This window comes from Cydia splendana, chromosome 3, assembly GCF_910591565.1.
Source record: "Cydia splendana chromosome 3, ilCydSple1.2, whole genome shotgun sequence".
NCBI lineage: Eukaryota > Metazoa > Arthropoda > Insecta > Lepidoptera > Tortricidae > Cydia > Cydia splendana.
The window spans coordinates 22,200,333-22,272,421 of NC_085962.1; the positions used below are offsets into that span (position 1 = coordinate 22,200,333).

Below are 72,089 nucleotides of genomic sequence, written 5' to 3' on the forward strand. Positions count from 1 at the left end.
GGCATCTTTCAAGCGGCCCTCGAAATGCCCTCAATAAGCGTCGGTTTACTCTGCTGTTAGCGGCATTCTTCGCGCCTCCATGTAGATACCTACCTCTTAATAGGGCTGTGTTCATGTACGACGAACCTATATTACCTATACATCGTCTCGTCTTGATGGTCCATGACAGTTCATTCAAGCCTCTTCTGGTTGGACTTAATTTATTAATCCTTAAATGCAGTGTAGGATGCAATGCAGCCTACACAACAATAACATCTAATTTTATATTCCTATATTATTTAAATAGTAAAACTCATCCGTTTTCCGATTTTTTTCTTTAATTTACGCAGTAGTTTAATTTATATAAATTACATTCGTTTTAAGACGAAATGTCGGAAAACTTGGAAGTTGATGATTTTTTTGTATGTGATTTTGGACGTTCATTTCGGGTTTTGTAATTATTTTATATTTTAAAACTTTACCATAAGTATATCACAAATAGTGTACCATTAAACAGGTGTAATCATTGCATGAGATTTACGCCTGGGGGCCTTCTTATAAACTGTCAACTTACTATAAAAATCCATTATTGGCTACCTGTCGAGAAAGTTGCATTTCATCCAAAAGAGTGGCAAACTAATCTCCAAAAGAGATATGCAAAATTTGAGTTCGCATGTTGTCTGGGAGTAAAATGCCTTGATTGACAACCCTGCCCTTCACAAATATTGACTGCGGAGTTTACTTGTCCATTGAGAATAAATTGAAAGCAAACAGTTTGATTTATAAGAATTACTATAGTAGGCGCCGCTTTTATATTGCAGTTCACAATCACAACTAGTGTTAAATAAGTTTTTGGCAACAATTTGATTTTTGGTACAAGCTTTTATCGCTGACTGTACTTTTCTTACGACAGACAACTTAACTCATCGAGACAATTCTAAAAACCCATAACACAAATAGGTTGCGTTGTTTCATCACAGAGTTCCTATGGCCACCTCCTGTCTCCATCATCAGATCAGCTCGATGGTACCATAATATTGCATTGTCATCCGATTTATACATGCATGCAAAATTTCAGCTCAATCGGAAACCGGGAAGTGGATCAAAATTAACTTGCAAGATTTGATTGATTACAGACCGACAGACAGACAGACAACGGGACAGGTGAAACTAAATAAAAACTTGTACAAATAAATAGCTTCTTTTTTGTATTTTACCTACTAAACCTTATCCAAATCATCGGTATCTCAGCATTCTCAGCTATGGCCTTACATTTAGCAATGCACGCACGAGAACTTTCCAAAGTTGCGAAACTTTCCACATGAGAATTTCTCGGTAACTTCTGAGAATGTTCTCGAGAACGAGAATTTATTTATTTATCGCAGTTGAAACCCGTATGGACTTCCACAGTCATCACTCGCCGCACCAAGCTAAGGGTTTTCAACTCGAACGTAAAGTCGGTCCTCCTATATGGATGCGAGACATGGCCCGTCAAGCAAGACATAACCAGTAGACTCCAGGTGTTTGTAAACAAGTGTTTGCGGCGAATCGTAGGAGTCTACTGGCCACGGACCATCTCCAATGTTAAACTATGGGAACTGACTGGCCAAAACCCTTTAGCTAAGGAGATACTTCTGCGGAAATGGCGCTGGATAGGACATATTTTACGAAGGCCAAACAATCACCTATCCAAGCAAGGGCTGACCTGGAAAATTCCCGGAAAAAGAGGACAAGGTCGCCCACGTACCACCTGGAGGCGCACAGTGGAAAAAGAGGCGGCATCAGTTGGCCTCGGCTGGGCGGAGCTGGAAGAGGCCGCGCTGGACCGCGAAGAATGGAAATCCCTTCTGAGAGCCCTATGTCCCTGATGAGGGATAACAGGATATCATCATCGTAGTTTATACCATGAACCCATGAACGGAGGAGCGGTGGTGGCCGAGTGGATATGACGTCCGACTTTCAATCCGGAGGTCTCGGGTTCAAATCCTGGCTCGTACCAATGAGTTTTTCGGAACTTATGTACGAAATATCATTTGATGTTTACCACTAGCTTTTCGGTGAAGGAAAACATCGTGAGGAAACCTGCATACATCTGCGAAGAAATTCAAAGGTGTATGTGAAGTCCCCAATCCGCATTGGGCTAGCGTGGGGACTATAGCCCAAGCCCTCTCGCGCATGAGAGGAGGCCTGTGCCCAGCAGTGGGACGTATATAGGCTGAAATGATGATGATGATGAATGATACCATGAATATTCACGATAGTTTAGGTGTAGTATCCTTACCCCCAGAAAATTCCGACTTTTGGTCTACCGCTTCCGGTCAGAAAAATGTATGACGGCCCGGCCAAACGGTCAGACCTAGGTAGGGGGTGCTCGACCAAATGTCATAGAGGGTCCCGAGACAAAACAAACTGCATTAAAAAAAATCAAAATGGCCGACTTTTTTTTTTATTTTTTCAAGTTGGTCCGAGCGCGCTGAGATTTGGCATGGCGGGAGATAGATGCCTCTAGATTCCTATGACAAAAAATTTTTTTTGGAAAAAATCCAAGATGGCGGAACAATAAATTTCCATGTTGCAGAATGTTCTGAGAACATTCTCGAGAACGTTTCCGCTTTTTGGGAATGTTCTGCAATTTGTACATTGCTACTTACATTATTGCCCCCCGAAAATAAATTTTGATTTGATTTGATGCTTTTCTGGACAAATTCGGGACAAAAATATTAAGTGAGTGTCGTATTGCCGACGGACAATTTTTTTTGTAAAGGTTTATAAGTGTTTTAATTTTTACCGGTGCTTAAACGATATAAACAATAATTAAAAAACAAAAATCATAATAACTAGTTAATCAAGAGAGGCCAGTTAAGTATTGAAACTTTGTATAAGTACCTACTAAAATGAATTCTGTTTATAGAATTAATTTTTTGTTTAGGGTGGCCAGTTATTAGCCGGTGGCCAGTAATTGACGATTTACCCTTTGAGGCTAATTACTACTCGTGACATGTCTTTTAAGCCCAAACTTGAAGTGCTTGCGTTTTTCGTCATGTGTATTAGTTCTTCTCAACTGCATTACCTATCAGGGGCCGTAGCCAGGATACAGTAGGGAATATTACGCAAAACTCTGCGTAGGGGGCGCCACCAGCACAAATTTAAACAAACCGCCTTGATACATCAATATCATATTTATTCGTAACAATTAATCTGTGAAAACTTGTCAAAAACTGTTTAAGGCGTATAAGTTACCTACTCTATGGTTTACGGTTTGTTCTAGTGCTGCCCTTGGCGGCAGAAGATTGTAGTAGGGTCAGGTGGGGTAAATACCTAGGGTAACTTGTTGATCAATGAAACACTAAAAGTTCAAGCCTTTCTATCTCTGGTGTTTTTAAAGTTATGAGTGTGACATTTCGTATGAAGATAAACAATTTCGTTGGCTATCATATGGCATTCTTGGTTTCTACTTATCTGTAACAGTTCCTGTATTATAAGCCTTTTTTTGAAAAATGAGTTTTGTTTCATTGTGTACTTGTGCATGTTTTCAATGAAACACTCTGATTTTTACAGTGAAACAAATGTAATAATTATAGTCTACCATGAAACATCGTTAATAAACATTGAAACGGTGTAATAAATAAGTGACATTAATACATATATGCTTTCACTCAATTAATGAGAGAAAGGAAAGGAGAAAATAGTGGTAGGCTGAAATTAGTTATTTAAAAGGTTTCCGACATATGGAATCATTATAAGATTGCTGAAATATCTAAAAGCGAAAGACTTGTTTCATTGTACACACACCTGAGTTTCATTGTGAATCGAAAATCTGGTCGGCAGGTACGGCATGCTGCGAAAAAGGCGCCTTTTATGTCCACGGAGCATGATTGCCAACTAGGTAGACGCGGGAGGGTTTTGAGCATCTCCATGCTTGATTTCATACACTTTCTTGCAACATAGTGTTTATACACGACTGTTTCAATGTAAGACATGTGTCCTTAACCTTGCCATCAATGAAACATTCAACATATAAGCCATCCTATCTCAGCCATTCCTAAAGTTAAGTATCTTATATTTTGTCATATGATAGACAAATTATTACCAATTTTCATGGTATTTTAGTTTCACAAATTTAGCACATAGGTTTTAATTATTTAAAAAAATAAGAGTTTGTTTCATTGTGTGCGGGTACTGGTGTTCAGTGAACATCATGTTTCATTGTATACTACATAAAAATGTTTCATTGTGAGACTAGGGGGTGTTTTTTAAATCAATTAATAAAAACTGCACCAAAGAGTGAAAGAAATTTAAAAATATTTAGCTCCAAATAAACTTTAATACACATAGAACATAACAAAAACTTAAAAAACGCCAAACTCGAGTCTATATCTTGGTAAAAAATTGCGAAACTTAAATGAAAAAATTTACTTTTGTTGCACGAATTCACAATAATGCTCGTAGCAGCGTGCTCCTTCTCCGAGGCGCGCTCGTGTTTTGGGGAGGTGCTGGGGGTCCCTGAGCCTGCCCTTGCTTGACAGACGGCACTAGTTGGTAACACCTAGTTTCCGAGATATCGCAAAGTTACACTGTGTCCGATTGTTTCAATGTAGAACAACTGACCCTACATATAAGGCACGGGTAAAAATAAGACAAAATTTTAAACACTTAATATATTTCATTCCTATTCCATTCAAAAAGAAGCTTTGTGTGTAAACTTCTTTTTAAATGGAATAGGAATGAAATAGTTTGTCAGTGTTAAAAACTTTGTCTTATATTTACTCACTTGACCCTATTACTCCCTATTCGACGAAGTTAAGCGAAATAGGTCCATCCAAAGAGAATATTATCACTACGTTTAAGGGACAGCAGGAAATGTTGTGAATAACGCTCATTTCGAGGCTTAAAGACTCGAACCTTACGCTATTCTACAATCGTGTCGCAAAAATTTTAATCGCACAGTGCGCGCACTCGCGCAGGCTCTAAGACTCTCGAGGCTTAACCCCTCAAAGGCGATTTCTTACATCCATACGCGTAAAATAAATAAATAAAATCCTCAAATATAGTCGAGTCTTCAAGACTTACGAGTCTTGAGGGCTCGAGTCTTTAAGCCTAAAAATAAGCGTTATTCACAACTGTGTCAACCAACATTAAATTTTCAATAAAATCTCAACTTAAGCGTCAATTTTTTGAGTTAACATCTTATTGCAAAATGGATGTGGACATTATTGCGTATCAGCATCCTGTCTGTGAGATAAGTCATTGAGCATTTGCAAATCGACACAAGTACCTAATTCATAAGTACTGACAAAGTAGTTTACCTAGGCATTGAAATTATACAGGGACTGTATTGAGACAAAAAATACAAACTAAACAATAATAAAAGTAAACTACATGGAATATAAAACTTAAAATAATTATATAAATAGACTTATAAATGAACTTATAAATAAACTTATAAATAAAAAATGCTCCCTAGGTCGCTGTCATGAGTTATGGTGCCCAGTAGGCTGGCAGCGTTACCTCGTTGGATGGCCAGACTTAGTCTCTGGCCGAAGTAGCTGCCAGCCCTCTGGTCACCAGACGCATCTATAAGGCGCTCGGAAACTTCTTTATATAAATACTTCGCACTGGGCCCCCACGGACCCAGAGTTTCGACTCCGAACGGTGCAAATACGTAGCCCTCGCCGAGGACAGCATATTTGCGCCGCTTGTTTAGTTCCGCTGTTGTGGCCGCAGCCCCCGCCTTGACGGAGGTCGCCTGTAGGTGGGACGGCGCGAGCGTGTCAACGCAGGTGGCGTCCCACACAAGCGTCCTCCCCAGCTTCCACGGAATGAGTGACATCCCGTCGGGCCGCTTGCCGTCGTCGCGTGCGATACCGTTCGGCTCAAGTATGGCCGGCACGCTGACGGAAGCAAGCGCCCTACGGATGACATCATTCAAGGATGCGTGGCGGGAGATACGGCCGGCGCTCCTCTGGCAAGACAAGCCGTGGTGACCCAGATCGTCTACCATGGTGCCACAGCGGCAGCGGTGGGGCTCGTTAGTTTTGGTGCCCAGTCGTAAGCAGGTGGCAAGAGTGAGGGTCGTCTTGTCGAGCAGGGTGCCAATATTTGCTGATGGTAATGCGTGAAGCCAGTAACCAGCTTCCGGTTCCGCCACTGCCAGCAGACGAGCGCGCTCTGCTGAACTCTGAGCAGAGTCCGTGAGTTCTTTTAAGGTTGATCGGCAGAGCGGCTCGTCCCACTGTTTTTGTGATTTAAGGGAAACTGGAAGCGGGCTGCCTGGGCAGGACTGCAGCCAGACGTCTTGGGCCTCATTCAGAGTGGTGGTGCACTCGTTTCCAGCAGCTGGGCAAAAAATCTTAGCCGCAAGGTTCTTTGTACTATGGAAAGAGGCCAAAAACGCAGGGAGGGCCACACTGACCACTTGGCGTATGCCCAGGCCGCCATGACGGATTGGCAGGGAGGCCTGAGTCCAGGCGCGGTTATCGAGGTGGATGTTAAGGATTGATGAGAGAGTAGTTTTGAGTACGGAATCTAAAGGCTCGATAAGATGGGGATGTTTCCAGATGGGGCTGCATCTGAGTATATATGTGAATTTGGGAACGAACAAGCAAAACTTTATGATGACTAATGCCATGTGTGAACTGATTTTTAAAAGGCGGACCTATTGCGCTAAAGGAGTCAGTTAGGTTTTTCAAGTCATCTAAAACGGTTTTCCAGTCTCCCCCTAGAGTCCCATCGTCGAGGTACCAGGAGTTGAATTTTGACTTTAAGTCGGAAATGACTGGATGGATGGCGAGGCTGAAAATGGCGGGTCCCAAAGGGTCACCCTGCTGACAGCCCACCGCTGACGACAAGCGATTTGTTTTAAAGAGTAGGTGCGAGGGCTGGTGATAGCACTGCCATAGGTATTTGTAGATCAGGGGGGTGGCGCCCTGAATGTGTGTAAGAAGAGCGCCTCTGTCAACAGAATTGAAGGCGTTTTTCACATCCACTTTCAGCAGCACCTCGCAAGCGTCGTCCACAACGAAGGCGCGTGTTGCATGTACAGCGGCTTCACAGCCACCTTTGCTGCCAAAAATGCTTGTTTTAAGAAGTCAATAGAGGTAAAAGAAACGTCAAATATAGATTAACATGAATTTATTTAGCTTATCAAACGTGTTGTGATAGTGGTGCGTACATACTAACAATTCTTGTGTCACAAACAACTTCCAAACATCAATACAACAACTCCAATACAACAAGCACAAACTATACAAGCCATTCACTGGGCTGTTTTCAAACAAATCACTGATTCAAATAAATTATCGATTGTTCATTTTTGATTGAACCCGTCCAAAACAAAACGCCTATTGCTAATATGGAAACTTAAGAAGTTACTGATTTAAACTGAAAATTGTCGCAATAATTACCAACGATTCACCATAATTTCCATTAAGATTTTCTTATTATTTGATAAGTTATGAAATTAGCATACGTATACAGTTAATCTAATGTACTTACACTATATTTACAGAACAATTTACGTCTAAGAATAATCTCATTGAACTTAAAAGTAGTCCGCAAACTTAGCCCTTGTCAAGGCAATCCCTCTATAAGATGTTTTAATTACCTACTGAATAAAATTCGTTCGTACAAATTGTACGCTAATTATGAACAGTCGCCATCAAATATATTCCGATACTAACGCCTTGACAATAGAGGCGTGTTCAGACATTTGTGAGCACCTTGGCCGCTCCGATATATCTGATGGCGACTGAACAATCCAAACAGACTTACAAAAGTGTGACCTCAACCCACTCAAGGCTAAAAATGCAGCATAAAAGAAGGCAAGGTCAGTTGGGTTGGGATAAGTGCACCGATGACACAAATGCGCATACCGTCAAAACACAACAAGAGTGTAAGAGTTAAAGGCTTAAAGACAATGTCCTCGTTCAAGAGCCCCGAACCCTTACACTTTACTTGTCTGCAGTCGGCCGACTGGATTGTCCCACCAAATCCTTCCTCCGTATCCCCGTCCTTTTATAGATACCAACTCTGTCGTACTGGCCTAACAAATAGCTTAAAAGAGATTCATGATGAAATTAAATTTCACTTAATACAATGATTTCATACCTATCATAAATGATCCAAGATAGTGAAATGGCAATAACTTGTAACTAAAACAATTAAATAAAACGAACATAATTAATAATCTCAACTACCACGCGGTTAACAGTTGTAGCTTTGAGAAATGATTATAAAAATTAATACTATGTAATAAAAAAATATAGGCATCTATATTTACAATTTTTTATATCTTTCAATATTGAAAGAGGTAAGATATACATACAATTCTTATATAATAATCCGCACTGAAGTCTCGCGCGTAGGCAGACCATAAACACCTTAGAGGCGTGAATGAGGATCTGAGTACAAACCAACAAGAGGTATTCATATTTGAATACGGTTTCTCTAACCATAGGGTACAAATAACTTATGTCACTGATTAAAATGGATTCCTCACTGGAAAAAGAACCCGTGTTCAAACGTAACTGACGAAGCTCTAGGCTCCTGGTTGTTAAAGCGTGAAAACTTACATCTAAAAAGGCATTTCGATTAATGATTTACAAACATGCCTACTGGCATAACTATAATAATTCCCGCAAGAGCATTGCACTTAATTTATCACAATACAAAAGATCATGGCGAAGAGAAAATTGTGATTCACAGTCAATCGTCACAAGTCACTAGGTGTAGTCGTAGTGAGCACAGTCGTCGTGGGGTCACAGGAGCGGCACGGGGGGGACGCCGGGCATGAGCGGCTCCTGCAGCACGCCTTGGTGGTAGTGGTGGTGGTGCATCATGCCGTTCATCATCTGCTGGTGGTGCAGCATGGTGGCGTGGTGAAGCTGCGCGTGCTGGAGCGACGCGTGATCCCCCTTCTCTTTCATCACGACCTCCTCCCGTTTCTTTACCTGTTTGCGCTCTTTGGCTCGTCGGTTTTGGAACCAGATTTTTACCTGCAATAATAAAAGTAGTTACATGGCACCGTTTACTGAAAGGTCAAACAAATATAGAACTAAGATTTGATGTTACGAGTTCTAGCCAATTGACTAAACAAACATCGTGCTTTTGTATCAATGTTGTACTAAATTGAAATTGGAATCGTTTTGGAAGAAAGTACTAGAAGGAAAAAAAACAAATATTATTTAAGTATCTAATGGCATTTTATATACGATTTCTACGAAGTAATGGTATAACGTACAGAATGGCCACGCAACACAGAATTGAATTACCTAACCGGCAGCGCCAGAAAGACTACAGATTGACAGAATCTAAGGAACTAACATTACATCACACATCGATGCGTATACAGACATAATGCGCACATACACACTAAAACGATGTTCACACCATGGCGTGCCCCAGATAAAAGAAAGTAAGTGGTACCTGTCGTTCCGACAGCCCCAGGCTGGCGGCCAGCTCGGCCTTCCGCCGGATCGTGATGTACCGGCTGTAGTGGAACTCCTTCTCCAGCTCCAGCCGCTGGTGGTCGCTGTACACAACCCGGTACTTGTCCTTCGTTCTTGTTTTACCTGCAAACATTTATTTTGTTAGCTCTTTGGTCGTTTAGCTACAACAAACACGCGCAATGAAACGGCAATATAATTTGTAAAGCCTCATTTAGGCTGTTCAAGAACTTGCATGCGATTTTTCAACCGACGAAAAAAACGGAGGAGGTTCTCAAGTCGACGCGTATATATATATATATATTTTTTTTATGTAACATATGACCACGCATAACTTTTTACAGATATGTTCGATTTTGATAATTATTTTTTTATTGGAAAGGGTATACCCCGAAGTTGGTCCCATATAAATTTGGAAAAAAAATCCAACCTTAAGGGTAGGAAAATAGGGGATGATTGATTTTTTCACTCACCGATTGTAACGTATGACCACGCATAACTTTTTACAGAGTAGTCGTAATAATGATAAAAATTTGGAAAAAAGTCCTACCCTAAGGGTGGGAAAATAGGGGTAATTTATTTATATTACAGAACAAAATAATAGTTAAAGTAGGATTATTAATATAACAGTTAATAGCTAAAGCAAGGTAGGTAGCTATTTTAAAAGTAATCAAAAATTAAGCATGTAATAATTTGTATAAATTATAGCCACAGAAAATTATAAAATAAAAACTTTTTAACAAAAAAAATAACCGCCGAAAAAAAACTAAAAGGAAATAAAAAAACCGGCACTAACACGAAACGAGTCGACCAACAAAAACAATAGCGCACTGAAAAGAAAAAAATAATTATTTTGTCTTCAATAACGCAAGTGAATACCTATGAACTATGTATATACATACTTCTGAAATCAATCACACAAATCTGCGTATTTATATATTTACAATCTGTTATTTTTGGAGTCGGTGCCAGCCTCAAACAAACTTGACCACCTTAGTGAAGCACCTGCACCGACTCCAAAAATAACAGATTGTAAATATATAAATACGCAGATTTGTGTGATTGATTTCAGAAGTATGTATATACATAGTTCATAGGTATTCACTTGCGTTATTGAAGACAAAATAATTATTTTTTTCTTTTCAGTGCGCTATTGTTTTTGTTAGTCGACTCGTTTCGTGTTAGTGCCGGTTTTTTTTATTTCCTTTTAGTTTTTTTTCGGCGGTTATTTTTTTTTGTTACATTGCTGAATTTGGTCAATCGACTGAATTCATTGTACCCTGCAGCTAGGCAATGACTCGAATATTGCATGCAACTCATGCAAGTTCTTAAACTACCTATCTAAATGGGCCTTTACTATGTATGGACTGTGCTTTGGGTCATGAAGTAAATTAACTGTTATTAAAACATAATTGATTCTATTATTTCAGTTTGTTTCTTCAGCCTATTTCAGTTTATACCTATTTCTAGTATATTAATAATAAATACGATTATTCTAAACACATGACACAAGCAACCTATTCACGTATTCAGTAAATATAAGCAGCCAAAATATAGACGAAACAAAGTTAAAAGAATTGCAAAGACAATTCACCTACTTAGGTATATGTGCTTTCCGTGTTATAACCCGCGTTTATTCGCGTTTTTATCGTTTGAAAAGTCTTTTATATTCCCGTAACGTGCAAGCAGCCGCGGGGCCCGGGGAGAGGGGCCCAATCCCCCGGGCTCGATAAGTTAATCCTCGCGGCGGAGCACAGAGAGGCCGCCGCCAGCCGGCTTACCAAGGGGTTATGGGCTGGCTAGACCACACCGCACGATTCACACAACTTTTTTTGTAGCCTATATTGTGTCATGGCAAAGGTCTTTCTGCTCCGACTGTACCGTCACTCATCATGGCTTAGAATTGACACTGGCACAGGCATCGAGTGCTCAAAGAGTGCCACAATGATATCCTCTTCCTTCTCTAAGCGCTTTCCTGATTGCATACAAAAGAAGGGTTTCGCTTTGGCAACGTTATCCAAAGAATTGGAGGAGAGAATAGTTTTATAAGCAAGTGATTGCGACCTTCCAACCAAGACCAGGGGTGCGAAACTCCTGACTTCGGCCAAACTCGGCTCCGCTCGGCTCAGCATTGCTCCGAGCAATTATTAGGGTTGGCACCACATGACTTCCTTTTGCGGGCACGACCACAGATAAGATAATCACTTGATTTTTGACAACCCTAAATTGCCGAAAGGGATAGTGCCATATATTAGAAAGGGATAGCATGATTCGACCCTGAACGGCTGTCAAACTTCGGTTTTGTAGGAAGTTTCCTTTCTGTACGGTAGTACTATTATTTATTCTGTGCCAAAACATAAAAGAAAAAGGAAACTTATTTCGTTCAGTTTCTTAACCCTTTATAAGGCAGAGACGATTTGGAAACCACTTAGTTAATAAACATTTACGGAGAAGAACATCCTCTTTATTATTTAACTATAATGGTATTATATAGCGAATATATCAGGCTTTCTTTCCTCGTTCATACTTTTTCGGTCAGTATTTAATTTTTGTGTAATTAATTAATCTATAGTATGTGGTCAATTTATGCACTATGCCTGTCAAGGGAAGCAAGCTATCGTCATTGTTTCCATTATACTATTAAAAATATACACGTCGCTGTATCTAATAATTTGAATTATAGCTCTTGCAATTCACGATGGCGAGTAGCGAGACTCTTGTTGGTATGATGACAAGGTCTAATTTTGATAAATCCACTCTCCATCGTGAATTGCAAGAGCTTATAATTTTTTCAGTGATATTCGTATATTAATCCTACCCACTACAAGATACACAATAATGTTCGATTTACCGTATGTAGTCAATTAGACGCCAGTCTGTACAGAGCACCTTATGTTTGTTATGTCAATGTCAATGAATAGGTGTATTGGAAACAGATCATCTGAAAACTCAAGTGCACTAACAGGCTGAGTGCATATATTGACCACATGTTTTTCTTAATGATTTCGTTTTTTTTTTGGCGTAGATGTGTTCCCCAGTGCATTAGAAACATGGTAGTGTATTTAACTTTCACGTAGCATATCTGTATAAATGGGGCCTTATAAAGGGTTAAAAATGTTTTCCTTCACCGAAAGTAAGTAGGTAACTAGTAATCTAAGAAGTGTCAAATGATATTTGTAAGTAGGTATATATATATATATCAATTCCATAAAACTCATTGGTTCAGGTTCTGGTTTGAAAGTTGCACGGTGCACGCCTATTACGCACGTACTGCTACCAGTAACAGAATGGCAAATGCCATGTCGTCATCATATTTGAATAAAATACAGATTGACTAGGTACTTTTTTTTTGTTAATGCTTACAACTCAACAATTTTATCTGCCTCGTAGATTTCTCAACGAGTAAAATTACAAAGATACGTAGATCTGTTTACATAACACTAAGACATAGCTGAGGTGTCTGCGTGTGTACTCAGAGTGTGTAAATATCCCTTATCTCGGTATTAAGAACTTCATAAATTATGTTTGTCACTTGCTGGAGAATTAGAGATGTCACGTAAATGCACAACAGTGTCTACAATCTTTATTTTCATTTTGATATCACTATTGATTTTTTGATATGAGTACTTTGACTATCTGTTTTCAAGATCTGTAATTGTTTTATGATATCTCGTATTCTACCAATGCATGTTGCTATTTCAATAATTATTCTCATATTTTAATACTATTAACTTTTATCATCATTAGCTTCTATAATGATTTCCCTGTGCTGGACACTATGGCTAGTATGGAGCTGGCGCTCTTTTTGCCCAGAAGTATAAATTCCCTCGGTTCACACTCACATCACTGATTTTTTAACCACGTTTTCCTTTACAAGAGGTCCAAGAGTTCTTCAAGTTCAAACCCGCGACCTCCGGCTCCACGCTTTACCGCTGACGCTAGGCTAAAGCTTCTAGAATTAAGTACTTATATCGAAAAAATAATCAATGTTGAAATTGGTTCGAAACACAATCTTTGCTAAGTGAGAAAAGGGTCAAAAGTCAACAAACTGACAATGTTTTCTTACGCGACTTAAAAAAAGTGTACACTATAGATAACTTTAGACTGAATGACAGAAAATTATAACTAAAATAAATTTCCTGTTAGAGGGGCAAACAAAAAGATGTCAGAACTTGTATGGTAAACACATGAGCTGCATCGTATAGGCAATAGGAGATTTGATACGAGGCGTTAATTCTCGTAGCAAACGGGGCTGCCGAGGCGGGCGCCATCACGCGTCCCAGTCCCATTCTTTATTTTATTATACACTTTACTTCACTATGGTCTGTGTAGGTATTTATTTGTTTATTTGACGGAGATAGATAACCCCCGCGTTTTTTCTCTAAACATAAAGAGTTATATTCCTATATAGCTAATGCCGAATGCTTGACTAAAATCACAGCGTTTTATTTGTTTGTTATACGATCCTCGATCCAGGATATGGCCGTTGCGCGGGTTTCTTTGTCCCTTTTATCTTAATTACTCTTAAACTATATTTCTGATTAAAATTTTGTATCTGTAAAATATGTAGGTTTTAGCAGAAACGTGTTATTTTGTTTAGTTTGTAATACTCGTAATTTTCGTTTGCTAGTAATGTGAATCACTATCACTTAAATGACGTTTCCCTTTAGTGATAGCAATTGATAATGAAATAAAGATAAAGTCAATGACTATGTAACTAATCATATTAGATATATTTATTTGAATCCATACATCATCATCATCAGCCCGTTTCAGTCCACTGCTGGACATAGGCCTCTCCCAAGGTACGCCACGTGGCCCGGTCTGCCGCTTTATGCATCCAGTCGCTGCCGGCCCTCCTGTGCAAGTCATCTCGCCATCTGGCCAGAGGGCGTCCCACGCTACGTTTGCCCAGACGCGGTCTCCACTCCAGAACACGCTTACTCCAGCGATTATCGGTTCTGCGACATATGTGGCCAGCCCATTGCCACTTCAACGTACTAACTTTCAAAGCTATGTCGGCTATTGAATCCATACACATCTTATATATTTATTTAAACTTGCAGAAAGTTACACAAAAAGTGTACAAATGGCGGACTTAACGCTCATTTTTATGCGACTTAGCGGTTTTTTTTAAACAGAGGGATTGCATAATTTAGGATTATTTAAACAGAAGGATTGAATAACGTATACTCGCACAATCTTTTTATCTTGAATAAAAGTTCAATAACTCTTCTGTCGAATCAGGGGTGCGAAACTCCTGACTTCGGTCAAACTCGGCTCCGCTCGGCTCAGCATTGCTCCGAGCAATTATTAGGGTTGGCACCACTTGACTTCCTTTTGCGTGCACGACCACAGATAAGATAATCACTTGATTTTTGACAACCCTAAATAGCCGAAAGGGATAGTGCCATATATTAGAAAGGGACAGCATGATTCGACCCTGAACCGCTGTCAAACTTCGTTTTTGTAGGAAGTTTCCTTTCTGTACGGTAGTACTATTAATTATTCTGTGGTCGAATGGAATTAAATTCGCAAATAAAATCAAAGATAACCTAAATCTAAAGCCTCTTCCGTTCCTTGAACGGGGAGGCCCGTTTAAGTCCACCGTCCTCTATATTTTGATTTTTCACTATTATTTAGCATAATTTACTCATTCTATTAAGGTAAGATAAGTTGGCCTTTGTACTAATAACGTTTTTTTTTTTAATTTTTGTTTTCTATTTTGTATACTTACAATAAAGTGTACTATTAATCATGCAGTAACACTGCATATGTTCATTATGTAAATATTAGGTAAATAAACATTCGGCCATCAATGAAGCCTGTGCATATTACTACGTAATTTACTTGAGCTAAAATATAACCATCATAAGCGTGTCTGTTATCAAGCAGGGTTTTTATTAAAATCATAGATGTTTGCGGCGGGCAAACACCGCGGGCGGGCGCGGCCAGGGCGGTGTTTAGTCAGACTATCTCGCACAAATATCACATCAGATAGGGAACGGGATAGGAACAGCGTGACAGAGAGATTCTGGCCAATGGCGTTTTATAATCATTAAGGTACCTATCGAAAAGAATGTTACCCCAAAGCAGTGTGCAAGTTGCAGAACATTCTCAAAATTTCCGCAATTTCTGGAAACTTTCATGAGAAAATTCTCTTTCCACTTAGAAAGTTCCTGTTCAGATTAAGGGTTTACCACTCAAGTTGTTAATAACTTTTGACGACTGTTTCATTAACATTTACGTAGGTAGTTAGTAGGTACTCATTGGCGTCTATTTCATATGTCGTTGAAATCGAAACTGACTGTAATCACAGAATAAATAATAGTACCAGGTACAGAAGACTCACTTTCTAACAAAACGCGTATGTTACGATCAGGACAGATATGGCCGTTAGGTGGCGACAGCGCCACAAAATTGATGTGGAACGGATGTAAGTACTTTTAGCTACCTGTAGCCATAGAAGGTAGGGTCGTATAGAAGTGGTATACGCGTGCCTCCGTGAGGGACAAAACATACGCAAATGCGACACTGTGATTGGTCGAATTTATTTGTTGCCCACCATTATCCATACTAAAAAAATGGTGGGGAACAAAAAATATGTGAGACTGTGATAAGGATAAACAATAATAGCGCTTTCTCTGCTACTCCTACTGAAAGATACGTAAGACTATCCCGTTCTGTCAGTTATCCCCACCACTCATGCCCAATCCAGTTTAATACTAGTACGGCTACCACCAGTTTTGACATTGACAGATTAACTCGCGTCTACGTAAATTACTTTCTATACATCTCGCTTGCACTAATATGCGAGTACGAGCGAGATGCATAGAAAGTAAGTTACTTAAACGTGAGTGAATATGTCAATGTTAAAACTGGTGGTAGTGCTTCAGATTCATGCCTGTAGCAAAGCGACGAAATCGCGGAGTGAGACACGCCTGCTGTAATTTAGAAGGTTCGGCTACAAACGTGTAGTAAAAAATACCGAGAACATTTAATGGGAAGTATGCAATTTTTGAAAATTCTCTTTGGTACATATACCCCAAAGGCCACGAACTTCACCGATTGCATGAGATTTGCGTTAGATTGCGGCATTTGTTCGATCGATTGAATTCATTGCACCTCTCAACCGGTAGTTATCTAAAATCGCATGCATATTGTTAATTTGTTCAAACTTTATTGCACAATAAAAATAAGTACAAACGGCCTTAAGCCGCCTTAAGGCAACCATAGGGCAAAACAGAAAGTCTCGAACGTGGTCGCAGTGAGAAAAAATTTCAGAAAACATATAGTAACTGTAAATAAACATACTTATAAGTAGTTATAATATTAATGTTGAACTTCGCGTTAAGTAACTATTTGTTATAGTTGCCGTTATTTGTTAAAATGACGTATACAAGACGACAAACGCTAATTGAAAAGTAAAAATGTATCGGTATGATTATATGATCACTTCCATATGCTTCGTTTGGAGTTTTCTATAAACGATTGTTACTAGGCCACCCCACCTGCTGGGCTACTACCTACTACTGTTTGTATTGTTGCTGTTATTAGGGTTCCGTACCTCAAAAGGAAAAAACGGAACCCTTATAGGATAAATATAAATAAATAAATATTATAGCACATTCTTACACAGATTGGCTAAGTCCCACAGTAAGCTCAAGAAGGCTTGTGTTGTGGGTACTCGGACAACGATATATATAATATATAAATACTTATATACATAGAAAACAACCATGACTCAGGAACAAATACTGTAAATTCATCACACAAATAAGTGCCCTTACTGGGATTCGAACCCAGGACCATCGGCTTCACAGGCAGGGTCACTACCCACTAGGCCAGACCGGTCGTCTCGGATCACTCGTGCGTCTGTCTGTCTGTCTGTCCGACCATCCCCCCCCCCCTTATCTCTGAAACTACTGGGCCTAAAATTTTGTCCGACTCACACTTGACCGGTTTTTTTAGTTAGAGTCGTTATCGTTAGGGACAGTCCCACATAGAATTCATATCGAATCAAATCTATTTTTTATCACATGTGATAGATTAGGTACGTACGTTGTATCTAACTCCATTGTTTCCATGTCAATCATAAACATAACGAGGCAACTCTTGATAAGATCAAGTACCAATCCAACTTATAAACACGATCTGAAATCTCATCTCTGAATGATTTAATGTCAAAACAACGTATCAGTTCTGTGCTGAAATATCTGAATAGTCGACTTGCAAGTGTTTTAAAGTGATACGAGGTATCGGCCGCGCCCTCTTCCATCAAAAACGCATTACAAGCGTGTACAAGAAGGTTAACACAGATACGAGCCGCTTGAGTCAACACTATCAAAGGCGCCGCTATCGCCGCGATTATCGCGCACTCGGTCATTAGTCGCGCTGAATTTCGGCGACCGACAAAGCGATAAACTGACGATTATTTGATTGTTTTCTTTACTACTATGTACGACAAGCAATTTTATGTTCGATATGTGTTACACGGATAATCGTTACTACTATTGCTCTATGATCTTAGATCTAGCACTTCGTTAATGTTTTCAATCGAGACACACGTGTTTCGCGTGTGTTGTAGAATAAAAACATGAAACCGTTATCAAGAGTTATCGATTTGCGTTATTTTATGATTGGTTTTTGACAATTTATTCGATATTCCGTGATTCGGGGAAGTACGGAAATGTAACTAATTACCTAAAACAATTAGGTACCAAGGTACTTGTACTTGTTCTTAAAACACTTACATTTTCATTACATGAGGTACATGTAATGAAAATGTACGTTTAGAATCTTATCTAAATGAATCATAATATCATCAAAATTGGCAACAAGGAAGGTGATGTCAACTACGGTGCGAGTTCGAGTTACAGTTCGACACTTCAATAAAAGAACATGTATCGTGAAACAGTAAACGTACTAAAGTAACCGGCCAATTCGAACGTACCTATATTACACTGATATCTAAATTATATTATTCAGTTATCCTGCGCTAACGAAACGCACGATAACTAAATGACAACAACAATAAACAGGATAAACAGATATTCTAATGCCAGTGTTCGAACTGGCCTGTAAGTGTCCCATGTTTTTGTTTGGGCGCGGGGGCGGGCGGGGCGGCTGGGCGGGCCGTAAAGGCGCGCCCTAACTTTACGCGCGCTTTACGTCTACTTAGGGCCCGCTCGGCTCGCTGGCGCCGTATCCTGACGCAAATTACACTGTTACACACGTGCACGTCACACTACATACCTAATGCTTAATACAAAAGACAATCAAAACTATTGAATGGCTACTTAAAATAAACTAGCTGGCCTTTAGAAGTTGGTTTGAAATGTAGCTGAATAAAAACACACTTTATTCACCAAAATCAGCTCAGGGGCCTGACCCAGATAACAATCATTGGCAGAAAATGAAACGAATCACTAACATAATCGTAAATAATGTATGAAATTATGTAATAGCCTTTCGTTTTCTGCAAACACTTGTCATCTTAGCTAGGCCCCCAGAGATTTTTAAGCTACCATAGAACACACGACACAAACATACCACCATACCATACCATGTTTGAATTTACAGTATTTAAGTAGCTATAGGTACTATTTAAACCTTAGAGGATGTAACCAACGGAGACGCCATGTCTAAAATTTTCGGTACAAAATAGTCTGCCGTTTTTTGCGGGGGAGGGGCACATCAAATGTATAGGTACGTCATGTCAGATAAACGTCAGCCCATACATATGGTTGACATGTGGTTGACCATTGGCCGCCTATTTTCGACAGAGGGGAACGCCTGTTAATGGCGGCTCCATTGTTAATTACTCCGAGATTTAAACGGTATGATTGTCTTAATTTTTGCATATTCTTCAATTAAATAAATCTTATCTTTATCTTTATACCCTCATACTGTATAAAGTTGACTGTACTCCTTATAGTTATAGGTAAGTACAGTCAGGCTGACTGTACTCCATATAAGTACAGTCAGCATCAATATTAGCGGATGAACAAACCAACGCGCCAAAAGTACTTTTGGCGCGTTGGTTGGCGCGGTTGGCGCGTCCTATCCTATCTGCCACCCTAGAACACTTTTCCGAAAAGGGAGATCTCCACAGTTCGCGTTCAACAGGATCTGTCACGGTCTATGTTGTACAGTTAGAGACATATATCTCTTTTCGTTTAGCTTTTGTTTTGGTTAGCTAATAGATTCTAATGATTAGAGAATCGCCGATACTTTTGATGCTGACTGTATGTGTATTTATATAACTATTGCTAAATTCATAACCCATCTCGTAATCGGGTAAAATGTATTTTTAATACAGGTGCTCAAAAAGTACTACTTTACGTAGCTGTTTAGCATTCGCAAAGTTGGTTTTTGCGAACTAGTGCTTTTTACTTTTCCGGCTTTATTAAATTTAATTCTGACCGCAATCGATACGTCCACACCAAAGAGTTTGGATGTTCAAAAACTTTGTAATTATATTGTTATTTTGCCATTACACATTTATTCCGTACAAAAAGTATTGTTACACGATAGAAAGTAAATATTACTATTGTTATTATTTACTTGTCCCATGTCTTTTACTCGCTTACGGCCACTCTTACGGTTCATAAAAGACATCTCGTGACTCGTAAATAATAACAAACTTGCATTAAAATGTACTGAGGTATTTTTTATATTACAACAATCTTGACGTTTCTTTTTATTTAAAAGCGCTAAAAATAACGAAGTAAGTACATATAACAAGCATTAAGTAGATATAAACAGCAGGTTGCGTAATCGATCATAAAGTTTATGAGTTGCTAAATACATATTATATTGCACTAGTAAACAACAAACCTAATGCACATATAATCCAGTAACTTTGTCGAATTTTGTAATGTGGCTCTTTTGCGTCCGGTAGTTCTGATTTTTTGCAGACTTATTTATGATGTTGGCCCAATGAATAATATAACTTGGTGACCTCGAGCGCCGAACGCAACTTTGTCAAAATACGATAAAACCGCGAAAATTTCGGTTTTCTTTTAGAATTGGGCGATTATAAGCCTATAAGACTAGTTTTTGATAGTACATTCTCAAGGCAATTTTAAAGTAAACAAAAATTGGTACAGTACGACACTAGAATTTTCTCTGTAGGTACATTTAATAGTTTCCGAGATAAAGCCTTTCAATTTTTTTTATATTTACGAAATTGTATTCGTAGGCTAAGTGCAGTGAGTATGCACTTTTGTCTCAGGCGATGACGCTTGGCACAATTGTTTCTAAGGTCAAACATAGCTGATCTGGCCCGGTAGCCATGAGATCGTACCGTGCCTACCCCCCAAAAGGGGCGGAATGGGTCGGCTCCCTAGATCTAGATCTATGCAATATTTCTTCCTGCTCTTTAGGGCAAGTTATATATAATTTTCATATAATTTCAAGTTTCAAGATGACATGTACTGGGACCGCGTCGAGCACCAGTACCACCATCTTGTATGTAGAGAACTCTTACCTGCAGGCGAAGAGAATTTAGTACCTCAACCTCATGTATGTCTTTGTATGTGCAAAGTTTCATAACTCCGTTTGTATTGGGAAGGTGAAATTCGGGGACTACTAAGTGAGTGCCTGTGACTATTTGTTTATTACTACACACTTTTATTATGTACCTATGTAGTAATAAACAAGTAATAAATAATTATTTTATTAAGTAATAACGATTTTCAGCTTACATGAATCTAAAGATTCTAAAGGAAATAAGAAAAGTTATCTAGCTGCCTGGCCTACAATGCCGGCCGCCGGGTAATTTTAGAAAATTGGTGTGTTTAAGCATGACATCTGCAATACACACTTTTATTATGTACCTATGTATAAACAAGTAATAAATAATTATTTTATTTGTAATAACGATTTTCAGCTTACATGAATCTAAAGATTCTAAAGGAAATAAGAAAAGTTATCTAGCTGCCTGGCCTACAATGCCGGCCGCCGGGTAATTTTAGAAAATTGGTGTGTTTAAGCATGACATCTGCAGTAAGGTATACATCAGCGGTCGGCATCCTTTTAGCAGCCAAGGGCCACATCGCAGTTAACGAAGTGGACGCGGGCCGCACTTTGTTAATATTTATGACTTTATCAGACATTGTCATTTGTCAATATTACATACAAAATAGCCAGTGAGGCTCGCGGGCCGCATTTGAGTTAAGATTAAATTGATTATTTTCTTTACGTGTTATTTATACAGTGTGACGGTTTTGTAGCGTGTTAGTGTTAGTCTTCACACCTATATTACCTACCCTGACCTGAAATCCCTCAGAATGGAGAAAACAAACAAATATTATTATAGGGTCAACGCCAAACCAGTGGGTCTACCGCGAATAACGAAAATCGAAATTTCGGTATCTGCCTTCCTATCGCTCGAATAGAGGGGCGGATAAAGGAAATACGATTTACGATGGGAAATAGCGCCGGCAGATGATGAATCTATTGATCTGTTGCCTGAAATGTTTCATTTAAATACAGACAAAAGAGTCCACAGCGTTACAAATAACGAACTAACATCAATAATCAATGAAACTACACTATTCAATAGAATTAACCATGCATAGCTATTCAACCAATTACAAATGACAACCAACAAAAGAAGACGTCCAAACGATTAGTTTCGAACTAAACAATAATAAACAATAATCCTCCTACTGTTCGCTTACCAATATCCTGCAGACGCCCCATGGAGGCGTAACCGCAGCGGCGACAGTAAGTAAAAGCTTTCAACACTCTCCAGCCATTTTTCTTAAGCCCCATTCTTTAGAATCGATGACAGCCGTAATGCGATGATCGAGCGAGTAGAGCGTGAAATGGGACGGTAAACAGTCACCCCCGCCGCGACTGAATGTCGACAAATGGAGATTTATTTCCTAAAAGCCGCCCGGGTTGTGCAAACATGCGAAGATAACTGGATCTCGCGGGGCAGGTTAGGTAAGATATAGTAAGAATGTAACAATAACAATGTGGATACGAAGAACCAATATCTTAGGTCAATTAGAAAGATAAATACTACATTGTGTTAAAATGACTAGATCATCTATGCTTTACTTTGTATACCTATGCGGTTTCATCTAATTAATTGGCTTTCGCTTAATTGGCACAGCTAGATTTATAGGTATTACACAGAATCTAGTGACTTTTAGTGGAAGCAGTTATGAAGTTGACCCAAAAAAAAATTGTTAAGCTATGAGCTTCATCACATATGTTCCTTGAGTAATTCTAAGCATTTCAAGCCTGGGAGGCAATAAGAAATGTGCGTCTAGTCGGGGAGGGCGGGGTACAAAGATGGCCGCCACCCGTCATCTTTAAAAAAAAACTATTCTCTGGTCCTGGTGGCCACTAGGGTAAGTTTGGTATCATTTTCGTATAAAGTATACGAAAATGATATAAATATCGTGATCTTAAGTCACATTCACTCATTAATTCAAAAATGGTTTTGCGATTAGTACTCTGCGTAGCTAAGAGGTATTTTATTCTAATTGACACTCGCACACGCTCTGTGTTTTAACAAAAAAGTTTTTTTCACCACACCAACTGGTAAAGGCTCTCTTGATTGTTCAAAAACCGATAGCAAAGTTGCATTTTATTCACATGTGAGGCAAAGTAATCAAATGCAAATTTTGAGTTGTTTTCTTATGTTTGCTGGTTGAATTGACTTTTAAATGATTATTTTGAATGATAAATATTTAATAACATTCATTTGGATTTGATTTAGTTTGTTTTTGTTTGATATCTTACAGTTAATATTTTCTTTGGATTGGTGTGGTGAAAAGGTTTTTTCGATCTCTTTGAACACTTCTACCTACTGTACCTACATACCTACTAATGTACCTACACATAAAACTGTAGGTACAAAACTTACAAAAGGCACCGTTTGATTTTGGCCGCAAATAATACCACAGATTATATAATAGTTCTTACAAAGCAACCTATTTGCAATACCGCAAGTCGAAGTTAAATTAAGTTTGTCGCATCGCTGCACCAACTTGAAACAAAGTGCAATTACGGGGCCAGCGTCGGTTGGCAAAGATTTAACTTGTCCGTCTCCCCGGGGCGCCGTTGGGCGTGATTGTCGCGGCGCTCCCCGCTCGCCCGGATTAATTGCACATTCGCTCCATCTCCCAGGGCACGCGTTAACATGCTGCCGTTCCAGTAAACGCAAAATAACATCTAATGTTATACTCAGTGATAATTGCGGCGGCTTGACAAAATGGCCCGGGCGGGGAAAACAAATTTGTTTGCTGTGACAGTTTAATTGTTGATTTATTTGGTGGAATGTTTAGTAAAATTCTTGTATTCCTGGAGGTCGTGGATAACGCCAGCGGATCTTGTTTTTTTTACATATATTTTTTTATACCTAACATTTTTGAGTTTAACAATATCTACCTACTAACAGATATTTCCTAAAGAGTATAAATTAAATAAGTCAATGTCTTGGATTAATGGATTATTTTAAAATACTTAGATGTAGTGATGAAAATAAATATTTAGATAAATAGGTAAATAACCATCTTCATGAATCAACCTTATACTCTGCTGCAAACGAGCTCCATAAGATTTGTTTTGGTAAGTAATTATATTATGTATATGTATTATAAGATTTATAAGTAGTGTTACAGTACATCATTAATTAATTATGGTGCTATTTTTAACGGCCTCCTAGCCTAGTCGGTAGTGACCCTGCCTACGAAGCAGGAGGTCCCGGGTTCGAATCCTGGTAAGGGCATTTATTTACGTGTTCATCACAAATAGGTGTTCCTGAGTTATGGATTTTTCTATGTATAGTTGGTCAAGCAAATCTTGTCAGTAGAAAAAGGCGCGAAATTAAAATTTTCTATGGGACGATAACCCTTCGCGCCTACATTTTTTAAATTTGCCGGTTTTTCTCCTGACAAGATTTACTTGACCAACTATATATAAGTATGTGTAGGTATAAATGTTTATATTATATATATCGCCATCTAGTAGGGTAGACCGAGGCGAATCGGGTCATTTTTTGTTTGACGGTCAATAAATACAATTTTTAAGGTGATACTGTTTTTAAACATATAGTATGCATTAAACTTCGAGCAGTAATGGCAAAATTGTTTAGCTTAAATAATATTGTAAACAGGAAAATATTGCACACCTTATATCATTCGTTAGCCGAGTCAATAATTTGTTATGGTTTAAACGCATATGGGCGAACTTTTAAAACTTACCTAGATAAAATATGTAACATCCAAATTAGAATAATTAAAAATATATTAGTTGATAAAAACACTAAACTTAATTGCAAACAAAACTACACGTTATTGTATAAAAAGTTAAAAATATTACCAGTTCATGAAAAAGTTGAATACTTATTATGTGTAGAAAACTATGGGCTTGACAGTTTTAAAATATGTAGAAAACCATTACGTAATTTTAGGGTAAGCACAAAACGAAAATATGTACAATATAATACTAATAATTATTACGGCCAAAGAACTCGTAAATACTTAATACCTAAGATTCTTAACCAACTAAACAGTTCAATCGATCAATGTAAGAGTAAACAGATGTTTAAAAGAAGATTAAAATCAATATTTTTAGATAATATAAATCCATAGTATATATGTATAGATTTATTAGTGTTCATTTGTATTATTGCAATATTGCATTAACCTTGGGTGAATATTTCACCTCACGAGAACGGCCTAGTACAATAATAAAACGTAACATCATAAAGGCTTGGCCACACACAGAGCGCGACGCAGCGCCGCGTCCGCGCCGCGTGATGCCGACGCGAAGCCTGGTCAAACAGGGCGCGCGCCGATCGCGCCGGCCTCACGCTCTCAACACGCCCTCAGGGCGCGCGTGAACGCGGCGCGGCCGCGCGGGAACGCGGCGCACCGCTCGCTGCCTAACGTCCGATCCTACTGATGTGACCTTGCGCGACGCGGCGGGCCGCCGCGTTCGCTCGGCGCAGCGCTGCGAACGCGCCGCGCGGACGCAAGGGGCCGCGCGGCGCGGGGCGCGACAGAAGCGGGGCGTGATACCGGCGGGACGCAGTCTGTTTGACGTCGGTAACCTGTTAGCATGTGCCGCGGTCGCGCGGCGTGGACGCGGCGCGGACGCGGCGCTGCGTCGCGCTCTGTATGTGGCCAAGCCTTAAAGGCTTGGCCACACACAGAGCGCGACGCAGCGCCGCGTCCGCGCCGCGTGATGCCGACGCGAAGCCTGGTCAAACAGGGCGCGCGCCGATCGCGCCGGCCTCACGCTCTCAACACGCCCTCAGGGCGCGCGTGAACGCGGCGCGGCCGCGCGGGAACGCGGCGCACCGCTCGCTGCCTAACGTCCGATCCTACTGATGTGACCTTGCGCGACGCGGCGGGCCGCCGCGTTCGCTCGGCGCAGCGCTGCGAACGCGCCGCGCGGACGCAAGGGGCCGCGCGGCGCGGGGCGCGACAGAAGCGGGGCGTGATACCGGCGGGACGCAGTCTGTTTGACGTCGGTAACCTGTTAGCATGTGCCGCGGTCGCGCGGCGTGGACGCGGCGCGGACGCGGCGCTGCGTCGCGCTCTGTATGTGGCCAAGCCTTAATAATAAGGCTCAGGGTCAATGTTGTCGTGAGGTGAAGTAGGTACGCATGCTGACCGTAGTGTTACAAACCGGTCATGTTGAATTATGGATATATTTGCATGGTAACAAATTTAGAGTTAAGTTAAACTTAGAATAGTACTACATAAGTTACATAACAGTTTGTGCTGTACTCTGTAGGTATAACGCCTAAAGTACTTATAAAAATAATTGAGAGCGCACTATTCGCCAACAAACTGTTTACAGTTTGGCGAAACTTTTGTATACCTAAACATAAGTATATTTTTTGAAATAAATAAATTAAAAAAAAAAAAATTAATATTCAGTTGGATAAATTATTTATTAATGAACAGAATCCAAGGTTCAGACATAAAATCAAACTTAAATATGATTTATGAAAAATAAAATACAAAACCTCTTAAAAAATCCGATTCGCCCCATTTTAAGGGGTAAAACGGATCAAAAAAACTCTGTCATAAAATCTTAATTAATAATGGTTAACAATGTTAATCATATGATTAAGAATCACAAAGGTCAAATAATTGAGATCAACTATCATTGGTAAGTATATTTAATGTTGCATTTGAGCATTATTTTTATTCCTCCTTTCTAGTTCAATTTTTTATCACGCCACCTACAGAAAGCGCAACATAATATCACTCCTATATGCTACTATATATTTTAACAATAAATCCAAAACATGCTAATGGCCATTTAGCAACAAAATCGAATTACTTAAATGAAAATAAACAAAAACTGTGAACTTTTGCAAACCAAAACATGAAAAATCACATATATCCGATTCACCCCATATGAGAAAATTAGTTGTTGGTAACAAAAGACTCTACGTAGGGACAGCGGTTTCGTTAAAACCTTATTAACAGCTGTAGTCATATTTTCTCCCGACCATTCCCCCTGATACCTCTTATTTTTATACGTACGCACCATCTAAAACAAGCGAACATAAAATAAGCCAAAAAAAACGTCCAAAAACCTTGTTTTATAATGTGATCCTAATCGCCCCCAATCAGATGATCCGAATAACCCCATATCATATGTTTGAATTATTTTCGCGTAACGGAAATATACCTTTAAATACAATAAAAAAAAATTAAATCAGGAAACACTATGCGCCATTAACAATAAGTAACAACAATTACAAACCTTTAGCCTTTTGCGTTTACTTTTATCACGGACTGTATTTGCACATTTTTTACATCGGCGGTAAAATCACAATACACCTGTACGAGCGACTCATCGGGAAGTGTCACCGTGACCGACGCGTGAGTCTTTTCCAATGGCAGTAACTGTGGCGACATGCGTTAGGAACAGAGCGAACGCGGGACGCTGATTGACTGGCTTTAAACTAACCGCGTTCTTTCAAATTTTACAGAAATGCTTACTTTGATCCGATTTCCCCAGTGATCCGAATCGCCTCGGTCTACCCTACCCATAACACAAGCCTTATTGAGCTTACTGTGGGACTAGGCCGATCTGTGTAAAATTGTTCTATATCATTTATTTATTTATTTATAACATTTATTTAAATAAAAAAAAAACAAAAAAAAATCAGCCTATATACGTCCCACTGCTGGGCACAGGCCTCCTCTCATGCGCGAGAGGGCTTGGGCTATAGTCCCCACGCTTGCTCAACATTTATTTATTTTGTTTATTTTATATTACCACACTATTGCGGTCATTAGATAAATTTAAAGGACCATATTATGTAATGTTAAACGTTGTACGATACACGTGCGAATAGGTAATTCCCATCGCAACACGTGTCGATTTAAAATAACCTCGTACCTGCGCTTTGTACCTACAAATTATGAAAATGTAGGCTGTACCTGGTACGTGATGTTTTCACCCAAAATACCGTGTTGTCGGCTGTCGCCATGGCGATTTTTTTGTTAGGTACGGGACGTAGGTACCTACTACCTAATAATTATACTGACACCTATGTAAAGAGCAAAATTATTCTCAAAGTGTAAAATTGTTAGGGTCTGACCGAAACCGGAATTTTTGTTCGGGATTGCTCTAGTTTCGGCCGAAACATAATTTTTATGCCGAAACCGAAACTTTCGAATCCTTTCCAAAATCTAAACGATTCAACCATTTAAGTTATATTTGAAACACCCACATGTTTAATTTATTTGTTAGTTAGTGTTATTTGCTTGTTAAGCAAGGGTCCATAATTTGTCTTCCACGGCTCATTCAAACAAATATTTGTTGGCGAAGGTGACTTTAGTATTGACTTTACAAACCCAAGACTTTGACAAAACTTGTTTAAAGGCAGACTAGATGCAAATTTGCAGGATTTTGTAACTTGTAATCACGAACTTATACAGATTCCACACCGCATTATACGCGTTCCAAATTGAAGCGCATAAATTGTACAAATTGTACAGTTATGCTAACCCACATCGAAAAAGAAAAAGACAAGCTTTATGTTTAACGAGTGTCAAATAGATCAGTGGTACAAGTATAAATCAATGATATTATATGTATAACTACAGATTATAGATGTTATACACCGTGTTTTTTTTGATTTCCGTTAATTTCAAGGGTGCATTCCTGAGCTTAAATCAAGTAACTTTCTCAAAGACACCGATGTTCTAATTAAGTCCATTTCGGAGATAATCCATAATTTATTTTTTTCCTATAAGGCCTCTACAAGCGTGTACACTTGCCTTAGGGCCGGCTTACATATTGATTAGTGTTTAGAATGAGTTCATACATTTGCTACTAAACTTAAGTACAATCTCGGTCGATTGATGTACGAAATGACATTGATATGTCACAGATTTCAATTGTTTGGTTGAGTTAAATGTAATGCCCGTGTTACAACAACGCTATATGCTACATTTAATTACTTTTTAAACAAAAAAAAACAAAAAAGAAAACAAAAAAATTTTTTTTTTTTGAAAATTAACTATGCCATTTAGTTCTTATAAACGTACTTAACTATACCCCGAAGTTAACGGAATTCAATAAAAACACGGTGTACTCATACTCGAGGAGATCAAAAAATACTTCCATATTTGTATCTGTTGTTTTTGGTTAATTTTCGCATTCCATTCAACTTTGTCATTGTCTCTTTCGGCGGCTCGTTAGTACATTTCTCGGGTGCCCAGGCGCGACTAAAGGCAACTTGTACAATTTGTCACAAGGTAAGCGCTTTAATTTTGGAACGCCTATAACCTATGTTAAGTTATAAATAGGCTTAGGACTTTTCGTATACATACCGTGCATACCGTGGTTCTAAAATCCTTGGAGCCGCCATATGTGAAATTTTCGAAGTGAAAGTCAAAGTCAAAAAGTATGAAGTTATTTTAAAGGCTTAGGACTTTTTACCGTGGTTCTAGATTCTATGGAATTTTTAGTTGTAAAATAAAAAAGGACTTTTAATATAAATAGTATAATATTTTATTGTTTTTTAACTTGTTTTTGTACCATATATATGAATAAATTGTCAATAATGGTATAATGTAATATACTAATTTACAATGCAAATCGTTCATACTGCCATTTTTTTTGGTGACTTTGGCTTTTCACGTGCTTCTATGCGTTAAACTTTTTAAATTTCAAATTAGTATCACACGCCGAACAATATATGTGTGACTTATCTTCGCTTACCGTTAGTTCTTCGTAAGGTTTTATCCAACTTAGGATTATAGTATTCTCATCACTGTTATTTTGATGAGATATGCTATTGATATGGTTCACAACAAAAAAAAATTGTCGCTGTAAAATATACATCACATGAACACTATATTTTTCTTCATTATATTTTAATTCCTTATATGGCTCTATCCAGTATTTAATCTCGGAAGTTGTAATATTACCTATTCATTTTAAATAAAATCTAAAACCAATTTGAAGTTATCAAAAGTGTCAACTAATTATGTCAATATTTTTTAATTTTAAATTGCGAATGAATTTGCACTACTCACTAAACACGGGCATTAAAGAGGATGTATAACTAGATAAATAATATTGTAGCATCACATGTGATCAGTAATTAGTATTATTAAATTATTATATAGGTTTATGATAAAATTAATTACGTTCGATTAAAATGAACTCAGTAACGATATGACAGTATGTATAAATCATTATATTAAATATGACATCATACTTTTTGACTTCGAAAATTTCACATATGGCGGCTCCAAGGATTTAAGAACCACGGTATGCTACGAAAAGTCCTAATAGACCAATAGTGGGACCGGATTTTTGCACTAAAAGTTTTGATAATTCTAAAGATGAAAAAGTGATACTTATCTGACATGGGACATATTTTTAAGCATATTTGTAAAATATGACGAAAAGTTAGAACGAGCGTTAGATATAAATTAGGTATTTATATATTTTTAGTAATGATTTTTTAATATTGAATTAAAGTGCAATGTTTAAGTTCCATCGTTTATAATATGTATGACGCTTTATAATGTAAAATTATTAGAAATTTTTTTAACGTGCTTCTTAGTCAAACTACAAATTAGCTTATTATTTTGTCGATATTGAATTAAAGTTTAATAAATCCACAACAACATATCTAAATTCTTAAGTTAATAGGCAAGCTAAAAATTTAGAAGAATAAGATATATGCTTTAGAATTAATATGCGTTTTTTGTCCTATAATATCTAATATTGAATTAGAGTCTGTAAAAATAAGTCTATTACTATAAAATAATATACGCAGCCATATTATGGAAAATAAGAAATTTCGGTGTGTAGCTTGCATTGTAATAGTAAAATATATTTAAAAGGGCGCGAAATTCATACATACGCCGCGCTGGTCCGTCAGTGTCGCCGGCGCGGCGCCCGAGACCCTATCATAGCCTACCTATACCTCGCCGCTCGCCTCGCCCCACCTGCCGCTCACAGCACTGTCTGTCTTTTCTTATCATTCATTTGTTTGCTTACTGTGGACATATATAAATTAGATGCGGACATTACGTGAAATTAAAGGGGTCCCTTTGTTTCCCATAAAGTTTTAAGTCATAATGTATTGTTTGTCATATAAGAACCTTCGGGCTCTCGAATTAAGGTTTATTTTTGAATGGCCTTAGTAGCAGTTTGATAGCGTTGACTCGGCTCGGAGAGTTGGCGAATTGGCGATTCATTCGCCGAGTTAGCGGATCGGATACCAAGTTATCAGTTAGTTTAGTGGCCGAGTTGATTAGGAAGAACATTTGAATTTCGAAATTGTAATAAAAATGTACATGATATTCACAACTATTTTTTACCATAGTTTGTCAAAGGACTGTCTCATTTCAAACATAGAGAGAATCATCATACTATCTTTGACTTACACTAGTACTAGCACCCAAAAGAAAATGATGAATATAGTTTTTTGTTTTTATTTACTGACAAATTGGTTTGACCGACTATACCTATTTCTGGTTCCTATTGTCATGTCCTGTCCTATTCAACGTCAATATCATATTATGTATATTATAAACCAACTGCTCAATATTACACGTATACATATTGAATATACAATAAGGTAAGTGACCTCACCTTATTGTATATTCCGTGTCGGCCGTATATGCCTATATACGGCCCACCTTAAATTAAAATGTTTTTTTTTTTATAAACAGGATATTAAGTATGAAAAACTCACTCAAATAGGTATCTTATTTATTGAAGTTTCTTCATTATACCAAAATAGTTATAAAAATATTACGATACTCTTGGAAAATATACCTTTTATAAAAGTCCTATTGTGGGCCTTATTGAACACTAGCAGGGTATTACTTAATCCCGCAAAAAATAATAATTTTGACAGTAGACAATAACAGATTTTATTGTTTTTAACTTAAGAGTTATACATATACAAATAACAATATTTGGTACTTCACAACAAGAGGATATTTATAATAAGTTAAAAATAATTCTTTTGGGCCTTATTAACTAAAGATATAAAAATTGTCTAGTTTACGCGAAAATAGTAGGTAACTAAAGTCACTAAACATAAAGCTATATTATTATTATGTATTAACATCTGGGGGCACGGCAGTGCCCCCGCCAAGACGAGCAAAGCGCAAGGGCACTATCTACCTTTTCTCGAAGCGCTTCGTCGTTTTTTGGAACCCTCATAACTTGGGGTTGGATTATACTAGATAAACAAAGTTCTCGGACTTATTAAGCATATCAATTGCATAGCTCTTATACTTTAGATTTTATTCATATCTAAAAACTTCGATTTCGTCACTGACTCACTCACTTGATGATTATCAATACCTTTAGGGTACTTCCTGAAGTCCTCTAAGAAGCTGAAATTTGATATGTAAGATAGTTTTAGTACACAAACAACAAATAAATTCAAAAACTTGAATTTTTTAATCCTTAAAGGGATGATGAGGGGGTTAATCTTGTATGGGGAATCAATAATCGCTGAACCGATTTAGTTGAAATTTGGTATGTAGATAGGTATTGTTATGGGGAAGGATATATAATAGATTTCAATCTCAAAGTTTACCCTTACGGGCTGAAGGCAGATTTCAACCCCAAAGTTTACCCTTACGGGGTGAAGGGTTTATATGGGGAATCAGTAAGAAGTACATTGTGTAACAGATGCCCCCAGATACTTATTTCAGGATTTTTAATAGTAAATCACCCCCAACCCTTTAAATTAGGGGATGGAAGATTGTCATAAGCAACTCCCACCCAAACCCCACCAAAAACATTTTGATGTAAAATGTTGCCCAGACGAAACCATAAGGCTCGCACTGTCAAAAAGTTATCAGATCTCTTGCCAAGCTTCTAACTCTACAAGCCCTAACTTCACTAGCTCTACACCTTAGTCAAAGTATGTAGCTCGGCCGTTTCGTTTCTACAAGAACTATTGTATGTATAATAAAAAAACCGCCCAAGTGCAAGTCGGACTCGCGTTCCAAGGGTTCCGTACATTACACAATTTTTAACAATATGTTTTTTTAGTGAAAAGTGAGTAAAATGTCTTTTAAAAACCCGTAGGGATCGGATCAAAAACTAAGTACTTAAGTCCGACTCACGCCACAGATTATACAATAGTTCTTACGAACTGATACTTATCTCTCAAACAAAACGCAAGTACCTACCGTTTTGATACCTACACAAAAATACAATGGAGTGACCTTCAACGCGCCGCTCCCCGCACCGCGCGCACCGGCACAACGCTAGGGTTGCTGACGCTTAGAAATGATAAATAAATACCCACTTAAACAGAGGAGTGAAATAAAAGGAAAGCTAAATCTTAAATTATACCTAATATTCCGATTATGCTTTAGTGTTTGCGAAATAGTCATTTTAAAAGGTCATATGTCCCTGCAGTAACCGCAGTGTTTACGCCGTTTTATAAACCGCGCAATAATCCCAGCAAGAATTAGTTTTAAAACTTCGTGTAATTTAAAACCAGATAGAGATTAATGTTACATAGTAAAGAAAAATAATAGAAACCCCATGAATAAAGGTAATTAATTATAAGTTAACCAGAGCAAAAATGAGTAGGCACTTTCCGGTGTAAACTTACTGTCGTTAAAATAAACATTTACCAAAATAAATTAAAATTTTACTACCTATTTCAAATAGATAGATATCTAAGTCTATACATTTGTCACACATATTAAACATTACATGTTTAATTAAAGAAATTCAATAGTAGGTAGGTACCTACTACCCGCGCGATTCGAACTTTAAGATATCGCGCCGTTAGACTTCACTAGATATGAAATAGTAAAGATATGTGACGTTCCACGGCAAAAGGTACCTTATGGCGGCTGGCGCTTACGCTTATTATTATCGCCACTCCAATATTCAGTCGGGGCAATGGTACCTTTTGCCGTGGAACGTCACATATCTTTACTATTTCTTATCTAGTGCATCTCTAATTCATTTCCCGAATCCCGCCGTCCGGACATGTGCGCCGCGCCGCCGCGCCGCCGCCGCCGACGATTTTTCCACGCCGCCGCCGCCGATAAATTTGACCGGCGTATAATCGGCGTGGGAAATTTTTATACCTATCGACCCTATCGTATCTTATTCCATGTTGCGTAGTGAATAGATAGTATCAGACGTATAATTTAAAGATCCTTATGCTTTTTCGCTTATTTGTCGGTGTACCAAATTAGCATCATTTTTGTCGTTGCGGTGTTAGCTGTGATAACGATTTAGTGTTAATTTAAACAAGATCTAGTTTCTGGATCTCAGGTTATTATTTGATATTTTTTCGCACAGCTTTTTTGTAGAACGTAGATGAAATTGTATATTATGTGATAAATAAATAAATCATATTTATTAATTTATATAATATACAATTTCATATAAAATTACACACGAATAATTCTTAGTCATTTTATGGTGATATCAGCTTCTTGTACTTAACAATATACAGCGTGACCTTAGCCATTGGACAAACCCTGAAATCCGACGTAGGGTTACTTCTAAGAAATGCTCTAACGGTAAAAAAATTTTCAATTAGAACAAAAGATAAAAAGATATATTATCAAAGAAAAGTTATTTCCAATAATCGACAACATAAAGAAACATACTGTATTAATCATTGGCAGTGCTTTTGACAATTTGTTTGAAAATGTGCAGCAATGATGACATTTATCAAAAGTCAGAATCTTATTAATGTCATAAATAAAAAAGATAATCAAAACGGTCGAAGAAGGTTTCATACTATTTATTACCTCAGGAGCTACTAAATTCCCGCGCAAACCGGCGGAGCGCAGCGCAGATCACTTTAAAATTATCAATGTATGTTCTTCCCTATTTCAATTACATTCTGGTATAAATTTAAATGCTTTGAGGCCGACCTCGGAGCATCACGGAGGATTGTTACTCCGCGGCATCGAGGAGCACGTTAGAGGATACCGCGGCGGTAGACGCCGGCATGCCGCGGCATCCCCCGGTATGCGCCGAGGCCTCCCGAGTGCGCCGGGGTAGCACCGGGACGACGGGGGAGAACTCGTGCACACTAGTCACTAATCCCTTTTGATAGAGTACACGCGGCGGCATGCCGCGGCATCCCCCGGCCTGCGCCGAAGTGCTCCCTGGTGCGCCGGCCGCCAGCGCCGGGCTGGCGGCCGCTCGCGGTATCGCGGGGGATTTTACCTCGCCGGTGTGCGCTGCGCGGCGTAAATCCTCCTCGGTGATCTGCGCTGCGCTCCGCCGGTTTGCGCAGGCCTGTACACATACAGAATGCTCCAAAGTAAAAAAAAATGTAATTTGTTAATTTCTTCGTAACCGCTACACCGATTGTTATGATACTTTGTATACTGGTTCTAAATACCCTAATGCATATGTACATTTCGGCTTTGTCCAATGGCTACGGACACCCTGTATATTTCAATCAAAATTATAAAAATCTGTCTAAAGCTTCGCAATAAGCTATACTTAAACAATGATACCTAGGTACTTATAGGAACTTAAATCACCAACTATCATCACTAAGATAGCAGTAAAGAAAACAAAGTAGACCTTAGTACCTATTCCATAAAACAGGACACTTCAAAAACATTCTGTTGAGCGAATCTACCTGCCAGAGACGTTTTCTTTGGAAGTGAGGCGACAGCGGCTGGGAAAAGTCAATATACACAGATAAGACTTAACTTATAAAGATTTTTTTTGTGGTTTATTTGTATATCAATATCACTTACAAAGTAAGTAAGTAAAAATACTGCCTAAATGTAGCGTTTTAAAGTATCCTTTTTATTTTAATATTTAGACATACCGTTGGTAACCGTTAGGTTGGTATTGGTAATAAATTGTTGCCAAGTGTCATGATGGGATATAATTTTCGGCAATAACTTAGAAAACATACATAATATGTTTTGGATAGCCTAGTAAATACTCAGAAGGCTTTAATATAGAGTTTCTACAGCCACGTTCTCATGCAGTATCAAAAAATATGCCACGCCGATTTCACGCCGATCACGCCGCCGCCGCCGGTCAAAAAATCATCGGACGCCGCCGCCGATGATTTTGCCATCGGCGCACATCTCTACGCCGTCCGTGTAACTATCGTAAAAATTGACAGTGCGGCGCGCGGTGACGTGCGTACGTGAGCGCGTGTGGCAACCAACTGGCTTGCTTTTCTACCGTGAACGGGAGCAGATTCGTAGGTATTAATCCGAGCTCGCGCAGAGAGTTCCATAGGCCTGCTCACGCTTAGCTCCACATTTCTAATAGGTTTTCCTGTCATCTATAGGTAAAGAGCTAATATGTGTATTTTTTTCATAATAAAAAGACCCAGTAGTTTCGGAGATAAGGGTAATGTTAATTTTTTGCCTGTTTTCTTAAATAACTTCTAAACTATTTATTTTAAAATTATGAAAAAAATATATTTGAGATTCTAATTCTAAAATGAGCCCCTTCATTTGATATATAACAAAGATATAGTTTTTTTTCTTCTATTTATCATTCATCTCAAAAGTGACCCCTTTATTTAAATTTATATTACATATTTACTTTACATGTATGTCTTTGGGTTATAGACAAGTTTCAACTTATTAGTCCAGTAGTTTCGGAGCAAATAGGCTGTGACAGACGGACAGCCAGACACACGAGTGATCCTATAAGGGTTCAGTTTTATTCCTTTGACGTACGGAACCCTAAAAATAATGATTATAATAAGTTTTTCACCTTATGCCCATGTGGCGGTAGCAAAACAGCCAAGCCACATATTTTGACTAAGATGTAGAGTTAGTGAAGGGGCTTGTAGAGTTTGAAGCTTGGCTCGACAAGAGATCTGATAACTTTTTAACAGTGCGAGTCTTAGGCTTATGGTTTCGTCTTAGCAACATTTTACATGAAAATGTTTTTGGTGGGATAATTTTTTACAGTATAAATATTTCTTCGTAACAGTTAGTATTATCTTTTAACATGATTTTTACTGTACATCTGGGCCCTATTTCACCAACGTGACAGGTGCGACATTTGTCGACATCACTGTTACTGACGTCACAGGCCTTTATAGGCTACGGTAACCGCTTACCATCAGACGAGCGGTGTGGTTGTTTGCCACCAACCAGTGTTGGGCGTAATTAATTACTCGTGTAATTTAATTACATGTAATTAATTACTCGTGTAATTTAATTACATGTAATTAATTACTCGTGTAATTTAATTACATGTAATTAAAATGTTTGTAATTTAATTACATAAAATTTAATTACATGTAATTAATTTTTCTGTGTAATTTGCAATTGTGATTACATTAATTAGTAATTAAATTACTCAATTACTTTTCATTTACCTTTTTAATAATATGCAAATATGAACAAATTTACTTGTAGTAATTATATTATTAACTTTTATGAATTCCATTATACGCTGGATAACGTTATATTATATTTTTTATCCCTGGAATCATACCTTTACAGGGTACTATGTGACAAACCACGTTGAATATGGCGGTCGGCGCTTACGTCGCGTAGCACCGCATTAGTTTGCATGATGCACATCCCTGGTGCGCCGGGTGCGGGCCAGCCCCAACCCTATCCTGTGTGTGATAGCGGACAGACTTGACTGCCCGTATATGAGACACTGCTGCGAAATGCATGTTTCCAGCAGTGTATATATATTGTAATAGTTAATTAGGTACTAACATTAGGAACGTAAGTCTACTAACAAATCTGTATGAGTCCATAGTTGCTCGAAATAAATATTTTTCATTTCATTTTCATTTCATTAGTTAATAGGGCGCCGGTAATAATGACGTAAGCGCCGACCTAAGGTGCCTTTCGGGTTGAACTGTAGCAAAGGGGGGGCTGGGACTTGGACAATTGTCACAAGAAATACGACAGTTGTCACGAAATTCCGACACAGAACTCATTTACTGTCATGAATTACCGAAAGTTCTTTGAAATCTTGTGTCAATTGTCATCATTATCATCATAAACAAGAAAGATACCTGTTTTTTGCCGATATAATAAAGTTTTTTTTTAATAATACAATGATAGTGACAAACAGGAATAAGGCCCGTCCGATGGTAAGCTATAACCGTAGCCCATGGATGCCTGTGACGTCAGCAACAATGTCACGTTGGTGAAATAGGGCCCTGGTGCTACATTACGACACCGGTGCTATAATAAGCACATTAAAACACTCCCTTTGGCCGTGTTTTAAAATTCGTCATTCGTTGCAAAATTTCAATTTTTCGCACTTCTATCGTAAATAACTACCTATGTATTAATAAAAAAAGTTACCTAAGTAGTAAGTAGTTACTGCCTTTAAAAAGTATAAGTGTCTAAATGTTATTAGACTTTTTGATTCTTTAAAACGTCTTTAGATCAATAAAGCAAGTGAAAAATTATTAGAGTTAGACCAAGAAAAGTCTGCAGCGATTTGGACAGACCACGCAGTGAAGGTGTTATTTATAAGTCATCATTTCATAGAAGTTTCTTCAAATCGGCCTTATTAATGAGAGATTAAAAATATTCAAAATTATCTAAAAATATTTTAATCTATTATTTCATCTCATACGTTCAATAAGGCCCGGGACTGGACCTTTTTACCTGCACTGACAGTGGATCTTCTTAGCAACAAGTACAAATTCAGAATAATAGGGAGCAACTGCTATTTTTGAATGCTGGGCCTTGTTACCCGCCGGGCCTCATATGCCTGCACCTCACCTACCTTATTTATTTGTTTTACAAGGGGAAAATTTGTTGATTAATCATGCTAATATTGATACCCAAACAAGCGAAACATTCTAAAATTGAACCACAAGCGTAGCGAGTGGTTCGTAAAGTTGAACCTCGAGCGTAGTGAAGGTTTCAAGGGACGAGGATTAAATAAAATTTTCACTACATCAGCTCGTAAAGGCCCTCTTGATTGTTCGAAACGGATAAGAAGAGTGGCATTTAATTTGATCCAAATTTTGAGTTGTTTCCGTAGGTATACTCGTAAAGCTCAGTTGGTTGGTAAAATTGACTTTAAAATGATAAATATTGAATAACGTTAGTTTGAAATTGATTTAAATGATAAAGTAAATATTATCGGAGATATATATATCGGATATCGCTCTTAAACAAAAAATATATGTCGCTAGTCATTTATAACCTAAAAGCGCCAAATTACGCAAAATTATATTGAAATGACACCTGTCTATTGAATTTGAAGAATACTTTAACAAGGGTGGTTATCTGTATGACAATGCACCTAAAATAATTTTCAAATGTATCTATTATTTCTATACTTAGCACGATAACGAATTCTACGTAAACCAAACCGCGGGCAATCCCTAGTACATATAGAAATAAATAAGTGTAGGTAAGTTTCCATTAGTGTACCTACTATTAACAATATAACTATTTACCATTGATAATAATTTTATAAACGTTTTGCGTATTTTTTACGGGCACCGCGCTAATCGCTAGCCCGCCACCGTCGATCGCTGCCTCCTGCCACGGCGCACAGCGCGGCGCGCGAAAACGCCGCGCGTTTGAAATGTAACTCAATATAAGCGCGGAATGCATACTTACGTATCAGTATTTAGTGTCGCCGTGATTTTATATTTCTAATATTTTGTGTGGGAACTAAGATCTTTATTATGACCGTGTAATATTAACTCTACAAACTTTAATTCAATATTGGCTATACTGCTTAACCAGAAATCAATATCTAGACAAGCACATTGTCTACATTTCTAATTTTTCACAAGTATACTAAGTTGATAGATAATATCGTAATTTTACAATATCAGCTACTTTAATTCTTTATTGACAAAGTAATTCGTGTTTTTACGTTCACCAGAAAGCAGCTGTTCCAGATTTCTAAAAACCGAATATTGTGAATAAATTAAAGTGTTATTGAACATGTTACAGTTTTTTGTAACTTTAATTTTATATTTACATAGTTATTTAGCAAAATTGAAATATTTAAATATGGCCGAACGCTCCACCTATAATTTTCTAATATTTTACATAAATGTTATTTAACATGCATGCAATAACATATCAAAAAAGAAAAAACTTTAATGTTATCAAAACCCATTTTTGTTCCACCGCTGGTCTATAAGCCTAGTTATAAATCATTGTGGTATAAAAAATGCGAAAACTAGTCAACAACAACAAGTATATTTTTGAGCTCCTTAATATGCATGAGTATAACCTATCTATAGTGATAATATGAAAGTTATCTTCATTTTAATAAATGTTACATTAAAATGGAACCTTAACAAAACTACATAAAACTAAAAAAGGGGAAAGGTTAAAACTACAACTAAAGTTAATAAATAAAAACTGGCTCCAACTCGGTGTGGCGAGGTGCCTAGAGGGCTGGCGGCGGGAGTTTGTGAAAAGTGGTACCTAGGAACTAAATCGAGCTAAGTAGCCGTCCTTAGCTCGATTTAGTATGGGGGTATGGCCCATCCGGCAGAAAGCGCTAAACTAAACTTTACGTATATATATAAGAATAAATAGAAGTAGAAACACGCCGAGATTTAAGTTATTGTTTACCCCCCCACTTTTATATCCCCATTTTTGGTTTTTATAAATTTTCATGAAAACTGTGAAAGCTACAATAAAACTGTAGGAAAACTGTGCTAGGAGAAGTATATGCTCCATAAAATTCTCTACATTCTACATCTACAACATTGTCTTTAGAAGTGCATATTGTTAAAACTCGTACCTAGTTTTCAAATTAGGTATAGGTACTTAATTTCTCCTACCACTTGCGATTTTGAAAGTACGTAATGTATGAAAAAACTCGTCCACCGACCGAGGGTTCCGTACAAATGTAACGTTTTTTTGATTTATTTTATTTTTACAATTTATAGTTTTCAGCAACGCAAGCCTTGAGGTTGGTCTGACGATGAATAGATCCAAAACCCAGTTAATGACCACCAGCAAGAAGCACAGGGTGACGGTGGATGGTAACATTTTGCAATATGTCGACGAGTATACCTATCTGGGCCAGATATAGTCTACTTCACAGATCGCCAGGACAAGGAGATCGATAGAAGGATCGAAAACGCCTGGAGGAGCTTCTGGTCCATGAAGGAACTCATGAAGGGTAAATTCCCAATTGCACTGAAGTGCAAGCTCGTCGACATGTGCATCTTGCCCATCCTCACCTATGGTGCCCAAACCTGGTCACTAACTGAGGCGCAGAAATCCCGGCTCAAGGTTTGCCAAAGGGCAATGGAGCGAAGTATCCTGGGTGTCCCAAGATCTGACAGGGTGAGGAACACAGAGCTTCACTCCAAAGCCAGAGTCGTTGATGTTGGGGTGAAGACTGCCAGGCTCTGTCGGATGCATGATGGTAAATGGGCTAAAATCGCCACTAGCTGGCATCCCCCGGGTAGTCGTGGCAGAGGCAGACCGAGAAAGAGATGGCGGGACGACCTGGATGCATTCCAGCGGGATTGGCGGGATCTTGCTGAGCACAGGGAGGATTGGAAAGGGAGAGGGGAGGCATTTGCCCAGCAGTGGGACACACACATAGGCTAATAAAATAAAAATAGTTTTCAGATTTTTCCCTGTATGTATATGTCGCAGTAAGATAGATAAAGCCGTTATATAGTTATAACCCTAGGGATATAATTATATGACGTAACATAGTTATATGAAAGCGATTCATTACTATCTTACTAGGTATATAACTATAATACGGCTTTAGTTTTGTGATATAGTTATATTACTGGATTATGTTTAGTGAAATAATTGTAGGTAGGAGTGCAGCGGTGCGGCGGAGGTATATTTATATCCCTAGGGATATAGGTTATATGCCGTATAATACGTATTATAATCATATTCCTAGTAAGATAGTAATATTGCAATTAGTTGTAATACTTTTTAGCAATATTACGTAAGTATAGGTCGATTCACGAAAGCTGGCGCGAGATTTCTACTGAGTGACAGCTATTTTCATTGAAATTCTCTCAAATCTCGCGCCAACTTTCGTGAATCGATCGCAATGACTCATAAACCCTTAAAAATAGCAGTATGAAAATATAATATTAAGATACATCAATCTTAGATACATAAAATCTATTGAAAAAATGAACAGTACTTCACCATATTTTTAATTTTTGTTCTTAGGTACATGACGTGGAATTATGACCTCTAGAATTACATAGTACTGAATGCTTCTTGCAGGCGCATCTTTTCTTCATCTATCACTGTGTATTTGATTTTTTACAGGAACATTTGAAATAACCTTGGCCACCAAATAACGATAATTTTTGGCATATTTCTCTCAGCGACAACTCTTCATTTGGTATAGGATCATTCACAGTAATGTTTGTTAGCTGTATTGCATTTCTGGGTAACCAATCTTTAAGAATATGATTATAATACGGCATATATGAACACTAATCGTTAAAAAAACAAGTGCAGTGATATACACGCATCAGCTTTCAGCTGCTAGTGTATTAAACAATATAATAATATAATAATATAACTATATCCCTAGGGATATAACAAAAACCACCGCACTGCCGCACTCCTAATACCTACAATTACTATCTTACTAGGAATATGATTATAATACGTACTATACGGCATATAACTATATCCCTAGGAATATAACTATACCTCCGCCGCACCGCCGCACTCTTACCTACAATTATTTCACTAAACTTAATCCAGTAATATAACTATATCACTAAACTAAAGACGTATTATAGTTATATACCTAGTAAGATAGTAATGAATCGCTTTCATATAACTATGTTACGTCATATAATTATATCCCTAGGGTTATAACTATATAACGGCTTTATCTATCTTACTGCGACATATATATACTTGTACTTGTAGTGTAAGACATTATTACTTGCCAAATTTCTTAGTTCTAAGTCAACTGGTAGTACTTATAAATTTTGATTCCCTTGAGAGTGTCGAAATATAGGTACGTTTTTTGGAGCATAAACGGCCGCAGGTAGGTATCTTTTTTTTTATTTTTTACAGCATCAATGGACTTAGACCTGAGTAGGTAGGTATATGGTTTTAATTTCAACTCGGTACGGACGCGTTCCCGAGATAATAAGGGTCTTGACTGACAGACAGACGGACGGAAAGTTACTTTTTTTACTTTTGAGATACGGAACCCTAAAAAACCGGCCAGGTGTGAGTCAGACTCGCGCACGAAGGGTTCAGTACCATTACGCAAAAACGGCAAAAAAATCACGTTCGTTGTATGGGAGCCCCACTTAAATGTTTATTTTATTTTGTTTTTAGTATTTGTTGTTAGGTATATAGCGGCAACAGAAATACATCATCTGTGAAAATTTCAACTGTCTAGCTAATCTAGCTATCATGAGTTACAGCCTGGTGACAGACAGACGGACGGACAGACGGACAGCGGAGTCGTCTTAGTAATAGGTCCCGTTTTTACCCTTTGAGTACGGAACCCTAAAAAACTAAAAAATTTTACTTTTCCGACTGTACTTACATGCTGCTTTATAGTAGGTAGGTTATGCTATTTGCGAAATATGTTTCAATTTCAATCACATTAACTCATTTGCGTAAAGGTAGTCGTCCACAGGCCGCATCGCACGCATCGGGCGCATCTAGGGTTGCCAACCGTACTATATTATATAGTATTGTACTATATTTTGGCTCTCTGTACTATATACTTTTGGAAAAATACTATATAATATATAGTACGCTAAAATACTATATTTCCGATTAAACGTATATTACACTCATGTTTAGTATTTTATCTAAAAGTACTATATTTTTTTGAAATGTACTATATTTTTGATGCCTTATTCTGGAAAATACTATATTCCACCAAAAAAAAGTTGGCAACCCTAGGCGCATCGCACGCAACGGACCAGTGGACGCACTTTTGTGACTTTCTATTGACACGTACTGAATTTTAGTTATAAGACCTATTTAATTGTAAACCCACAAAAGTAATAAATAAATGAATTATGAATTATACAAAGAATACTAAAATCCGCCATGCGGCCCTGTGGCCGTCTACCTTAAATTGATAGCACGATCGCAATTAGGGTTTTTTAGATTTAGAGCCTAAACTTTAGGCTTTTACAGCTTGGTCGCCATGTTGAACGTTCTTATAATAGGTATTTAACTATTTGTGATGGAGTGGAGATACAAAACAAACAAATTACCACATACTTACCTACCTATCTACCTCTAGCAACCGACGTTAGATCACAGAATAATTAATAGTACTACCGTACAGAAAGGAAACTTCCTACAAAAACGAAGTTTGACAGCGGTTCAGGGTCGAATCATGCTGTCCCTTTCTAATACATGGCACTATCCCTTTCGGCTATTTAGGGTTGTCAAAAATCAAGTGATTATCTTATCTGTGGTCGTGCACGCAAAAGGAAGTCAAGTGGTGCCAACCCTAATAATTGCTCGGAGCAATGCTGAGCCGAGCGGAGCCGAGTTTGACCGAAGTCAGGAGTTTCGCACCCCTGGTTAGATCGATATTCCTACCTAGATAGAGGTTAGGTTAGGTACAGTCAGCGTCAATATTAGTGGTTGAAACTACGCGTCATTCTCTAGCTAGATGAATTAGAATTTAGATGATAGGGAGAGGCAGATGTAACAAAAAGAAAAATGTAAAACAGGAAGTAGGTACCTACCTGGGTAGGTGTGTAGACTATGGCAGATTCTTTAGGTGTGTTATTACTTAATTTTATCCTATATATACCTACTAAATACTAATCGCATGTCACCAGTCACGCATTCATCATGTTACGATGCGTGTTGAGGTAAAATAGCAAGTGTCAAAAGTCAGTTTCGTTCTTCACCGTTCATGCCATATAGGTATACATATTATAACCCTACCCGTTTAAGTTCATGACCATACCTGTCATAAATACTATAGGTATAGGTACCCTATTTCTCTTCTGTTAAATGCTCTTTTCTACCTACCTATTTTTTTTAATAGTTCATGAAAGTAATAAATAAACAAACCTGGCGTCGTTTGTGTTTGATAGTTGGGTTTTTTCATCCACTCATAAGGCGATCTAGGCGCTGCGGGCGGCTGTGAGGGCCTCGAGCCAGGCGATCCTTCGCCGGGGCTCGCGAGGTCCCCTCTCGCCGGCGACGGCATCTCCCCGATCTCTCGTTCCCCCGGTTCCCGTTTCGGAAAATGGTGAGGATCCGGCACCCATTCACCCCCGGCCGGCGCCCCGTTCCACGCGCACCATTGCTGCTCCTCAAAGTTCTGTGGTTGCCAACCGTACCAGCCACTCGCACCGTACTGCCCGCCTTTGCCTTGGTACATGGCGAGCGGGTTAACGTAGTTCACCATGCTTCGATCACCGTCCGGGCATCGCACATACACTGCTGTCACTACACTCCGGTCACGGGTGCACGGAATAAAAAAATAACCAACGTGCACCTGATAACAATCGCGACTGACTGAGCGAAACGAAACGAAAGCGGGTGGTAGCGACGGGAGGGGCGCTGGCGCGCGCTCGGGGCGGGCTCTGCTCCGACCAATAGCCGACTCGTTTTGGAACGACCCGCCCCGACGGCTTGTCGCGGCCGCGGCTGTAGATTTCATTTGCCTAATTACAACAAAAATAAATAATGAACATGCTGAAAGCCCGGTAAGGGCAGTGGGTAATGAAGTCGGCATGTCGGTGTCCAATAATGGAAATTACCCACTAAAAATTAGCACTTTTGTAAAAAAAAGCCGGTCCAGTGCGAGTCGGATTCCGGTTCCAAGGGTTCCGTACATAAGTCCGACTCACGCTTGACTGCACATTTCTAATAGGTTTTCCTTCCTAAGTACTAGGTGATAGGTTATCTTATTATTTTTTTATTTTAAATTTCTAGGTAATGTAATTTTTGACGATCATGATGAGAAGATAAACATAATTTTGACGAATGTAGCAAATTTATAGTGTAATTTTCATCTTGAAATAAAGAAATCTAATCTAATATGTCATCTATATCTATAGGTAAAATACTATACTTATTGTGTATTTTTTTCAAAATTTTAGGGCCAGTCAGTAGGTATAGTTTCAGAGATAAAGGGGGGGGAATGGTCGGACAGACAGACAGACGCACGAGTGATCTAAGGGTTCCGTTTTTAACAAGCTTTTATTAGGTCGACCTGTATGTAGGTAACTAACATGTAATGGAATCTAAGGTAACTAATTTAACCATCTTCCAAGGATCGCAGCGTCATGAAAATTGGCAGCTGTATGTAGTTCTGATGACAATACAATAATATGGTACTGTCGAACTGATCTGATGATGGAGACAGGAGGTGGCCATAGGAACTCTGTGATGAAACAACGCAACCTAATTGTGTTAGGGGTTTTTAGAATTGTCTCGATGAGTATTAGTTGTCTGTCGTAAGAAAAGTACAGTCAGCGATAAAAGCTTGTACCAAAAATTAATTTTTTGCCAAAAACTTATTATTTCCTTTTGAGGTAAGTACGGAACCCGAAAAATAGGTAGAGTCAGCAGCAGAAAGATTCTAAGCGGGCGAGGTGTTCAAAATTAGGTATATAAAAAAAAAAAAAAAAGTAGCGTCAAGATCATTTTGAACACCTCGCCCGCTTAGCAACTATTGCTGCTGACTGTACCTAATCCTAAATAGATTTTGAATGAGCTTATAGCCAGCTTTTTAGGTAGGTACCTACCTAAACTATACAATACTAAAAAAAGTTGGCCTACTTTTGTACCATTACTGTACTGACTGAAATCACTAATCCAACTTATCCAACTGTCAATCGTCATCAGGTACATTTTAGTAGATATAGATGGTCAAGCAAATTGTCAGTAGGAAAAGGCGCGAAATTAAAATTGTCTAAATAACGATATCCCTTCGCGCCTACATTTTTCAAATTTGCCGCCTTTTTCTACTGACAAGATCTGCTTGACCAACTTTAGGTACTTATACTCTGTATCTTTAGGTATTTAAATAAAAGTAAATCAAATGGTTCCTTAGCCCCCATTCGCACGGGAGCTTTTTCAACGCGCGTTAAAAAAGCGTTTGAATCTGTCTGCACTCTAAATTCGATTTAACGACCCAGGCTTAAAGTCGAAAATCCAACAACGTTTGATGAAAAGCGCCACCGCTGTCGTGTGAATACATACATGGTTATCCATTTGTGTCATTCAAACGCTTTTTTAACGCGCGTTGAAAAAGCTGCCGTGCGAACGGGGCTTTAAGGCCCCATTCGCACGACAGCTTAAAAAGCGTTGCGTTAAAACCCGACGTTGGCGCTTTTTTACCGTTTCCAATATTTGTGTTCATATGAACGCTTAAAAATCACTTGTGAGTCGTACTGCCACGTACGCATCTCAGCAAAGCCATACTTTATTTGCTATTACGACGTATTATTTGAATATAGCTTGAATATTTCAGGAATTTGTAAGCATAAGTTGACATTTTTAAGGTGAAACTATTAATAATAATCTTGACGATTGACACCAAAAATTGATACTTGACAGCCAACTGACAGCAGCGCCGGCGCTTTTTCAACGCTTGTGAGAACAGATACACGGATTTCCGTATGGTCTATTCAATTTGACGCCAACGCTCAGCGCCGAAAATCGAACAGTTCTCGATAAAAAAGCGCCTTCGTGTGAATACATACATGGTTATCCATTTGTGTCATTCAAACGCTTTTTTAACGCGCGTTGAAAAAACTGCCGTGCGAACGGGGCCTAAGCCAGTTGCGGGTAGATGAAAACATTACATGATCGAATAATGTATAGGTTAAGCCCCCTCCAGACTATGCGCGTGAATCGCGGCGCGACGTCGCGGAGCGAACATATCACGAAGTTGACGTATTGACTCCACACTCGCACGCTTCACGGCGATTTCGCAGTTTGGTTTGCGGCAATATGGCGGAAAAGCATCAGCTGATCGATTTTAACTGTTAGTTATCTATGGCATCATACGTGATTTAGCTGTTTTTCCATTTTGTTTTATTGTAAAACCGTAAAATATAGCTGCTTAATATAATCCCACCAAAAACATTTCATGTAAAGTGTTGCCAAGACTAGGCGCATAAAGCTTTTACACTAAAAAGTTATCAGATCCCGTAGTAGGTACCAAGACTTTTACTCTGTAAGTCCTAACGTTATAAGCTCTAACTGTATAAAGCCAACATCTTGGTCAAACAGTACGGCTTGGCCGTTTCGTTGCTGCCATATTTATGAACACTTTCAGAACTTGTAAGACCTGTGTTACTACTTTGTGCAAAAAGTCCACCCAGGGAGTGTTTATGTGACTGCAACGAAACGGCCAAGCCATACTGTTTGACCAAGATGTTGGCTTTATACAGTTAGAGCTTATAACGTTAGGATTTACAGAGTAAAAGTCTTGGTACCTACCGTAGTAGGTAGGATCTGATAACTTTTTAGTGTAAAAGCTTTATGCGCCTAGTCTTGGCAACACTTTACATGAAATGTTTTTGGTGGGATTTCATTCATTTTTGTAAGAGGTGATATACCAGTTAGAACTGACATATTCGTTTATAGAACCTACGGACAGGGTCATAATTATAAACAGGAATAATTTTAACCCTTTAGTCCGTAGTGGCAACATACTTGCCATCATACTTAAAACAAAAACGCATCTCTACATTAAGAATTACGGTTCGAAATCGAATGACTAGAAAGGAATGTCAAATGGTTAAAGGGTTAAAAGATTTTAACATTCAGGTTTTTATAAAAGTTACGTATTGCTAGCGCCCTCTATGTAGGGCCTATATAAATTATACAGTTGACTACTACTACACATCGCGAAACATGTCGCGCGAGTGACTTAAAACAAGTGAGTCGAAACTAGGGTTGCCAACTTTTTTTTGGTGGAATATAGTATTTTCCAGAATAAGGCATCAAAAATATAGTACATTTCAAAAAAATATAGTACTTTTAGATAAAATACTAAACATGAGTGTAATATACGTTTAATCGGAAATATAGTATTTTAGCGTACTATATATTATATAGTATTTTTCCAAAAATATATAGTACAGAGAGCCAAAATATAGTACAATACTATATAATATAGTACGGTTGGCAACCCTAGTCGAAACCGTAAAATTATTCAATGTTAGTAATGTCTCACAACAGTGTAAATTCGACTTTATTACCAACTAAATTAAACTTAAATACAAACCCCACATTTTAATAAAATAATACATTAATTAACTCCACATAATACGATTAGGTACTTGAACTTGACGTTGGTTTGGTACCTGTCTAAAGTGCTCGAGAAATTAACCTTTCCTCAACTTGCACTGGCACGGTCCCGTGCATGGCCCTTTCAGACTGACCAGGGGCGATTGGCCTATTCTCACTGAAAAGCCGGTGGATGTCGTCAATTTGGGAAGTGTTTCCGATAAAGCCTTAAGCCTTGAGCTGCAGTTCCAAGTGTATTAACAACTCTCGAACATCGTAACCCATTTTAAAGAAAATCTAATACCAGGTTTGTTTTGTTAAATTTTTTGGTTTGTTTTGACAACCCGACTTGTTATTGACTTTTGAAATTGTCATGTCACAGTTTACAAAAAGACTCTTTAATTACTCTATTAGAACCTCCATACATGAACGCAATGATAAAGACGACAATAATTTTGTGATAGTTGTCTCAGTTTTTTAGCCCCGTCCCCGGAATTGTTCCCAATTCTACAGATTTCTTTTCCAGATTCCCATGTCTACAGATTCCTATTTCTACACATTCCTATGTGTACAGATTCCCAATTCTACAGATTTCCATGTCTACATATTCCTAATTATACAGATTCTTAATTCTATAGATTTTCATGTCAACAGATTCCTTATTCTACAGATTTCCATGTCAACAGATTCCTAATTCTACAGATTTCCATGTCTACAGATTCCTAATCCTATTTTAACTAATGTCCTATTTAATAGATTTTCGATACCGTAAACGTCTTTAGGCTACGATAACCGCTTACCTACAGATGGCCCGTGTGCTTGTTTGCCATCATGAATTAGAATGACAGGCAATATTTATTTACATATTTTAATGTTGTTCTGTACAATACGCAAACGTTATAATTTTCAAGCAAAAATATTAAATCATACATTCTCTTTGCTTACAATGGCAATGGTGCAAGCAATGTACAAAAGTGTTTGCTTTGACGACTGTACAGTTAAATTAAAATTGAATTTGTTAATTGAAGAGATAGTTTTAAGTTAGAACATTATAATATTAAATACGTTATTAGAATAAAACTGTTGTTTTATAAATCAGTAAGGAAAACTGGGGACGATCGAAAATCCCTTTTTAATTTAGCCTAACATTTTTATTAGGTACCTACCTAGGTGCTAATCATGAAAAATCTGCTAAGATGGGTTGGGAATGTATAGTATGGGAATATGTAGTATTGGAATTCTGTAGTATTCGAAATCTGTAGTGTTGGAATTCTGTAGTATTCAAAATCTGTAGTATTGGGAATTTGTAGTATTGGGAGTCAGTCATGTTGGGAATCTGTAGGATTGGAATTATGTAGTATTGGGAAGCTATAGAATTGGGAATCTGTAGTATTGGAAATCTGTAGTATTGGGAATCTGTTGACGTGGAAATAATTCCGTCCCCGGTACCACGGCATGCCTCGTACCACGTGCTTTAGCGATATGAGAAACGACAATAGGGAATATTACGCAAAACTCTGCGTCACTAACTCAATCACATGGCCTACCATGAAACACGACAGTTGAAAGTTCGGTTTCTGCCTCTCTATCACTCTTGCCTATTCGATCGATAGAGAGGCATATATAACGAAATTTCACGGTAGGCCACCTGTAAACAAACCGCATTGATGCATCAATGTCATAGTGAAAACTTGTAAAAATCTGTTTAAGTCCTAGCATGTATAAGTTACTTTATGGTTTAGTAGGTGCACTAGTGCTGCACTCTGGCGGCAGAACATTGCAGCAAACTCCCTATTGTAATGTATTATAAATTGTATGTTTCTAGAAATTTAAAAAAATGATTCACGATGAATTTTGTGTTCTCGTGTTTTTTGATTCAGTATATGGAAAATTTACAAAATGACGCAGTCATTGTATTTAGATCAGCGCCTAAAGAAGTAGCGGTTTCGATATCATTAGACATTTTCAGGGTTCCGTACCCAAAGGGTAAAAACGGGACCCTCTTACTAAGACTCCGCTGTCCGTCTGTCCGTCTGTCTGTCCGTCCGTCCGTCCATCCGTCCGTCCGTCTGTCTGTCACCAGGCTGTATTTCATGAACCGTAATAGCTAGACAGTTGAAATTTTCAATTTATCACAGATGATGTATTTCTGTTGCCGCTATAACAACAAATAGGTACTAAAAACAGAATAAGTATAATAAATATTTAAGTGGGGCTCCCATACAACAAACGTAATTTTTTACCATTATTTGCGTAATGGTACGGAACCCTTCGAGCGCGGCGAGTCCGACTTGCACTTGGCCGGTTATTTTTAAAATTTAAATTTGTACTATTTTGTATTGACCAAGCGAGTGCGAAGCGCGAGCTAAGCGCAACCGTTTCAGTTCGGCAAAAATATTTTCTTTTCTCCGGCTGTTCTCCTGTACAAGGTATTTTTTTCGAGCGATCATCATCTTGGTGACACTTTTTGATATTTAACAAATTTAACACATATCATTGAAAGAATAAGGATCAAAGTTAAATGGCGTTCTAAAAGTTTTAAACATCTGTCGAAAGATGGCAGTAAATTCACTATGACAATCCGCCTCTATTTCAAATTCGCTTTGTAGGAGCAAAGACATATGTAACTTCGTATAAGACGAATAAAGTCTAAGGAAAAAACGTGCCTCGGAATTCAAGTAAAAGTCATTCTCGAATAGATGGCGCACACACCTTTAGCCTATCCTCGACTAGATGGCGTGACGACACCGTTAAATATTTAACAATTTTAACACATAGATATCAGTGTAATGAACATGGATCAAAATGATATAAAAATAATAAAATCATTTATCCATATTAGATATGAGCGCCGCGCCGGCGCGCCGCCGCCGCCGACAAAATTTACGCGCCGCCGCCGCCGACGCTGCGCTATCGGCGTGGCATCGGCGTGACCTTGTTAGATACTACATACTACTACTTTCAGAATCAGATAATATATATTTTATCTAGTTTAGATCTTTAACGGCGCCAGTCTGAATAGCTTATAGACATTCAAAAGGTATTTTAGGTCCATATAATTCTAAAATATCGATAGTAAATTCAAACTTTTCTGTTTGGTAACCGCGCTACTAGTGTTAGAGCAACGAAATGACTAATTTTGCCAGCTGGCTAGCTCATCCGTCATTCACCGCGAATTCAATTATTGCAAGCATGGTTTAAATGTCTTAAAAAGGTGTAAAAGGGGGTTAATTTCAGATATTAAGCGTTTTCACGCCCAAAGGTCCGGCCGTTGGCTTTGCACGGAAGGCATCGGAAACGGAATCAGGTCTCATTTTAAGCTTGGCCATTGTTCAAATTTCAAGCTTTGCTCTCTCGCAGACCAATCTTTGGCCTCGCATCGCTCCCATAGAAGTAAGCCGCTATCTGAACCTGCAAGTTTTCGGCCCTGTTTGGAGCGTAACTTTTGGCCTCGCTTTTAAAATGCTTGGTTCTTCTCCAATCTTAGCTCCACTGCAGCACGGCCTTTGGCCTCGCACGAATGCACCTACAGGAGAGCCCCAGAGGTCTTTAACACTGTGGCCACGGTCTTTATCGGCCTTCGGTCTTGCTTACACTGGACCAATTCCAAGCTCTGCCCTCTTGCAGCTTGGCCTTCGGCCTCGCACAGAAGCGCGCCGTATCGGCACTCCGCGCATTCGGCCGTCAGCCAAGCTCACACACTTGGCGTTCGATTCTAAGCTGTATGGCCTCGGATGGGAAGGCGTCGGAATCTGGTCTTCGGTGTTAGGTGGAGCTCGGCCTTGGGCCTCACTTTTTGACATAAACCGGTTTGTTGGGTCGATATTGGTTAATAACGGAGCTTGATTTTCCTCACTTCGGCTCTTTGGACAGTCGACCAGATGTTTCCCTGATACAGTCAATCCGCTACTTTTTACTTAGCACAATAGATAAGGGCCTCGCAAAGATCTTCTGGCCAGGGCCTCGCCAAGATTAAGACCGCCTCTGATGCCGCTCGATACCGTTTATACTATATAAAACTTTTTTCGTACCTTTATTCAATAAATTTTGCTTGCAATTGAAAAATGCACTTATTTTATAACTTTCTTACAGCAAAAACGTGTAAATTCGGTAAAATTTTGGTTTGAATTCTTTTTTCATTAATCAAAGGTGTTTCAAGGCCACGCCGCCGATTCGCCGCCGCCGCCGACCGATTTTGACCGGCGCGCCGCCGCCGGCTAAATGCCTATCGGCGCTCATATCTAATCCATATATATACATTTTTTGATAACTTTATACGTTTTCATTTTCAGTGTTAGTCGTGTGTCGATAGATGGCAGTAAATTTACAGTGACTACAACATTTACAATGACAGGACCCCTCTATACTATCTATTCTTTTTGGTAGGAGTAGGAAGTAAGGTTTTGAAAAGTTTACGACAAGAAACAGTGCCAATATAGAGGGCGCTACTTGGCTGGTTTACGTGAAGCTGGTTTAAATCTGCACTTCGAAAACTTTTTGTTTTTTTTTATTGTGTTTTCTTTATTAGCACTCCGATCACTGCTCCCACACAAAATTTCACGATTCTAGTACTTCAGGAACCAATGTTTTCAGGTTTACGGCAAATTTTAGGTACCCCCATTTCAAGTGAAAATTAAAGAATCTATAAAATTTTAAGTATAATAGGTAGCCTAATAAAACTTGGTGTTTTTGATAAGTTTACTAACGCCATGGTATGCTAAAAATTTCTGCCCTCTAGCATCATCCAAACCGAAACTACGAGGGTTCGAAAATACGACGAAACGTGCCGTAAAATATATGAATAGAATAGAATAGAATAGAATAGAATAGAATATGTTTATTGCTCACATATTGATCTTACTCTACAAGTACAATAAGGTTACAACATGTTACCCTACAAGGGCATTGCAAATACACGTGCATATAAAATATGTATACACATAAGAAAGGTACACTATAATTTATCTATTTCTACGCCTATTAAATATAACAAAATTATTATTTTATTATCTTTGAATTATACTTATTTTCATTGAAAAACTCTTGCAGGGAGTAAAAACTGTGATCTATTAGGTAGGTTTTTAGCTTAGTAACAAATTTTGTGTATGTTTGCTCGTTAGTTATTTCTTTTGGAAGGTAATTATAAATTCTTATAGTCATTACGTGAGGGCTCTTGTTACTAATTTGCCCTTTTGCCCTTTGTCTCGTCTTGGCGGGGGCACGGCCGTGCCCCCAGATATATCATAATATAATTCATATTTATCTTGCCACAGAGGAGCCAAAATATTGTGTAATGTGGAGTCTTGCAAGTTTGCGCTTCGCGTCTCCTTTGACGCGGGCCGAAATACCGACAAAAAACGGAGAACAAGGCGCGAAGGCGTGAACAATCTGCGAAATCGACGCCACACTCGCGTTCGCGGTTTCGCCCGCGATTCACGCGCATAGTCTGGAGGGCGCTTTACATTACAGTCAGGTCGTTCAGTGACTGATCCAGCCGGTTTTATATTTGGTTGGTTAACACTACCCGAAAATGTACAAATTGTTTGTTTACTTTTATTTAAATACCTAAATCTTCAAGCAACACTGGCTTCCGACACATCGGAAGGGAGGGGCCCAAGCGATATCTCACCGTACAAATCTTTCTGCCATTTTTCGCGGGGGGAAAGGTGCACACAGTCGCACTTCTCACACACTTACATATAAAATCCGATCTGTAATGACGACACAAATACATAGAAAATGACACAAGTCAAAGACAAATCTTGCAAACCTCGATCTCTTTTTGTGTAGGGTAACTTGTTGATCAATGAAACACTAAAAGTTCAAGCCTTTCTATCTCTGGTGTTTTTAAAGTTATGAGTGTGACATTTCGTATGAAGATAAACAATTTCGTTGGCTATCATATGGCATTCTTGGTTTCTACTTATCTGTAACAGTTCCTGTGTTATAAGCCTTTTTTTGAAAAATGAGTTTTGTTTCATTGTGTACTTGTGCATGTTTTCAATGAAACAAGCTGATTTTTACAGTGAAACAAATGTAATAATTATAGTCTACCATGAAACATCGTTAATAAACATTGAAACGGTGTAATAAATAAGTGACATTAATACATATATGCTTTCACTCAATTAATGAGAAAGGAAAGGAGAAAATAGTGGTAGGCTAAAATTAGTTATTTAAAAGGTTTCCGACATATGGAATCATTATAAGATTGCTGAAATATCTAAAAGCGAAAGACTTGTTTCATTGTACACACACAACAATTATTTGAGACTAAAATATAATAATTGTGTTTGAATGTAATTAAACGTATGATATGTAAAAAAAAATATTACATGTGAAATGAAACACTTTCTTTTTGTAAATTTGATGTCCCAGAACTCTTTTTACAACAAAAAACCGAGCAAACAGGCATTTTTGTGCAGCAGTGTTCAGGCGCGCGTCTAGACTCGGTCTAGTGAAAAATCCAAGTGCAACCATGGTCTAATAAAACATGGTCTTCCATTCCCAGAGTGACACGGGTCTACGTCACAATAACATTGCCACTTTATTTCAACATAACATGTTACATGGGTACATTATACCTATGGTTAATAAGTTAAAATATTTCTTTATAATTTTATAATTTTCATTTATATGTATTTTAGCTTAAATTTTACAATAACACGTCATTTTTAATTACTCGTTAGCAATATCTTCCGATTCACGAAAGAAATTTCAGACTTTCGGGTAATTCTGTTTATACTACTGGCAACACAGGATAGCGCTGTGCACATTTGACAATTCGGATCTAGATAACTTCATGCCCTGACCGTCATCCTTGTCGAACGCGTGTTAATTGTTATTTCCTTCTCGCTCAGTGTCAGCAGTCGCAGTGTTTTCCAAACTTTTCACGCCGTAAGCTTGGTAATTAATGTGTAACTGTGAATTAGTTTTTCAAACGTTTGTCTTGTATAGATAAATAAAGTTTAATTTAATACATTAGATTTGTTTTATTTTACTATGTTTCTACATGAATAACTTAAAATTAATGCCGTTAAAATAATTTTCACCGTTGGTTAAACCATGGTATAACTAGTGGCTCTGTGAGCTGTAGACCTCGCGAGCAGAGTTTAAAACTGAATAAATGTTATGGTTCCGTTGTTTTGAAGAATTTAGAGAATCTAATTTGACCATAAAAACTTAACTATCAATTGCTTACAAAATTCGGGAATTGGTTTAGATATGCGACCTGTAGAGTAGAACATATGGACATACGAAACAATTTTTGGCTAACAGGCCAATTCAAACTTACACTGATATTGATATCAGAAAGACATCTATCTAACTGATGTCATTTAGTTATCGTGCATTTCACTCGTTCTTGTCCGTACATGTATTGGCGCAAGCGAGACGCACGATGACTACTAAATAACATGATAAAAATATCATCCCGATGTCAGTGTACGGTCGATGCCCCTTAAGTATACACGTCGCCATACTAATTGTATAGAAAAGTGGATAGAGTTAGACCAAGAAAAGTCTGCAGAGATCTTGACAGCACACGCAGTTCCAATGTTATTTGTGCCAGTGTCAAAATCTCTGCAGACTTTTCTTGGTCTAACTCTACTTATGTTAGGAAACCAACATTACCTTTGAATTAACCTGTAAACTGCAACTAAGAAGCTTCGTGCGCGAGTGTGGCTCATAATTTCCGAAAATCATTTTTTCTTCGAGGCAATTACTCCGTTCTCATATTTTGCGTTGCCCATAATTTCCCGAAATCATTCATTCTCGGTAGCAATTACTCCGTTCCCACATTTTCCCAATGGTTTTCTTCCGCAATCGCCTATTTTTAATATTTTTAAATTAATCTTTTACTTATTTCGTTTTCGTTCTTTTAAATATCTAGGATAATATTGTCTTGTTACTGTATATTAATAGTGTAGTAATTATATTTGTTACTTGTAGGTATTTCACATACAACAAATATCAAAAACACTAAAATTAAAACATAATCTACAAAACTACAAGTAAAAAACCAAACGCTGTCAGCCAATAACTCTAACCTACCTATCTCTGGGAGCAGATTCGTTTTTAGGGTCATCAAAAAAAAATAACCCTAACCTACCTATCTCTGGGAGCAGTTTCGTTTTTAGGGTCATCAAAAAAAAAATAACCCTAACCTACCTATCTCTGGGAGCAGTTTCGTTTTTAGGGTCATCAAAAAAAGAACCCTAACCTACCTATTTGAAAAAACCTGGTTATTTTTACCACTAGCATTAAAAAAAAGAGAAAATATAGAGATAGAGAATATTTAGTTAGTAAAAAAAAAACCTACTGGTTATTTTAACTACTGGGATTAAAAAGAAAAGGGAATAAATTGAGAAAAGGAAAATTTAGTTTATGAAAAAATGTACACGAAAAATTAAATAAAGCGAAGAAATTCCACTGGGAAAAAATGAAAACGGAGTAATTGCCTCGAAGAAAAAATGATTTGCGGAAATTATGGGCCATTTTAGCGAGGCGATCCAAATTAAAAGGCTCAAAGTCTAACTAACATTATTGTTAGTTAGACTTTGAGCCCGGGAAAGCGCAACGTACGAGCAACCTACAGCTAGTTCCCTGAGCCCAAGGTCGACCACTACCCTAGGCAATGTTAACCCCTGCGATTTATGGATGGTGACCGCCCATGCTATAAACGTAAGTGGAAATTGACTCCTGGAACAGCCATGCCCTTGAACTAAAATCGCTAAAAAAAATTTCAAACAAAAACTCAAACGAATACGCTTACCTCGCGCTTCGCGCTCGCTTGATCAATCAGCAATACGATGTTTAAGTGCAAAAAATAAATAAAAAAATTTTCATTTACTGGGGATCGAACCTATCCTAAGTTCCTAACCTATCCCATATCCTTGCTTGTAAGCGTCTTTCCAACTGCGCTATGATAGCATTTAGACGAGCTGACGAAATTTGGTTACTTATTCTCGAGTAAGAATTTAAATATCTAATCTAAAGAGAATAAAGTGTATAGGGGGCAGCACAGGAGCCGTCAGATCTTTGGCGCGAAGCGTAGATATGTAGTTTATGATTCCGATGTAGCCCACGAGATGGCAGAACCTACTATGCACAAGGAAACGTACTTACGAGAACGGTAGATGGTAGCACTTGCTTTGGCAATGTACATGTGCACATATGTTTCCGATTCAGGCCACAAGATGGCAGGCCCTCCAACGCGCACGGTCCCTATAGTGGGCGCGCGTGAACTATAGGGGGTAGCATAGGAGCCGTCAGATTTTTGGCGCGAGGCGTAAATGTGACGTTTATGCTTCCGATGTAGTCCACAAGATGACAGAACCTACTATGCATAAGGAAACGTACCTACAAGAACGGTAGATGGTAGAACTTGTTTTGGCAATGTACATGTTTCCGATTCAGGCCACAAGATGGCAGACCCTCCAACGCGGACGGTCTCTATATGTAGTAGAGGGTTATTGTCATACTAAATTTTGTAGTCACAGTAAATTTACTGCCATCTTTCGATACAGGATTAAAATGAAAATGAAAAAAAAATCAATAAATGTATATATGTATGGATAAATGATTTTTTTTATTTTTAGAACGCCATATGATTTTGACCCATGTTCTTTTACTGATATGAGTAAAAATTGTTAAATATAAAATGGTGTCGCCGTCTAGACGAGCATAGGCCCAAGGTATGGCGCCGTATATTCAAGAATCAAATTTTCTTTAAAGCACAAAAAGCCATCATCTCTTGCAAAAAATAAACGAATGCGCTTAGCCCGCGCTTGATAAATAAAAAATACGATTTTTTTAATTTTTTCAAAATAAAAAAATAAAATAAAAAACAACAATTGATACGAAATTTAAGTATAAAAAAATACAAAAAGTTATGTAGCAGCATACAATTACTGGGGATGGAACCAGGGACCTCCCGATGCAAACAAAAAAGCGAACGTTTGCAAAATGCGCCATGATAGTTCTTACTAAAGCTGACGAAATTTAGCTACTCATTCTCAAGTAAAAACTAAATATCTAAATACCGCCGAAACCAGAGATACAAATTTTCTGAATTTTTGGCCATTTAATCTATAAACATATATCAAAAAGAAAAAACTCTTATGATATCGATACGACTATTTGTTTAGGCGCCAGGTATCACGACTCCGCCATTTTTTAAAATTTCCAAAAACCGGATTCACAAAAAAATTTTATTTAGTCATAAAATTCGGTCACAAAATTTCACGAGAATCGGTTAAGAATTGCGACCTGTAGAGGAGAACATCCGGACATACGAAAGCAAAATGCCCGAGTCAAAACGTAGACCTTCGCTTCGCTTCGGTCAATAATATACAACAAAGTCGTAGGTAAAATAAAAATTACAAACAAACAAAAATTATGGGTATAAGTCTTTCAAAAAGGAAAAGGGTCTTCAACAACCATTATTTGATAAATCAGGTAAATGTTTTAGGAAATAGCTAATCACTCCGAAAAAAAATCCAGAAAATATCGTGAAAGTAATTGCTTAAAGCAGCGGTCGGCAACCTTTTAACAGCCAAGGGCCACATTAGCAGTTAACGAAGTGGCCTTACTGTAAGGCCCCATTCGCACGACAGCTTAAAAAGCGTTGCGTTAAAACCCGACGTTGGCGCTTTTTTACCGTTTCGAATATTTGTGTTCATATGAACGCTTAAAAATCTTATTCTTATTCATCTCAGCAAAGCCATACTTTATTTGCTATTACGACGTATTATTTGAATATAGCTTGAATATTTCAGGAATTTGTAAGCAAAAGTTGACATTTTTAAGGTGAAACTAATAATAATCTTGACGATTGACACCAAAAATTGACACTTGACAGCCAACTGACAGCAGCGCCGGCGCTTTTTTAACGCTTGTGAGAACAGATACACGGAGTTCCGTATGCTCTATTCAATTTGACGCCAACGCTCAACGCCGAAAATCGAACAGTGCTCGATAAAAAAGCGCCGCGCTTAAAAACCGCCTTCGTGTGAATACATACATGGTTATCCATTTGCGTCATTCAAACGCTTTTTTAACGCGCGTTGAAAAAGCTGCCGTGCGAACGGGGCCTAAAGCTTGGCAAAAAAGAATAGAAATTAAAAAGTGGCAACACTGTAGTGTCGTCCCGTTTACTACAGTGTTGCCACTTTTTAATTTCTACTTTTTTTTGCTAAGCTGTAAAAATAACTCATATCAACGGGCGCACGCGGTAAGCCCAAGGCCCCAACGCTGTCTGTTCTCTTTGACGGCGCAGCAACTAGTATAATTTGTCTCTCCTTGCTCTTTTAAAAAGGCCGTTTGACAAAAAAGGACAACCATACTGTTGACAAGATGGACTTCAACGAGCTTCAAATCAAGGTGTCCCCTTTTTAGGTTGTGCATGTGTGCGTAAAAGCGTATATGTGTGCTCTTTTAGGGATGTGAAAAGTCGATTTTAATCATATGATATATCGATAAACGCTACACAGCGGAACGAAAAATAGCGATTAATTGAAGCTTCAATATCTTCGTTAAACATAAACATAATTGAAATGCTAATGGATAATGAATATTATATTAGAATATAATAAAATAATTCAATTATTGCGGAACACATATTTTAGTAGGTATTTATGTATTTTAATTAAATATCTGAACTTTTCCTTGGTTCCCTGCTGGGGCGTGACCAAAGAATATAATACTCACTGGCGTGACGATAAAATTGTGATCTGATAACCACAACAAAGAATAAAAGCGGTTTTGTTCATGTTAGGTATCGTAAAACCTTTGAAGTAAAATTAAAATTGCAAGAAATGTCGATAGTTTATCGATATGACTGTATCGACATGGCTACAGCAAGGTGGGCCACATTGTTAAGGCCCCAGTACACAATGGGCCATCGCCGGCCACTCCAAGGGACGCATTTATGCGTTAGAGGGAGCAAGTGATATTGCTATCTCATTCTACCGCATGGCTGCGTCCCTTGGAGTGGCCGGCGATGGCCCATTGTGTACTGGGGCCTTTAATCGTAAAGTGGTCCCACTGACAGCTCGCTTGGACGTCATCTCTGTATATTATATATCTATGGGTAGGCCACATCTATAGGAAATGAGCGAACGGGATAGTCTTATGTATCTTTCAGTAGGAGTAGCAGCGAAAGCGCTATTATTGTTTGTCCTTGTCACAGTCTCAAATTTTTTTTTATTCCCCACCATAAATTAGTATGGGTTGTGGTGGGCAACAAATAAATTCGACCAATCATAGTGTCGCATTGCCTATGTTTTGTCCCTCACGGAGGCTCGCGTATACCACTTCTATAGGATCCTACCTTCTATGATAGGATCATACATCTATGATAAGACCTTATGTTGCCTAGCCTGTAACTAGTTTAATTTTCATATCACTTCCACCTTCCACCATTCACGGTCACACCCGCAGCCACGCAGCTTAATTTTGCATTTCTGCATAATCTACCCTATTTTTCCTATTGTCTGTGCAGTCTGTAGTTCTGTAATGGCGAATAGCGCATCGCGTGTTTAATTTTGAGTTACGGTTAATACTGTTTAGCTAATTCATGTTAATTAATGAATTGCCCCCAGAATAGTTATTCCTGCCTTGCCTAGTGCGTTTTCAATATTGTATTAGCCGAAATCGAGCCATGTCGTCCGACAACATCGAAAAACTGTATCAAAATTACGGTATTTTGGCCGACGCCAAAGAAGACATCTCCAAAGTAAGCCTTCGTAATCTTATAATACAAATAGTGCTATTTGAATTCTAAAACTAATCTAATTTTTATATTTTTTTAGCATGAAAAAGAGTACACGGAAATTTTAGCCGCTGTGAAAGGTTCAGATAAGGAGAAAAGATTGGCGTCACAATTCATTGCGAAATTCTTCAACAGCTTTCCTAACCTCGCAGAGCAAGCTATAGAAGCTCAATTTGACCTCTGCGAAGACGATGATGTGGCTGTGAGTAATTGCTATTAATGTAACTTAAGATTTCAAGTTGAGAAATTCTTCTTTTGTGGTTAATATTTTAATTCGCGAGCACCCCGGTTGCGTCCGGTTGTTTGCTCTATAAATCCCCATGCTTTGATTAATACTTGTGTCAACAAAATTTTCTATAAACAATGGCAAATAATATCATGACTTAATACTATTAAACATTTACAGATACGCAAACAAGCCATTAAAGATTTGCCCACGCTTTGCAAAGACCACAAAGAGCACACTCAAAGAATTGCCGATATCTTGGCACAACTCCTTCAATCAGAAGATGCTACGGAGATCAATATCGTCCATAATTCTTTGGTAACAATAGTGAAGAGTGACCCTAAAGGTGCCTTGGTGGGACTCTTTTCCCAAATACACCAGAATACTGAAGCGGAGGTGGTGAATGAAATCGTCCGAGAGAGATGCATCAAGTTTTTGGCCACAAAAGTGAAACAGCTTGGAAGGGAGATTATAAACAAAGAAGTCGAAGAAATTATTATTACAGAATGCAAGAAAATACTTGAGGTATGTTGGTTTCTGGTACAGATTTTTTTTTTAATGTAAATTGACTCTGAATAGATAATGCATTATAACTATATGATGGAAGTACAATCAGATAAGTTATTAGATGCAGGGCTCATATTTAACATATTTTGAGTTTCTTATATGTCAGATCTAAGATCAGCTACTTCTTCAGAAGTGTTATTATAGAATAAGATAGTCCCACCTTTTGGTGAGATGTGAGTGCTCACATGGGGAGCATTTTGCTGCCCATACTTAACATGATTTTATGTTAAAAACAATGGATAAGTCAGTTTATAATAATTTTTATGCGATAAAATAAATTAAATTAGAAAAGGTGTTACTACCATTTAACACCTAGTAATTAAAAAAAAAAAGCCCATGACCAATGTATGTGTTCAAATAATCACAGTTTTTGTGCCAACGGCGGCAAAATGCTCATAGCAGGAGTTAAAAGAATAGCATTTTGTATCCTCCAATGATCTTTAGGGAGAAAAAAAATTTCACTTTCAGGATATTTGTTTCATTTTCCACAACATCTCATTTTAGGATGTGGTGGCAGAAGAGTTTGAACACATCATGGATCTCTTGACATGGTCAAGGCTCGGTAAAACCCCAGCAGGCAAGAAGGAGCTGGTGCAAATTGTGGCGGCATTAGCCTTTTCCCCTGATGATTGGCACCCCGAAGATACGGAACATGTTGAAAGAATCATACAATGTACTCAGCATGCATTGCCACTGTTCTCGGTAAGTTTACTCACTCTCACCCAGTGTTTAGGACGCGGGAATGTGTCACACTAGTGAAAATAGGTACAGTCGAGGTAAAAGATATGTTTACATTTTTCGCCTTATTACAAATGAGTAAGGTGCAAAAGTGTAAACATATCTTTGTCGTCGACTGTACAAACAAAAACTATTTTAGTATTTGGGGCTCATTTGGAGCTTACTACCTATTTTTAATTCATAGTTTGGTAACTATTTTACAATACATAAATAAAATATCTTTATTTCGAAGAACAGACTTCATAGTGAAATATGATGTAAAAATCAAGCTAAACCTTTCTGGTACAAAATGTTTGAAAATTAAATAACATGCATCAAAATTATCTTTCAAAAGATAGTTTGTAAGAGTTTTATGTAGTGGGCACCTACAGTCCTACAATGTAATTAATTTTAAAGTCATCTCTACAGCCACAAGTGGATTCCACACAGTTCGTGAACTTCTTCTGTGACTATGTGCTACCGAAATGGAAAGAAATAGCTTCGCCGGAAGGAGGGTCTGACTACAAGCTGGAGCTATTGAAGATATTTGCTGAAATTACTGAACATTGTGGAGAACTCGAGAAGCCACAGGAGAAGATTGATGCAGTTTATGACTTGCTTATCGTAAGTATTTGTGCTTGGCATGGTAGGGTACAACGAGCTGCAGGTGTGCAGGGAACGATGCCTGGTAACATATATTTTTAAGCTACTCAGGGGCAAACTGTACAATAGTCAGGTATTGAGTTACGTGTGTGTCTATGTACCCGATAGGTATGTGTGGCGCCGGTGTCGGCCGCGACTGCTGGCCGAGCCGCGCGGGCGCACCAACCTGCTAGGGCTGGCGCCACTGACGCGCACTGTGCGGATCCTCAATAGAATAGCGGAAAATATTGACATATTCTCATGTTCTTTGAATGAATTCACAAAATCAGCATTGTATATATTATGTTATAGACGAAATGACATACTTTAGATATTTTTATTAATAGTAACACTATTGTCTTAGGTTTACCTGTAAAAATAGTTGTAAGTGTGGAAATAAAATAAAATAAAAAGTTAAGGTCGATTTAGACGGAGACTATTTTGAGACGCCTAAATTAAGGCGCCTAGAAAAGGCACCGTATAAACACTTTCAGTGCCATTTTTTCGCGCGGCATGCCAGGGCTGGCACGGAATAGAACACGAGTCTATTTTTTGGCGCCAGTGACCCCCGCCCGCGTCTCTCGCTGCCCCCGCGCCTATTTTTAACCGACTTCAATTTCATAGAAGGAGGAGGTTCTGTATTCGGTTGTGGCTATGTTTTTTTTTTTTATGTATGTTCACCGATTACTCCGAGACCCGTGGGTCGATTTGAGTAATTATTTTTTTGTTCGAAAGAAGGTACTTCCAAGGTGGTCCCACATTAATCTGGTGCTGTTCTGATGATGGGATCCATGAGGAATTGAGGGAACTCCTCAATTTTTCAAAGCACATGTATGGTGATTTGGGTGTTTTCTTAAGCAACTCGAGCATTTTCTCTCGAAAAGCACCAATTTGATGAAGTGGACCTGATGATGATGATTGTTTTGATGATAATCATGACGATTTCTTAAAATGTAGGACGTTCAGCGATTACTCCGAGACCCGTGGTCCGATTTGAGCAATTCTTTTTTTGTTCGAAAGAAGGTACTTCCAAGGTGGTCCCACATTAATCTGGTGCTGTTCTGATAATGGGATCCATGAAGAATTGAGGGAACTCCTCAATTGTTACAGGCACATGTATGGTAATTTGGGTATTGTCTTAAGCAAATCAAGCATTCCCTCTTGAAAATCACTAATTTGATAGAGTGGACCTGATGATGATGATTGTTGATGATAATAATGATGATTTTATAAATGTAGATTACTCCGAAACCCGTGGTCCGATTTGAGTAATTCTTTTTTCGTTTGAACGAAGTTACCTCTAAGGTGTTCCCATAACATTGTTGGTTCTAATCTGATGACGGAATTCATAAGGAAATGAGGGAACTCCTCAATTTTTAAAGGCACGAGTATGGCGACATCGTTGTTTTCTATAGTAACTTAAGCATTTCCCCCCGAAAATCACCAATTTGATGAAGTACAACCGTAGCCCTACCCAAGAGTTTGACACTACTACATATTCGCTAACGTCTTCGTAACTATGTCGTTCGCACTAATAGGATGCCAGCACGACGCATAGAAAGTAAGTTACGCACACGCTAGCGAATATGTCAGTGTAAGACTTATGGTAAGGCTACTGAGGAGTCGGGAAATGGCGGTTGAAAGGTTGATGGTTCAGGGTCGAGGGGTTCCGTGATCAGGGGTTGAGTGATCGGGGGGTTGAGGGATTGGGGGGATGAGGGATTGGGTCAGTGGCGGGGCGGAGGATGGATTTTGTGTTTGTGTAGTGACAGGAATAATTTCGAATTTAGTGATACGCATTATTATGCTTTTCATTCATGCGTCACACGTCACTCATAAGCTTTTAACAATGCCTTAAAACTAAAAATTGAAAAATAAAAACTTTTACAAAAAAAAAGAAAACCGACTTCAAAAAGGATGAAATAAAATATTATCCGTTTTTAAGTATATGCGTTACCAACTGATATGTTTGAAGTCGGTGCCACGACAAATAGTAACAATACCGGTCAAAAATAATCAGCTTTATGTCTATAATTCACATTACAACTTTACTAATATTATAATAGTGAAAGTAATTCTGTCTGTCTCTTTGTCACCTTTTCGGCTAAACAACTGCCATGTAAACTGGTGAAATTTGCCATGCAGGTAAAAAGTTAAAGCCCTGTTGTAGATGGTCCTTGGATTGTTTTATATTTTGAAATCAAGTTTTCTGGATAAGAGGCGGGAAATAACTCAGTCCCAATCCCACACCAGAGTACTATGGACAGTTCGAAAATTTGTAAAAATTGCTCTTTGAAAAACATATCGGCAATCGCATTGGTTTTATACTAGTACCGACAAACATGGTACGGACTGCGCCAAGGTGGCTTGACGGTGTGTTCTTAGGTATCTACAGAAAGTATGATCATTGCTGTCGTGTGGTGTAAGGTAGGTAATCCAACGTACATACACACATACATTCTTACACGTACATTCTTATCGAGTCACCCTAAAATCATGGTATGCTTCAAATTTGGCTTGGCACCGACTTCAAACATATCAGTTGGTAACGCATATACTTAAAAACGGATAATATTTTATTTCATCCTTTTTGAAGTCGGTTTTCTTTTTTTTTTGTAAAAGTTTTTATTCGGACTCGTGTCAACACGTCGCTGCCATTCGCCAGCACGCCTCTTGCTTTTGCTTTGCTTTTACAACTTCAGAGCTCCTGAATTCATTTTAAATGATGGAGATCCTGAGATAGACTACAGATCGCCTGATATCCTGAGATCCTGGATCTCCTGAGTTACATATGCCACACTGAATGTTTTGCACTACTGGCCACTGGTAAACATTTAAATTACGAATTGTATATTTAAAAAAAATACAGGCTTTTGATTATGGAATGTGATAAAACTGATAAATGTTGGCGACAAATCGATCGTCTTTTGTTTTTAATGGCTTGTCAAAGTAAATCACTTGCGTTGCACGAGGCTTTAACGCGAAAAGATTTTAGAGCTATGATTTTGTATGATTTTAAAAGTTCGCTTATTCTGTAACAGTGAAGTGCTCGCCTTCAAAATGCTTTTGGGATTGAAGCACCACATCTGAGCATCGTGAGGCGATGAATTTAGTAGAGACCATATTATACTAGATAATGATTTTCGTGAAGGTCGACTGTCGACCGCGGTCACTGAAGGAAACGTGGCTGCTGTGAGATGACTCATTGAAGGAAACCCACGAATCACCTATGACGAAATTTGAGAACAATTAGGGATAGGTATGAGACAAATACAAAAAAATTTACATGAATATTTAAAAGTCGGGAAGCTTTGTTGTCGGTGGATTCCTCACGATTAATTTCAGTCCAAAAACAGGTACTTGTTGACTGGTGCCGAGAAATGCTGCGTAAGTATAAGCAAGGAAGTTCAAATGTGGTATATAACATCGTTACAGGAGATGAAACCTGGATTTACTGCTACGATCCGGAAAAAAAGCAACAGTCCAGTGAATGGGTCCTTTGAAGGTGACAGGAGGCCCATAAAAGTTCAACAAGCCAAAAGCGTTGCCAAATATGTTGATCGTCTGTTTTTTCTTAAACAGGACATATTTGTACCGTACTTTTAAATAATAAAATAACGTTAAATACTGAGTGGTACACTACCATTTTTCTGCCCGCAGTCATTGAAAAAGGCCGCGAAAGACGACCAAGAAGCCGCATCCTCCTGCGCCATAACAATGCGTCCCCCCATACCGCAATAAAGACAAAAGCATGTTTTAATTCCGAAAACGTGGAAAATGTCACTTATTCGGCTTATACTCCAGAACTTGCACCCTGTGACTTCTATCTATTTCTCAAAATTAAGGATTTAATGAGGGGTTTGACATTTAAGACCCCGGAGTAGGCAGTTACTACGTTTCATCACCACGTCGATAGCATGCAGTCAAGTGATTGGGCCTCATGCTTCCAAAAATGGCCCCAGCGAGTGAATATGTGCATAAAATGTAAGGGGAAATATTTTGAGAAGCAATAAAAGCATTATTATGGTTATAAATGGTTTTATTCAAAAGTTACGCAAAACTTTCAGTGTGGCCCTCGTATCAGGAGATCTAGGAGATGCGTAAAAACTAGAACCGTCTGCTATGGCGGCGTGCTAATGACTGGTACTGAAAAGGCAACGTTTAAGCGACTAGTGTCGGTTTGCTGGTCACTGGCGGCGAGATTTAGGCGGCTGAAAATAGTCATTGTCTAAACGGTCTGAAGATGTGCTTTAGGTAGACACTGGCGCCGTAATTTAGGCGTCTCAAAATAGTCTTCATCTAAATCGACCATAACACACATACAGCTTTTCTTTTTGATATAGCTTTTACTTTACCAATCTATGGATTTAACCTGTCTTTTTGCTGTAGTGGGTTAAAAATACTAAACAGGGTAACACATATATATAAAACAAAATTACCATTTGAACTAAAATTATTTACTAACCCTAAGGCCTTACTTTAAAATCAATAGGTACATATTCGCTAGTAAATTAGGATTTCATAATGAGCTTTCTTCATATTCACAGAACTATTTACCTGAAGCGCCAGTTGAAGAGGAAGAAAAGACAGATACCGATAAAACAGAAAGTTCTGAAACCAAACCTGAAGACAGCAAGCCTACCCCATCACTCCAGTTCTCTCATGTGGAGTGCACCTTGTTCGCCCTTCACTCTTTTTGCCGGAAAGCACCAGAGGCACTTGGCGCTGATGCAGCAAGGCTAAAGGCGCTTCGCTTGCGTCTACAATATACAGCACGTTTAACTCAAGGATACATCAAAAAGTTGAAGGAAGTTACTAAGGTATTGATATAAAACTTTTTAGATAGACAGACAGACCACTTCAACTATTAGGCGTAGGTAGCACATAAGACAATAGAGGTCATAAAGCGCTCCTGTACAAATTTTGTATGGAAGCGCGACCACTCATTTCAGTTGTGGCCACAACTACAACTAAAAAAAAAAACTAAACACTTGCTCTTTAAACGAGCAATTCTTATTTCGGGCTTCTCGGAAACTGCTCTAACGATTTAGATTAAATTTGCTGTATGGGGGTTTTGGGGGCGAAAAATCGATCTAGCTGGGAAAACGCGCATTTTTGACTTTTTATATGTTTTCCAAGCAAAGCTCGATCTCCCAGATATTATTATAAAACGGTGCAGAATACGATTCAGTTGTGCTGCTCAAATCGTAGTAAAATTGCTCCTATGTCATGTGGTGACCACGTGCTTTTTGTGAACGCGTCATAATGCGGTGTCTGGGGATTAGGGCATGCAGTACCGGTTCCGGTACCAAGAATTTCATTTCCCGGTTCTGGGCATGACCGGAACCGGGATTCCCGGTTCTCAAGGCACCTTTTGAATACTTTTGAGAAATTATTTGTGTTAGCGTACAATCTTTATGTAAGACTGATTTTGATATAAATAATTGCATAAGAATTAATAAATTACTTAATTTATTAAAATAAATACTTAATTGGCGTTCCAACTTATTTTACGAAATTAACCGGCACACTTTGCCTCCGCCTGGGCCACACGGCCGTAGCGTAGTAGATGTACTCAACACTATGACGGCACGGCCTGCCTGCACGAATACCTACTTTACTAGGTTAGTTTGTTGGGTTATTTGGGTCCCCCGTTTCATAGCACCATTATTAAATGTTTTTTAATGTCCCAAGCTAAAGTACTAAAACATTACTACTACTGAATTGGGAATAAATAGTCATATGATGAGAACCGGGAAGTACCGGTACCGAGCCTTCAGTACCGGTTCTTTTGACACTATAAAATTCCCGGGAATTTGAGAACCGGGAATTCCCGGGAGCATGCCCTACTGTGGATAGACAGGTCATTGTTATTTTTTATAGTTTTTATTTAGTTTTTGGGAAATTAGTAATTTATTTATTTTATTACAGGATAAGAAGGGAGATGACGCTAATTCGGAAGAAAATAAGCTCAAGGTTGTAGCGTTGAAGACTACGTCCAACATTAATACTTTGATCCGCGACATATTCAGATCCCCACCAAGCTTCAAGAGCAGAGTACAACTTTCCTTTTTGTCTAAAAAGACTGAAAAAGAGGTAAATATAAGATAAATTGCTATCGCTATACAATCTCTACAAGATTGCTAAAATCAACTAAAAACTTATGAAGGAATTATAATAAATGTCGATTAATGTTTAATTTCTACTTGTTACAGGAAAAACAGTCAGCAGACACCCCGGCAGACAAACAGTCACCACCAAAAAGACATAGACCCATCACGTTCGACAACGGTGAAGAAAAATCATCACCAGAAAAGCGGGCGCGTAGCGGCGAACGAAACCAAAAGATGTACACTCCTCCGTCAGGCAAATACAGCTCCCGGCTCAACAACAGCGGACGCTTCAGCGGGCCGCCGGCCAGGGGCCGCGGCGGCGGCTACGGCCGGCGCGACTTCAGGAGCAATGGCGCGCCCTTCAGAAGGCGCAGCAATTACTAAAACCAAATACTGACCATTTAGTGTGGGAGAGTGACAAAACACTTTACATTATCTAAGTGTATGCAACCCACCACTATCAAAATGAAGAATGAGAGATTCAAACTATTAATAATTAAATTTGAAAACGGAGGCATCTAAGCGACATACTGAACTGACGATTTTGGGAAGAATAAGATACTGAGTAGACTTTGACTCTACGAACTAAGGATTTCTTGTGGCGCGTCTGCTGTTCATACATCGGTTCGTTTAAGATTGTCTTCCTTTCTTTGTAGCAGGCAGACTTCTCTACATTGGCCGGGTGGCGAGTTGGCGACGCGGCAGCGCTGCTGTTCCTCTTACAGGTGCATTGCGGTGTCCAGCTGGGGCAGCTGGTCTTGACATTCATTTTGTAATGTTGTTTCAGTTCTGCTCGTTCATTTTGATAAGCGGTCAACATCTAGGATGGTATGTAATGAAAGTTCTGTAACTTTCACACTGATTAGACCTTGCTAATGTTTATCTTTAGCTCCCATGGAGATTGGAGTCGTGGTGGCAACTTTATTTATGTAAGTATTATTTTAATTTGCACTCATTTAAGCTCTGCTGGTGGTATTCAGTTTTTGCACAGAATCGTAAGTATATAACATAGTTTCAGTCATATTTTGAACATCAGTTGGAATTTTACTATTTTTTTTTGTGTAGTTGAAAACTAGTACATATATAATATAATCAAAGCTTGTTGTATCTACAAGGCTGTATAGTTCTACAGTTCAATTTGTGTAAGTCCATACAAATATTCGTGATAAATGACCTACAGAGGTATAGGCGTTTATCATTACACTTCACTGGTTTAGAAAGTGCCAGCGCTGTACAGCTACTTAGCATTACATTTAATGTGACGATAAGACTTAAAGTAAGAAGTATGGACTGTTTGTTAGAAATTAAGAGAAGGGAAGTGTAGTCAAATTCCAACTGTCAAACCTAAGTCTACATGGTTTGCCTTAGTTTTAGAACTCTAATAATTACGCGACGGTGCCTGCTGCATATTTGGGAGAACTTCTTTTGGGACAAAGAAGTGTATGGCTCTATACATATAGGTGATTTACTTCAAAATAATAATAAAAAAATCTTTTAATTTACTTGTTTTATTTATCAAATTGTTTCAATCCTATCCTATCTTACTCATACTTCTAGGTTGTTTTATCAACAGTTCTTTTGACAAGCTTATATAGGAATCAGTATCAATTACTAGATCTGCTTTATAGTACCAAGTACCAATCACTTTCAAATAAGTATAGAATTTTTTTTTTTACATACAAACATAATAATATAGGAATTGAAAACATGCCCCTAGGTAGAACACATGTCAACCAGACTGGAGATATCCAAGAAACAAGAGACTGTAAAATACTAGGGATGTACCCGACTAGTCGGGAAAGCCGACTATCCGGCCACATTTGTAGTCTGCGATTAGTCGGCGACTAGTCGGCAGAAATGGCCGATTAGTCGGCACTTTATTAGTGAAAGAAAATTAGGAAAAGAAAATCAACAGTCGATATTTGCCATATGTTTTATGTCTATTTTACCAAAATACCTATTCAGGGTGCAGAC

At 38.3% G+C, this 72,089-nt stretch overlaps 2 protein-coding genes across 2 annotated transcripts; one reads left to right on the top strand and one right to left on the bottom strand.

The window, feature by feature from the left end:
* Window positions 1-7,095: 7,095 nt before the first annotated feature.
* On the bottom strand, window positions 7,096-45,354 carry LOC134806858 (homeobox protein CDX-1). Its single transcript, XM_063780263.1, has 3 exons — window positions 44,900-45,354; window positions 9,403-9,548; window positions 7,096-8,972 (listed from the first exon to the last, which is right to left on the bottom strand). Exons 1-3 carry the CDS (start codon window positions 45,237-45,239, stop codon window positions 8,736-8,738), a joined length of 723 nt encoding a protein of 240 aa, XP_063636333.1. The 5' UTR covers window positions 45,240-45,354; the 3' UTR covers window positions 7,096-8,735.
* A 16,235-nt stretch (window positions 45,355-61,589) lies between these two features.
* Window positions 61,590-71,607, top strand: LOC134806814 (apoptosis inhibitor 5). The gene is made up of 8 exons (XM_063780200.1): window positions 61,590-61,814; window positions 61,891-62,052; window positions 62,257-62,601; window positions 63,148-63,345; window positions 63,790-63,984; window positions 68,550-68,822; window positions 69,934-70,098; window positions 70,218-71,607. The coding sequence occupies exons 1-8, from the start codon at window positions 61,740-61,742 to the stop codon at window positions 70,497-70,499; spliced, it is 1,695 nt and encodes a 564-aa protein (XP_063636270.1). The 5' UTR covers window positions 61,590-61,739; the 3' UTR covers window positions 70,500-71,607.
* Window positions 71,608-72,089: the final 482 nt, after the last annotated feature.

What these genes read in the sequence shown, in the direction of transcription:
- LOC134806858 (XM_063780263.1), bottom strand. Translation starts at nt 45,239, where the DNA reads ATGGTGAACTACGTTAACCCGCTCGCCATGTACCAAGGCAAAGGCGGG. An exon ending in TCAAACACAAACGACGCCAG is followed by an intron (nt 9,549 to 44,899) that starts GTTTGTTTATTT and finishes AAATGTTTGCAG; the next exon opens with GTAAAACAAGAACGAAGGAC. An exon ending in TGGGGCTGTCGGAACGACAG is followed by an intron (nt 8,973 to 9,402) that starts GTACCACTTACT and finishes TTATTATTGCAG; the next exon opens with GTAAAAATCTGGTTCCAAAA.
- LOC134806814 (XM_063780200.1), top strand. Translation starts at nt 61,740, where the DNA reads ATGTCGTCCGACAACATCGAAAAACTGTATCAAAATTACGGTATTTTG. An exon ending in CCAAAGAAGACATCTCCAAA is followed by an intron (nt 61,815 to 61,890) that starts GTAAGCCTTCGT and finishes ATATTTTTTTAG; the next exon opens with CATGAAAAAGAGTACACGGA. An exon ending in CTAAAAAGACTGAAAAAGAG is followed by an intron (nt 70,099 to 70,217) that starts GTAAATATAAGA and finishes TACTTGTTACAG; the next exon opens with GAAAAACAGTCAGCAGACAC.